The 71,566-nt window shown below is 39.2% G+C and overlaps 3 protein-coding genes and 1 long non-coding RNA gene across 6 annotated transcripts; 1 reads left to right on the top strand and 3 right to left on the bottom strand.

The window, feature by feature from the left end:
* The first annotated feature begins 7,479 nt into the window (after nt 1-7,479).
* Nucleotides 7,480-27,116, top strand: glud1b (glutamate dehydrogenase 1b). The gene is made up of 13 exons (XM_026178355.1): nt 7,480-8,113; nt 14,061-14,141; nt 14,358-14,413; nt 14,747-14,810; nt 16,191-16,285; nt 20,318-20,497; nt 22,180-22,317; nt 22,432-22,569; nt 22,686-22,766; nt 23,680-23,803; nt 24,623-24,714; nt 24,944-25,006; nt 26,519-27,116. Exons 1-13 carry the CDS (start codon nt 7,717-7,719, stop codon nt 26,636-26,638), a joined length of 1,629 nt encoding a protein of 542 aa, XP_026034140.1. The 5' UTR covers nt 7,480-7,716; the 3' UTR covers nt 26,639-27,116.
* Nucleotides 27,117-39,013: 11,897 nt separating this feature from the next.
* LOC113027801 (uncharacterized) lies at nt 39,014-40,529 on the bottom strand. Its single transcript, XR_003273137.1, has 3 exons — nt 40,310-40,529; nt 39,793-39,882; nt 39,014-39,715 (listed from the first exon to the last, which is right to left on the bottom strand). It is a non-coding gene; the product is annotated as an uncharacterized LOC113027801 (long non-coding RNA).
* A 1,647-nt stretch (nt 40,530-42,176) lies between these two features.
* sncgb (synuclein, gamma b (breast cancer-specific protein 1)) lies at nt 42,177-52,943 on the bottom strand. 2 transcript variants are annotated; one of them, XM_026178353.1, is made up of 6 exons: nt 52,546-52,943; nt 48,879-48,920; nt 46,863-46,990; nt 46,001-46,018; nt 45,176-45,217; nt 42,177-44,569 (listed from the first exon to the last, which is right to left on the bottom strand). In XM_026178353.1, the coding sequence occupies exons 1-6, from the start codon at nt 52,664-52,666 to the stop codon at nt 44,561-44,563; spliced, it is 360 nt and encodes a 119-aa protein (XP_026034138.1). In that variant the 5' UTR covers nt 52,667-52,943; the 3' UTR covers nt 42,177-44,560. The 2 variants fall into 2 exon arrangements, with proteins under 2 accessions (XP_026034138.1, XP_026034139.1); XM_026178354.1 differs by lacking the exon at nt 46,001-46,018 and having other exon boundaries at nt 52,546-52,940.
* Nucleotides 52,944-56,092: 3,149 nt separating this feature from the next.
* On the bottom strand, nt 56,093-71,284 carry ldb3b (LIM domain binding 3b). 2 transcript variants are annotated; one of them, XM_026178351.1, is made up of 10 exons: nt 71,201-71,284; nt 70,748-71,070; nt 67,398-67,549; nt 66,854-66,929; nt 63,183-63,205; nt 61,028-61,225; nt 60,362-60,385; nt 58,171-58,337; nt 57,973-58,009; nt 56,093-56,527 (listed from the first exon to the last, which is right to left on the bottom strand). In XM_026178351.1, the coding sequence occupies exons 2-10, from the start codon at nt 70,841-70,843 to the stop codon at nt 56,431-56,433; spliced, it is 870 nt and encodes a 289-aa protein (XP_026034136.1). In that variant the 5' UTR covers nt 70,844-71,070; nt 71,201-71,284; the 3' UTR covers nt 56,093-56,430. The 2 variants fall into 2 exon arrangements, with proteins under 2 accessions (XP_026034136.1, XP_026034137.1); XM_026178352.1 differs by lacking the exon at nt 60,362-60,385 and having other exon boundaries at nt 71,201-71,283.
* Between the last annotated feature and the right edge of the window lie 282 nt (nt 71,285-71,566).

Below are 71,566 nucleotides of genomic sequence, written 5' to 3'. Positions count from 1 at the left end.
GAGGATTATTTTGCTAAATTGTACATTTCTTATCATAACTACAGTGGCCCTGAGAGGTCTTTTAAGCATGTCACAGCGAAATCCTTCACATTTTAGTTTTTGACACTTCCGCAGCTTTTCTGCCACATTATTGTTTCCCTTAAATCACTTCTGTTGTGCATTTTTCCAAGTGATTAAGTTGCATTGCGTTCGACCTCCCAGGGCTACTATACATGTCTTTACAAAGACCTTTCAAATATACAGTAATACGAAAGATATCTGACGTTTTCTTTAGCTTATTAGACTAATAAATCACAAATTAATCCCACTCCAGAAAATCTTTGAATCCATTGAGTACATTTTGCATGGAACATAACTACCTGTTCGCAATGCAAAAAGTGTTTCTTCATATGCTATTATGTGTAAAGACCCTCAGGTTATCAACTTCCTGAAACAAGTTGTTTTTGTTCTCTTCTGACTGAGAACAAACAGGTCTGAATAGCAGGTGGGCGGACCCCCCTGTGCTTACAGTGCTTGAAATGACCATATTAAGAATATCTGCTCTCAGTGACATCATAAAAATCCAAGAGCCCTCAGAGTTGTCTGAATCCTGAGCCTTAGACTCACAGACGTTAATTGTAAATCTTACTATTATTATTGTTATTATTAATTAGGTTTTGGCCATCCACCTTTTTTAAAAGCATGTATACAGAAACCAATGAAAAGTGAAATAGGCCAACTTAAAAACAAATTAAAGGGAATTGAAGATCAGTAACATTAATAACCAATATAAGTCCATATTTATAAATATTGATTCTTTAATGAAGGATATCATAGCATACGCAGCAATCACAACATCATGACATAACACCATAATCAAAGAAAACATGGGGAAATAATATTTTGTAATCTTTTTCAACATGCTATAGTTCATCAGATTTATTAGGTGTACTGTAACCATATTGGTTGTCAAGGTGACCCAGATGACCGTTGCTGCCTTGCACATTGCTTCAGAGCCCTGTTCACTGCGGTTTCACCAAGTGTTCAGCCACACAGAGTGGAGATAAGAGGTGGAGGAGGCAGAGTCCAGTTTCGTCAGATCCCATTTTACATTCTAGTTTCACAACGTTCTCACGCAGGAAGGCAGGAAGACCAGGTTTAAACTCATATGTGCTTCCTGGGAGAGCAACACATGAGTCCTCTGGGTCTAGCCCTGTTTACGTCAAGCCCCCATTACCTTTTCCTACCCTCTTCTCCTCCCCCGACACACCCCTATGGTTGGGTGGGTGTTGTCAGGCCCTCAGCCAATGACATTACAGCGAATACCCTTTGAACAAGCCACGATAAATCAATCTGTGTCACTGGAGGGAGGAAAACAGGCAGAGGGAAGGATCTTAAAGATAAACTGGAAAGCATTGCTATAGTGATGAGAAAGAACTTTGCACTAATATCCTAATGAAATGAAGACCTACAGTTTCATGTAACTGTTAGTAATTATTTTATTGTGGAATTATAAAAACATATCTAGATGGAAAAGTGCGTGAAAACAGATATGAATGAAAGTGACCTCTGGTGGTCTGTTCAAAGTTCTCGGACTGATTTCGGTTTTACGTGTCAGCCAAAGAACAGGATTCACTGCCAAAGAAATAACCACGACTTCCTTACATTTTGCATTTATATGTTTTGCTTAGTTGGTTAGAAAATGAAGAAACTTGTATCTTAAATCTCACAACGCAGTCTTATGCAGTGATGACAACTGTGTGCTTAATGGAAGAAACTGTCTGCAAGTTGGAATTTGCTACTTCATTCAGTATGTGGAGTAAAAGCTCTTGTTACAAAACAAACAAACAAAATAACAGCTTGTCATTTTTTCAAAGATTTGTTACTGTGTTACATGACAGTTGTGCATGGACAGGAAAGTTGGGAGAGAAGAACTATGTATATGTCACACTGTGGTTAAATGGTGAGTAGGTTTGCAATCTGTCTAATCAACAGATATTGCCTGAGAATTTATATGTCTGATTTTTCAGGCTTATGATGCGGCAACATGTATTACTTCAGTTATCATCTGTTTGTGTAAGATCTAAGATGTGTTTCTTATTGTTCTTGTTGGTCACAGTCATGTGACCTGTCACAGGTGATTTAAGATGTGTTTTACTGTCTGAAGAAGAGCAAGTATGCTCAAAATGTTACAAGGTGCTAGAGGCGATAAATAAGCTAATTTGAGACGTGCCCCGTATGATGGTGAGAATGTGCCTGGATTTTTTTTTATCCTGTTTTAGAGGGTAAAGGGAAGACAGCAAATGGCCTGAGCCAGATTCACATTATGTATTTTTATTATTTAGTTCCAAGGTACAGCACTTTGCATCATCTGTGGTGGTTTTAAAGTGCTTTATAAATAAAGATGCTGATGAATTACTCAAACCAACCTGTTTGACACCCAACAACCATGTCGTGTTCTAACTCACTTAAATCCCATTTCTTCCCAATCAGATGCTTGGTTTGAATTTACTATCATGTGACTTGCTGATTTGCATTTTGTATCTTTAAATTTGATGATGTGGAAGATCTTGCTCTTCTCTTTTCATTTTTTTCTGTACCTGAATGGGATTGAATACATCCACAATCCTTTAGCTTCAGTTGTATATACAGCTTAAGATTATCTTTACTGCTGTTTTCTTATCTAACAAAATGGAGACAGAGAGCAAGCATGAGTGTTCAGCCTAGGGTATGACCTTTCTCTCCTGCCTGTCGTACAAAACTAAAATCCAGCCTCATTCCAGCTTGATGTTTGTGTTACCCTTACCATTCGATAAAGCTGTACCACAAAAACAGAACAATAGAAAGATAACGACTACTGGATGAGTGATTACTCTCGATTATATTTTCTAAATGACAACAGAGTAACAGTACCAGAAACTGAAAGCATTCAGATTTGAAGCCTGATCAACCTCATATGTATTTGGACATATGTTGCAAAATTAACTACTATTCAATATGCTTTTCATATTCTGTCTCCTCTGTTTATGCATATGGATGAACATTTGCACATGCACGCAGAAAGTGAATCTAATCTTATCTTATGTGCAGAGTCCACATGTGTAAGCACAGGTCGTTCAGACAAGCTCAGCACTGGTTCTTTGTAGAGTAGTGGATCCTTTACACACACATATGTTTGTGTGTATGCGTGTAATTATGTCAGCATGTTAGGAAAGGTCGTCACGCTATCTTGGTTGTGCTTTATCAATGGGAGTGAATCGAGTGTCATGTTTAACGAGTAAAAGTGTGGAGCATTAGCATTTTTATAAATTTATGTTGATATAATGGCTACTGCTGTGAAGTGAGACAGAGATTTACAGCAGATATATCTCTAAATCGCACTCCATTGGGTCTGACTGTTTTTTATGTTTTATGCATAAAATACCAGAAAAAGCTTCGCTGATCGGAAGATCAGCAGGTTGTTCCCGTGATACCCCCCTGCCCTTCTGCTGACTCAAGAGACAACTTGAGCAACCTGGTAGTGACGTCAAACTCTGTGGAGGACACCAGGACACCAGGACAGCCTCACCTCCACAGACACACACAAATTAAGTACTATTTAAAAATACAACAGATCCTTTGTACTCCTTTTGTTCATAGGTCCATAAATTTTCAACCCACTCAAAATTTGTATTAGAAAAGAACAGAAGAGTAATTTTGGAAAATTATTACATGTATCTGTTTAGAGTGGAGTTTGCATGTTGTCCCTTTGCCTGCATGGGTTTCCTCTGAATGCTTTTGAATACATCCTCTCACAGACCAGAGACATGCTTGTGATTCTAACTTGGCCATGGATGTAAGTATGTAACAGAGTGCTGAATGGTTAAAATTTGACACGTCTAAAGCGCTCTGAGTGGTCATAAGATTAGATAAGCAGTATAAATCTCAGTGCATTACATTAACTTACACATTTAAGGACTAAGCACATGGTAAAATATGAATAAATAGTGGAAAATGGAGAAGATTGGAGCATTTTATGTGGGGGATGGGATTAAGAGGAAAATTCAAGTCCTCGGAGGAGACAAACATGTACCTGGGGATCCCGGAGGGATTCGTGATGAATTTGCGACCTAATGTCATTCACACATGTGCAAACCACGAGTTCCCAAAATTATGACTTTAACCACAAACAGCTGCACAGATAAACTTGCAGGAACAGCATTCATGCATAGACAGATCACAAATAAAAGGTGGGCGTTTTGCTTGTAGAATGACATTTGTAGGGACGACGGCGTATCAACAAAACTGCTAGGTCTACAGGTGCTATATTATTAGGTTTTAGTTTAGTTTTTTTCCTGTATCAGCTCTTGAAATCCAGTGTTGAAACTGTCAAAAACCAATCATTTGCTGTCAAAACTGCAAATTTTAAGCTTTTATTCTCAGCACGCTGGTGAATCTCACCTGAATGTCTCAGTTTGCAATGTTGCTCTACCTCTTTGGTCAAGATTAATAACTAAATTGCTGGTGGTCCTCCAGCAATTTAGTGCCACTAAACATGGGCTTATGCTGACTTCCAGTCGAGCAAGAGGACAACATGAACCAGGAGTCCTATTATAGCTTTGTCAAGGGAGGGCAAGGTGTGGATGCATCGCATTTAATGTCTGGTGGCACGAATTAGGCCATATCTATAAACCTTAGCTTTGCTTTATGTTCTTTCTTTATATATTTCTTGGGCTTACAGCCTTTGTTGTGAGACAACAGCGGTGAGAAGACAGGAAAGCTGGTGAGAGAGAAAAAGGGGGGAAATTTTAACCAGGCTATTTAAACATGTTTATGTTTTTGATTTAAACAAAGGCTATGTCATAATGCCATATTGCAAAGGCAATATGGCATTATGACATACTGGCCACCTGTTAAACCTAGTGAGCCAGACTTTCACTCTGTTTTGTATTATTTCTTACTCTGAAATGAAAGCATGCTAAATATGAAAACAAACAGAAGTGATAAATTGGCTTTAGTTTCTTTTTCACATTATTCAACTGAATCTGACAATAATTATTTGTGCTAACTGTCACAAACTGGAAATGACCAGATCACTTCCCTCATTAATTATTGATGCCTGTGACTGAGGTTAATGACTGATTCCGGCACAATGGGCCTTTTGAATATCTCGCGTCTGACTCACCCTCTCGCTTCTCTCATGGCTGCGTGTCGCTCGCCCAGCAGATCAGGGAACTGCTGATGACAGCAGACGAGGCAGAGAGATCCTTTGATCAAACCACAAAGTACAAAACTATATCACTGTGGCCCCTGAACAAAAGCTAATGAATGACCAGGCTGGTGCTCGTCGTGTAGCTGCAAGCTTGCTGTCAAGATTAATGTCTTGAGGTTTTACTTAGAAGGGAAGAAAAACAAACAAACAACAAAGACTCATTCATAATTTGAACCATAAACAAGAAATAAACTTGTTTACTTGTTACCTAAATGGGCTTCAAATATTACAGCTTCCTCCAGCCTAACATGAATTTATTACAGAAACTAATGGAGTTGCAATATGGCATTTCAGATCTTTAAATCTCTGCAGTCTTCGTATCTGAATCGTTCCTGACAGAAATATTTAATTCTGCGTTCTTCTTAACCTTAAAGTGGAGTGGTGGGGTCATTTATGACATACTGTTGTAATATTTTTTGATTCTAACAGTGCTGTCAGTCTACGTCTTCTACAACCTTTCAGGGTTTGTTACAAATTGTTTTGGTTTTTTTTTTTCAATATATAAGATTTGATTCAATTGTAATTTTGCACTTATAATCACTACATTGTAACATTTTGAAGGTAACCATGGCTGAAAGTCCTATAACCAGGTTCAGAAATATGTTGAAATGCATGCAGGACAGGCTGTGGACAAACTTGCTGTTATCAGTGATTTTTGGAAAAGATTTGTTGCCGTTACACAAATACTATAACCCCAGCACTGATCTTTGTGTAAGATAAACAGTTGCAGACTGGTGCAGTTTAGTTGTATCTCTTCTAAATCAGCCGCAGCAGAAAAATCTGGGAGAACTGTGATAGCAAAAAAAACAAAAACATAATTAAATACATGTAAACATTTTAAAATATCTGTACTAGTCATTCTATAATAATACTCCAATTCATTTAATAACATAATAATATACACATAATAATCGGTATCAAGACATCACTTTAGAACTGATTTCCAGTCTTACTGCTCACTCTTTGTGGTCTCTTACCATGTTAAATACATCCCCTGAGTAATACATAAGGCTGCTGAGATTCCCAGGCAGAAGTAGATGCCTTTTACCAATCAGAAGAAACCAGGATGGAAGAGTCAGTGCCGCTCCTTAAAACACACGCTCAGCTGCTGTAGTTTTATACAACATTTGGTTTTCTTTCTATGGTTTATCCAGCACCGACCTGAGGCATAAGCAAACTAAACAGCTGCTTGGAGGCTCTAGAGCACTTGAAATGTCACACAAGAAGGTTTGATGATAACTGAGAAGAATACAGTGTTATTGAACTAGGAAAGGGAGGAGGAAATGTTGAGATCCTTAGATAGATGGAAATTTTAAAAAAGAGGAAGAGAAGAGGAGCAAAAGTGTGTAGGTGTTGGTAGGTCTTCCTGATTTCTCAGGTTTTTGCATATTTGTCACACTTACATGTTTTACATCATTAAAAAAAGACAAAGATAAACAGTGTAAATACAAACGCTGTTTTTATAGGATGATTTCATTTGTGAAGCAAAAAAGCCACCCAAACCTAGCTGGCTCTATGTGGAAAAACTAATTACCCTGTACACCTAATAACTTGTTGTGCCAACCTCAGCAGCAAGAACTGCAATAAAGTGTTTGAGATAACCAGTTACAACCCAAATGCACTTGAGCTTCAGACTGGCCGTTCTCCTTCTAGGAAAGGGCAGAATTCATGGTTCCATTAACAGCAAGTTTTCCAGCTCATAAAGCAGCAAAGCAGCCCCACCCCATTACACTACCACCACCATGGTTGACAGCCTATATGTTCTTTCATGAAATGCTGCCCTTGAAACGTTCCAAAAAAGTTTAACTTTTTTCTCGACAGAACATTTTCCCTATCGTTCTGGGGATCATCAGGATGCCAAGAATCCCTCGTCTGGCATTTGACAGATTGTGTTTATTTTGGTCAATGGTGGCTTTCTCATTGGAATTCTCCCATGGATGCTAACTCTCCCCACTCTCTTTCTTATTGCTGAATCATAAACACTGTCTTTAACTTCAAGAAAGAAATTAAGCAGCGGCAGAATAGTTTCTGACAGCACTGAATATGGCATTATCCTGATGAAAACCAGTTTATGTTTTATATTAGATATAATTTTGCACCGATCTATATGCCTGATTACTCAAGAGAGAAAGAGGAGGCTCGTGCCGGTTATTTGTGCCCGGACCTTTTCTTTTCACTGGAAATATAAAACAACGGTTCAAACCCGGGAGCGCGCACTCTTAACGGTTTGGCAATTGCGCGTACCCATGTAGGCCCTCCTCTTCCGCGTGCGTCTGGGAGAGCCTCAGTTGGTGTGGTCGGCTCGCGCTGCCTTTTAAAGCAAACTGACACGACATGCCATTTCCCACTCGGCCAGAGGACGGGACACGGTGAAGAGCTTTTGTGTCTCTCATTCTAACCCCTTTTCCTGTCGTCACCCCCATTGTCCTTGTTGTTATTTAGTTTCCTTTTCTTTAGTTTGTTCACACGGTTAGCTAGTTTCAGTCATGTATCGGTATTTCGGGGAGCTGCTGAGCCGCTCTGCGGGTAGTGCCCTGGCCTCGGGGTGCGTGGATTCCGCTCTCCCGGCGTCCTCTTCCCTGATGAGGGTCCGTCGCTATGCCGACGCAGCAAACCAGCCCGACGACCCTAACTTCTTCAGGATGGTCGAGGGCTTCTTCGACCGCGGGGCCGCTATCGTAGAGGACAAGCTGGTGGAGGATCTGAAGACTAGGGAGAGCCCAGAGCAGAAGCGGAACCGTGTGCGGGGCATCCTGCGCATCATCAAGCCCTGTAATCACGTCCTGAGCGTGTCTTTCCCCATCAAGAGGGATAACGGAGAGTGGGAGGTGGTGGAGGGCTACCGCGCCCAACACAGCCAGCACAGGACACCGTGCAAAGGGGGTAAGAACTGAGCCAAACCACCTCCACCAACCCGTTTGACAGCTAGCTTTAGCCAGCTTTTTAGCACTATTTAGCAGCAATGCTAGCTTGCTTTGAAAAAGCATAAAATAAACTAAAAACACGAATTACTCCAGTAATTGAACCTTAGACGTTTTACTGCTAAATTAGCATCATGTTTCCTATGTTTTATTATGTGTCACAACAACAGTGACCTTCCTCCTCACCTGTATCTGCTCTAGTTGGTTAGCTTGCAAACTAGCAGTTACCCATACTTTGTCCAGTCTTAAAAAACTTCAATTTTTAAGGTAGTTATGCATGCATACTAAGTTTGTCAGCCTGTGGTTTGATCAAGAGTTAAAGCACAGTCTCACTCTAAATGTTATGGAGAAAACAGACCTACTGGCATCAGGTGTCATACATAATTTTATGCTGACATCTCCCCATGTGCAGCACAAAACACAGGAAAACAGGACAAAGTCTACATTAAGATCCACCTAAAACTACTGCAAAAACATGGTATGCTATTGCATTTGCTCTTGAGTATATAGTTCAAGGTTCAAAACCAGAAGCCTCAATCGGCTACTGCTGCGACTCACCCTGGGTAAACTGTGAACAGAAGGTTTCAATGTATATAAGAAAAGATGAGGCATTAAAATTTAGGAGGGGGTGGCTGTGTTTCTAGGCATCCTATTTGTCAGTGTGACAGATGGGGGAGGGTGTTATAGAGAAGAGGAATTCTCTGAAGAAAGAAGACATGCATTTCATTTGCTGACCAGACAAAGGGCAAGTTTCAGTGGTGTGGAGAGACACTAGCCTGGTAATGACACTGTGAAACCTTTCCACAGCAGCTGCTTAGTCTAGTGAACACAGCCCCATCGTAGGGGAGACCTATTTCTGTTCAAGACATGGTCATTGCATGTTGCCACTGAGCCCTGTACAAAAGAATTGGTTAAAAAAAAAGGTTGGTAAACTATCTGCCTAGATGAGTCAGTGTGGCACCCACATGAAATATGTTTCACCCACCACCACCCACCCGACAAACCACTTAACGGTAATATAACCCATTTATGAATTTATAGCACTACTGCCTGTCCAGGCAGTAACCAGCACTCAGAAGCAATATAGGGACGTTCAAAATCAATAAGCTTGTCCAGCATCACGAGTATCTCCCCGATCCAAAGACAAATCAGAACAGTCTTGCATGAACTGCCCTTCACAGTAGCATTATTCCTGAAAATCTAAAGCCATGATCATGCTGGACTAATAGCTTATGGTTACAGTAACAGTAACAGGGCACAGTTCACCACAAAGGTGTACACGTGAATGTGTGTAAAGTATATTTATTCATCTATTGATCTATCTCTAGTCTTTTGTGGACAAGGCCAACTTGTATTTAATTTTGTGTAAGACAAACTTTATTCATCCATGTGAGATATCGTTAATCTCTCATTATATACTGTTGCAGTAAGGCACTTTTGCAGCCACAGAACCAACCAGATAATTAACACCTACAAATTAGCTGATTGTAGTTTGCACTACACAAGAAACCAATCTGTTTAACTATTTGCTACTTGCGACTACTTGTTTAACTACTCAAATTACACAGTTACACCCTTTGATATTTAGTAATATAGTAAATTTAAATCTTATTCATTACGTTTTGTGTAGTCGCAATAGTAGTAATAAAAATGTGTAACTGACACAAAATCAGATGTATTTATTGATTTTTTTTGGTTTTTCTTTATTTGGTGTGTTACCCAGTTTTGTAGGTATCATAAAATCGAAGAGTGGAAATAAATGGCATTTGCCTGTCGACCAAACTGTCCCATTTAAAAGAAAAAATAAATGAAAACAGCAATATCTCTTCCCAAATATAATGACATGACTAATCAAAATAAAATATACAGATCTTATTGTGAGCAGTTTTATGTAGGAACAATTTATTTCTATTCAACTACACCTTTCAGGCATATAAGAAAGTCTCCATGTACCACTGACAAGAGGTACATGGTAGTGACAGCTTATAAACGTTTAATGGCAACAGCCCCCTACAGCTGAGCTGTAACTTGGTTAGCTGCATTTTTCTTTTGGTTGGCAGATGTATACAGAAAAAGAACAGTTGATACATGAAGTTGCTCACAGCAAAAGTTGTGGAATTTGGAGTAACTGAGTTTGGGAAGTGGCATTGCTGCTGAGTTTTTAAAATGCATATTTGGCACTTTGATGACCACAAAGCAACAACCACCTAGTTTCACTTTCAAGAGAAGAAGAGTGATTTCTACACCCAGCATATCAAAAAAGGGGCCTGGGCGTCTCCCCACTTTTCAGTGGTACGCTATTAAAGGCCTACCACTGGGTTGGTTCTGGGTTTTTAACAAGGGAAACCCACCTGTCTGTTTTTTAAGTGGGGTTTAATTAACTTCAGTATAAAATACATATTTAATTTTCTAATGTCCAGAAATTATCATTTTGAGCCAGTAAAAATGAAATGAGTAGAATAAAGTACATCATTTAAACGTATTTCTTATCAGGCCCAGTTTATGATCTTATATTGGTTTAGCCGTCATATGCAGTTGTTACAGATTTGAAATAGCTTGAAGCATTGGTCCTTCATGACAGTCCCATGGATAATGGTCTGAATATGGTTTGAAGTTGTTATCTTTCAATGGCTTAATCATTGATGTAGTGTATGAAGCTTTTGCTGTATTCAGATCAAACTACAAAGTGCAAAGGCTGTCTGAGTGTGCATGTTGTGCTCATCTTCCCCCTTTTGAGAGCCACATAGATTGACAGCTGCCAGGCTGGACCACACTGCCTTTAACTGGATATGTGAATGCAAGAAGTGTTGTCTGTGTGAATGTGCATGCAAAACTGAAGAAGGCTACTGAGATTTTGTATAGTCTGCATAGTGATTACCATTGTTCTCCTTTTTTGTGCAGAAGTGTAATACATTTGTAGGTTATTTCATGTCACATGTGAACTGTGCAACACTGAAAAAAATGGAGATACAGAGGACATCTGATACTGCATAAAAACTTGTAGACATTAAGTAGAACCAGTTTCATTAAAATGCACATTTAACAACACAAAACGGTGTCACAGTCCTCCGTTCCTAATCAGAGGCTTTCTCTGACAAATTTACACTTCAAACACTAAAAGACTTGTGAATTACACCTTGATAAAAATATCTGCTTACAGCTGTCCAAATTCCTTTAAATGGGTCTATTCAGTGTTCTGATTTTTGAAGGACTGAAAGTTAATAAGTGTGTCCCTTATCATTTCAAGTCTGTTAATATTTCTTGAGGAAAAATTGAAAAATAATTAGCCGAGCTTTTAACACCATGAATAGTAGTTTTCAATAGTAGTTACAGTCAACAAATAAAGTAACATGGAAATGCATTTATTAAATCAAGAAACGCCAACTCTTTATCTCCACTGTATGGGAACTAATGATGTAAACACGTGCAGTTTCTCCCCAGTTTGAGACAGAAAACAACCTGGTTTTAAAAAAGAATTCCAATGTACAGGTTATAGTACTATTTAAATATATTTATGGCAAAGAATTTTGCAGTCTAAAAATAACATTTAAAAAAAATCTAATGTTAGATAATTGGCACTTTTGTTTGGACAAGAGAGAGCCATTAGTTTGAGTGCTGAAGGAAGTTTAACTTTGAGAGAAAACTCAAAAATCTGCCCACCCATTTTAGAGGAATGTGTTTACAGTCTGTTTTGGTACTTGTTGCTGTGGGTCTCTGTTGGTTGGGTGGGGAAAAGATGGTTGGATGGGGGATGGTTTGGTAGTCAGGCTTTTTTTTCCCCCTCCTTTTTTAAAATTTGATCAGTAAACATACAATTGTCCTTTGCTGGCTGTGGGAATTCAGCTGATCTTTGGATGAATGGAAAATAAGAGCAGGGGCAATGCTCTGAAACACAGAGCTTTGTTTTTAAATGTTTTTAGTACCTCCTTTTTCCATTCACTATAGTTTAATGCAGTATTGCCAGAACAGAAAAGAAAGCAGAAGCTCTAACTGCAGTAATGAAAATACTAGTATGTACGGATAAAATTCCGTAATCCAGTGAAGTGGAGGATGTTTCCTGCTTCCTAATGATTATTTGGTGGGATTTGTTATGTATGTAACAAATGCACTCTAAAGAAAATGAGAATATGATGCCTTTGGCAGAAATGTATGCATTTTCCTGACATTTTAGAACATCTGTTAAGCAAAAATGAACAAACCTGGTTAAGAGAAATCTTAAAATGCTAGTGAGTTCCCTTTTGACTCTGGCTAAAACTGCTTTGGTGGTGTTTGTCTGTGCTGGAGGGCCTCTGTGTAAGATGATTCCATAGTAGGAGGGGCTTTTACTTGTGCTGTAGTTTTCAGTATTCAGTTGAACAAGCATAGCTAGATATGCACACACAAAACATGCTGCTGTCTCCTCTTTGTGCGCTTCGTCCTTGGGTTTGTGTGTGTAAGCTAACCCTGGACCCTGCACTATTTTTGGTATTGCCATCTAACTTGTGTGCGCACACACACTGTGCCAATGAGACGGGGGTAGCGTGACATGCTATATGATCTCATGTAATGCTGCACATGTTGCTGCGGTGACGCTAGTAAACGCCAGAAAACAGGAAGGTATGACTCCAGCTGAAGGGCTGGGGTCACAATGGGGGGCTACGATTGGTTCATTTGGTCTCCACCCACCCTTTAATGTTGCCCTGACTGCCGTACACACTTGGCGATCTTTGACCCCATTCATGTGGTCTTCTGTAGTCATTATTAGTCTGGTTTTTCACAGTCCTTCTGTTATTCATTTTCTTTTGCTGTTGCTAACCTCTACAGACAGGGGAGACACTTTAAGACCAAGAATACTCTGGCTGCTTCATGATATGACAGTGGATGTTATTGGTCTGATGCTGCTGTGGTGAAAGTGCAATGTTCTGATAATGGAATATAAAAAGTGCATTATAAATACCTTCACCAACTTGTTGTTATCGTGTTGTTTCATGGAGGTCATGTTAAAAAAAAAAGTAAAATAAAATACCAGTGAGCAATATGACTTCATGCCCACCAAGGCTGTGGTTTTAGACGGGGAATGGATGCCCTATAAAGTGAAATAAAATGGGTATCGCGTTGAGATTAGTTGCCCATACTGTCCATGTCCACTCATTATCACTTCATGCTTGAGATGTGATCCAGTCCACTTCTAATTTTGTGAAGTCTCTAATTAAAGATGGTTATAAAAGCTGGCAATATAACTAATGGAAAATGGTAACCCCTAAATTCACTTGTCATTTTAATGTAGCTCATAATCTTACTTGTTAGCTGTTTTACAGTCTTCACATATGGCAACAGCTTGATAAGAAATATATTTTATTGCAGCAGAGTAATTTCATCCCTGCCTTTAATAGCCTACCACTGAAGCTTCAAAACAGCAAGTCATGCCATGCAATGGCAAATTCAATCTTAACTAACATATTAATTATGTGTCGGGACTTTTTGTTTGTTTGTTTGTTTGTTTGGGGTTTTTTGGTGCTTTACTGGGAAGATGGCATGATCTCCCTTTCTTTGGAAAAAAAGGTCCAATGTATCCTCTGCTAAAGAAAATAATCAAGGAAATGCTGAAGTGCCTTCCATTAGTATTTAGAGAATTCAGAGAATTCATTATTATGGCTGGGAGACAGATACTTGAAGGGCAGTTCAGTGAAAAACCTTTGTAAGGAAAGGTGGTTGTTTGACTGAAGTCAAGGACTTATCCAGGTTACAGACTGAATATACAATCTTCTATCAATATATAACACACTTGAACTGATTAATGAGCTAATAAAAACATGGAAAATATGGGGGAAGGTTACATTTTGTGCATGGAAAACCATTGAGATCTTTATTTTCAGCTTTTCTATACAGGCCCTGTTACAAATTGTTCCCTCTGTGTGTGTTTCCCTCAGGTATCCGTTACAGTACAGATGTGTCTGTGGACGAGGTGAAAGCCCTGGCCTCTCTGATGACCTACAAATGTGCTGTTGTTGGTAAGCATTAAAGTCTTAGCCTTCCACAAAGTCTACAGAAGGTCATCCCTGAACTCTGTACACATATTAATACTGTACAGGAGGTTGGTACTTATGTGGAAATGCCAAAAAATAGTTTTCTTTTTTTCCTGCTTCTATCTTGTATGTCTTCATGTGTATTTGCAAAGTAATGTATGCATGTTCTTGTGGTTATAAAGCTGTATTATTATCTTCCAGATGTGCCATTTGGGGGAGCCAAAGCTGGAGTCAAGATCAATACTAAGAATTACTCTGTAAGCCTTCTGATTGCAAGCCTATTCTCACATAATTAATAAAACCCTCGTAACAACAACAACATAAGAGATCAATCACTCAATAAACTTGAGGTGGTAAAGGAGACAAGCCTTTTTCTTTTTTCTTTTGTTGTTGTCTTTGATTGCTTAATTATAGGGCACTGTCATTTATTTAAAGGTCATCAACTGTTCATCTAAGCTTATAGTCAACTGAAGAGAAAACCCTCACAAAACCTCACAGATGCCTTACGCATCTTTCTTAACATTTGATAGGAATTTGTTTATATGAACTGTTTAGTTTTCTGGAAGTAATGTAACCACACTTTGTTGCAGGACAATGAGCTGGAGAAGATTACCAGGAGATTCACGATTGAGCTGGCCAAGAAGGGCTTCATTGGTGAGTTTCTAGTGTGTGGTTGGTTGTTTTAACTGTTTAATGGGCTTTAGAAGTGAGAGGTAAATACTTGCACCCATGAAGGTAAACATTTCCAGTCTTCTAATGGTGTTTATTCAGGTTGGGGTCCTTCAGAGTGTGTCTGTGTCAAGTAAAAGGGCAGACAACTAATAATGGTTAAGGAAACTCAGTTCTGATTTTTATAAAGGTGGAGAAGCCAAAAAATCATAAAAAAAATTAGCTAATGCATATTTACAGTATATAGTCAGGACAAGATGCAGGTACACTGATATTTTTCTTAAGTTAAAGTACATAGGGATAACCTACAGAGTAAAAGTTGGCATTTTAAAAATTGAAACTTGGGTGCTAAAGTATCAAAAGTCACAAAAGTAAAACTAATATATTTCAAAATCCGTCTTATTGATTTTTTTTTCTAGATTTATACTTTAAATACTAAGCTTGGCAGTAGGTGGCAAAGTTGAGGCTAATTTTTGGGCTCATAAACTTCACATACTGCTGGGTATATTGCCAGGTATACTTTAATAGTAAATCATAACTTTGGTTATGTATTATTAATCAGAATCTGCAAAGTAACTAATTTAGTTTGGAAGTACAAATTGACATAAAATGTTCTGCTTAATTGCAGTATATGGGGAAAGAATACTGGGTTAGTTGCTTGAGGGTACATAATTGTTCTTGTTTGGCACAGGTCGTTCCAGTTTAGCTGATGGAAAACCTTTTGACAAAATCAGCCTTTTAAGATCACATTAAAGAACCTTTTTTTTTTTTTTTTTTTTTTTTAAAAGGTCAAAACAAGGGAACACGTATGCATATTTGTCACTACTTGTTCATTTGGCAGAATAATTTATTTTTTAACTCAACCTCACAGAGAATAAAATGGTAATTTCATTTACTTTCTCCAGGAAGCTGGCATAGATGTGTTTAGTATGTTGAGCAAAGTCACAGAAAACTTGTTCACTGGTTCCATGGGTTAATGGGCCCCAATACCACCTGTTTATTCACCCTTACCTGGATGCATTTAAAATGTTCATAATGTGTTTACTTTACTACTGAGGGATATGACGCTGTCTGTAGTCAACAATAGTTGCTGCTTGTGGAGCTTGGAGGTAAAAAGGTACCCACCATCTGCCTGCAGCACTTGTCTGTCTATCTGTCAGTGGACAGATTCAGTTACTTTCTGTCTGCATGCTTGCTGCTGTTTTCACATCTTGAGGCCCTTTGAGGCACATGGTTATGTCACACAAGGACGTGAAGCCTGGTGCTCAGAGTTTGTGATATTATACTCTTTTTCTTTTTTCTTTTTTAAACTCTCTTCACCTCTCTCTCTCTCCCTTTCCTTTCCTTTCTGTCTTTGCTCAACAGGACCTGGCATCGATGTCCCTGCTCCTGACATGAGCACAGGCGAGAGGGAAATGTCCTGGATTGCCGACACGTATGCGAACACTATTGCACATACTGTAAGTTCTCAGACTTAATGGATATATTATTTTGTAGACGGCATAGCCAGTCTGTCTGACTTGGCTGCAGTTTTGGCACAAATTTTAAAATGGGCTAAGTTAAAAAAACAAGGAGTGAGTCATACATAAACCATGAACAGTGGTTTCCTGCCTCGCCCTTTCCAGCTGACCACAGAAGCATTCCTCATGTCTTAAAAGGGTCTTTTCAGACTGAGGCCTCTGTTCGTGTTATCAGCTAATCATTGTGCTATCTCAGTCTGTCAAACAAGGCTTATTTGATTAAACATGGAAAATATTTACCCATGTTTATTGTTTCACATGGGATCATGTGTTGTTTAGAACTGGTTTGATCTAAAAACTATAATTGTCAGAGAACTCTGTTGACTGATATTTTACTTATTAGCAGCAAGAAAAGACCATAATATTACTCATATCTTTTACCCTCTCTCTGCTTACAACACCTTATTGTTTCAAAGTTAAAAAATATAATCCCTTTCAAATTATTAACAGTGTTGATTGCATAATCCTGAGGGCTGTACTGCCAAGGAGGTTCAACACAGTCAGGCTCTCTGCGCATTAGCTGGATCGAAAATCCCCCCACAGATGACAGACAAGTTAATAACTGCTGTTATTAGTTAATGACATAAGCTGGGCTTCTCACTTCTGTGCATGCTCACATGTAGAGCAGGGCGATATGGCCAAAAATATTTATCACGATATATATTTGAAAATTTGCGATAACGATATAACCAACGATATAATTGATGCGAGACAAAATACAACTCCACAACATTACTAGCGCAAAAAGACAACCTTCCATTTATTTTCACTTAAACAAGAAGCTGGTTTTTATGTACATTAAAGCTTTATAAAAATATAACAGTGCAAATGCAAATTCCTTGCTGAAAGTTTAACCAAAAGGCATTTCCAGTAGAAATGGGCTGACATATCCTGAGCATAACCATGTATAATATCCACTGAAGTTAAAAAGAGGTGCTTTGCAACATTAAACTGCAGTGTGCAGTACGCATTTTTCGGACCATAAGGTGCACGGGATTATAAGGCACATTAAGCGAAACAAAGCAGTCAGATAAATCAAACTTTATTAAACTCATTCTTCTTGCTTCCTCCACTTCTTTACCATTGATTCATTAATGTTGAATTCTCTGGCAGCTGCTCTATTCCCATGTTGTTGCAGTATATTAATGACTAACCTCGTATTGTGGATGGATTATCTCAGTTGTTCTCCTGACTGAAGTTTGGTCCGTTTACAGCATCCTGCCATGCGATTGCATTTGTCTCTAACCATGAAGAACCTTCACGTTAACTTTTATAAGTGGAAAAGTGTTAGTGTTCGTCCTCCAGCTTCACTGTTTATGTTATGCTAACATAGCTGTGTCGCTAGCGATCACGTAGCACATCATTATATACCAGCTAGCCCAACTTCAGTAACCCTACAAACGTCACTGCTGTTTAGTTTCCTGTCTTCATTTATGTTGCAAGTGATAGCAGAGCTGTACGTTTGATTTTTTCAGAAATCTCTCAGTCAGAACATGCAATATCATGCTTAGGTAACTAGCGAAACTAGCGAGCTAACTTCCGCTAGCTTCCTGCTAACTTCTAACTCCGTTAAATGTAATAACTTTTGTTTTCATGGATGCCTGGAAGTTAAACTTTATAGTTACACCTGGTAAAGCAGCAATGCTGATCGTTTTATTAAAGATGAAAGAATTTAGACAGTTTTTAACTCTAAGTGATGCTGCAGTGTTGTTTGACCTGAAGCATACGGAGTTTAGGACCCAGATTACTCCCAGATTTAAGAGCATCTTAGTCCGACAAATACGACAATAACAACGGCCCCTTGCATGTTCTGCAAAAAAATGTGCTTTGTTGTGTATCTGACGGACAAACACCAAACCAGTTCCACATCACGGAAGTTGCACCATTTTTACAAACCAATTCTGGTTCATCTGTTTCACTCAACAATCGGCCATGTGCGTATGAAAACAAAGGCACTGCGCATGCGCGTTTTACTCCCATTCTATCGCGATATTTCATTTTCCTATCGTTGCCTAACATTATACCGGTATTACCGTGAACGGTATAATATGGCCCAGCCCTACTCACATGAAAAGGAGCATTTCACGCATTATATGCCTTTTCATGAATGCCACTTATTACAAGTAAGTAGAACGAACTTTGATAATTGAGAAGGCATTCTTGGTGATGGCCTGTTCGATTTTTTTAATCTGTGTCAAGAATAGCTGAAATATTTCAGCTGTGGAAGAGACTTGGCAGCAGTGAGATACAACTCGCACATATAAAATGTATTCCTCCAACAATTATTGCACTTGAAAAATTGTTTTAAATAAAAGAATTCGAAAAAAAACATGGTGCTTTCAGTCGAAAGTTTGAGCACAGCCTGCTGCAGACCAGGTTATGTGCTGCACATGAGTCACCATAGGGATTTGCCAAGTTAAAAAAAAACCAAACAAAACACTTTTATGACACAGAAAACCGACATTTCTTGCTATCCCATTAATCTTGCTTAATAGTACACATCTCAGTCTATTTTTTTTAAATAAGATTTATTTTCATTTTTAAATCGACAAACAAACAAAGCGAACAAATAAACAAAAAGCTCACAACTATGGCACACAGCAAGCATCTACAACTAACCACAACATGGCAGGCCATTTTGACCACAGGAACACTCCTAGGTGCACACTCTTGTATCCATGCCTTTCAAGGACAACCTCAGACATCCAAAAAGCAAACACAAAAGTAATATCTCAGTCTATTCTTGACATTTATTTTTTCCTATTAATACTTGGTTGGTAAGAGACAAGCAACATTGATGAACACAGTGGTGTTCCAGAAACACTGAGAACTTAAGGATTTAAACCATGTAACAGACATATTTCTACTTTAAATTATTGTTGTTGTTGTTCTTGTTATTATTAAACTCTTAAAACAGTTTGTGTCATTGAGATCAGGATCTGAGAGAAGTGCAAAAAAACATGAAACAATATAGCCAGGTACATAATACAGATGCACGCTATGCATGTTCATAAATTAAGAAAGGATGTGCAAGAATGAATGCTGATAATTAAATGTAATCAGTGTTTAGTTTATAAACAAATAGATCCAGTTCACACTGGGAGATTCCCTACAAAGGTTGTAATGCCAGCGTTACCAAATTGGCCTGCTGGTTGTGTTGTAGTCATTTTTTTTGGCTCACATTCATGAGATGGGTGCTATGTTCCAGTTAAGGTCAATATCCAGCAGTCACCACTTCTGGCTCATTCATGTGTGAATATCAATGATTTAAAAACTGTGTTGGTCCTGTTCCACTCTTCTCTCTGGTCGCCTCACACAGTCATGTGACCTCTGCTCCAGATACCCCCATGGAGTAGGTCACAAATTCCTACTCTGGGTATCTGAGGGAAGAGGAGCTTGGGTAGTACGTGTAGTACGTGTCATGGTACCTGGGCCACACATGACATTTTATGACATGGTCACTGGAGACTGGCTCTGGCTTGGCAAAATATTTGGCCTACTGGATGGCTTTGTCTGAACTTTGCAGTGAAAAAATTACTCATGCATGGTTGCTCATTTTTGGTGGTGCCAGCTTTAAAGAGTTTGTCTAAATTTGTGGAATTATATAGTTGAATCTAGGCAAGTGTTTTGAATCATAAACATTTAAAATATTGTTAGTTTTTTTTTTTTTTTTAAATACTACAAGGTGTTTTTGGTTAAGCAGAAATTATTGCAAATTCTTGTAATGGTCTAGCCTACCTACTGATTAAATAAGGTTGTATGTGGCACATACCAGATACCTGATTCATTAAAAAAATCTTGGTTTCTTTGGTTTACATTATTCGTTATAATGCTGGAAGTTTTTGTGTTTGTCGGTTTCTCGTCCAACACTGCCCAACTGAGGTTTCAATAATCTGTGTGCAAAGATGCTGTGTATATAGTAGTGTTTTAAGCTGTGGTCTGATTTCTTTTTTCTTTTTTTTCTCCTTACAGGACATCAACGCACATGCATGTGTGACAGGAAAACCTATCAGTCAAGGAGGAATCCACGGGCGTATCTCAGCCACTGGTCGTGGAGTTTTCCATGGCATTGAGAACTTCATTAATGAGGCTTCTTACATGAGCATGCTGGGCCTCACTCCTGGCTTCCAGGACAAGACCTTTGTTATCCAGGTACACAGACGCATGTACACTTTGATAAGAGAAACAAAGAAGAATGACTTCAGTGATGCAGACTCTTGTGCGGCTGTTTTCTCCCTGATAGTCACAGGACTTAAGTTTTCATTTGAAGTCGTGATGAGGGGTTTTAAAGCTGTGCCTCAATCAGAGCCATGCCATCTGTTTTTGCCTGATCTCCTCATACCGCACAGGCAGCAGCGAGCTCAAGTTTTCCCTTCTTTGTTTATGGAAAAGGATGATTCATCGAGAGTAACCAGTTAAAGAAACTGGGCTGCTCTGCTGCTCAAGTTCCAGCTGGTTTTGTGAAAAACAGTTTGAGTTTAAACTAATATGTTTTAGAATCAGGCATGAAAACTCATCAATGAAATGCAGTATTGGAATCATTTGCAGTGTTGATTAAAAGGAACTTGTCTTTTCTTTAAAGCTGTGCTGATTTTAACTGTAACCATGTGAAAGCAGAAGTGTGCCTGCAGAGATAAAAAGTCAAAGAGCAGCATTTTGCTTAGCAGTTTCATTTCCAGTAGTCACATGGCAGCTCCTCACGTGTCACTGACGCAAACTAAGCAGGAAAGCCCTCGGCAGTGGTGTCTGCTGTTTTCTTGGAATACTTTCTGTAATTTCCCCTCTTCATGACAGCAGTGCAGTCTGATACTCTCGATCAATAGCTCTGTGTGTTTACATCCATTTCATTTAGTTAACCATCTCCGTGAAGTTAGCTGCAAGACTTGCAGATTTCAGATTTTTTATTTTATTTTTTTAAAGGATCTTCTTGTATTTGCTTGAGATTATGTTTGAAGTTTAATGTCCTGGCTTCACTGAGATTTGTAAAGTGGCAGATAGTTCAGATTCAGTGACTGTAAAGAAACAAAGATTTTGAAGGCTGATGATTACTGCTGAGTGGGTTTAAAGTGAGGGATGATAGGGTGAGGAGGTGAAGAAGCTGTGACGACAGCTGATTCATGATGTGGATGTTCAAAAAGCTAATCCGTGTCTGTGTTTGGGGATTACTCTGTGCTGCGCTGAGATTACATTTTTCTTAGAGATTTATTAGTGAGAAAGGACAGAGCAGATCTTTAATGTGGTATTAAGATGAAAGCAGGGGTATATATTTACTCGCTTTTTCTTTCTTTTTTTTTTCTCTTTTTTTCTTTTTTAAATCATTTGTAAAGTTGTCTCTGTTCTTGTCTTTATCCAACAGCTCTGTTAGTGGCCAAAAGGCGATATCAGCAACGATATTAGCGATATTAACTTTATTGTTGCTTTAAAACTATGAGACTCTTGCTTTGGGGTTTATCTATAACTTATATACACAATGTCATCTTCTTTCTACATCCCAATTTCTGGAGTTGGATATACAGAATCTTGGTTATTAGTGTTTAATTATCTTTCTTTTCCTTGCTGCATCTGGTTTTAGTAATATATATATTCACATGTTTGTTCTGTTTTGTAGTGTGTGCAGATGAATGCATAGAGAAATTTCAAATCTCATATATACTGTACTGCTGTCACCCATTTATAGTCAAATGAAATAATGATTTGATGATTTTTTTTTCTTCTTAACCTCATCTGGCCACATGGTGGCAGCAGAGTATGTAGCTTATAAAAATGAACATCATTTTGTTTGTTGATTGGGAAGGGGAATAATTATTTGTAACTATGTGCTGTGACTTTCACAGGGCTTTGGTAATGTGGGTCTCCACTCAATGAGGTACCTGCACAGGTTTGGGGCCAAGTGTGTGGGCATTGGAGAGATTGATGGAGCCATCTACAACCCAGATGGTATCGACCCCAAACAGCTGGAGGATTATAAACTGGTATCAGCACTGCTGTCTTCCCCTCATTTCTGTCGTTTCTTAATTAATTAATTAATTAATTTTATTTTTTAAATTGTACTTATTCATTCTCCACTGAAACATCCATCTCTACAGCAACATGGCACCATCGTGGGTTTCCCAGGAGCCAAACCCTATGAGGGGAACATTTTGGAAGCGGACTGCCACATCCTGATTCCTGCAGCTGGAGAAAAGCAGCTCACACGTAACAATGCTCCGAAGATCAAGGCCAAGGTAAACTCTTTGTCTGATTACAAAAGCTGCTGTGATTTTAAACTGTCAGTTTGATTAAAATTATTAAGGTTGAGCAGTTCAGGTAGTGGTTAAGTATATTTGTTTATTTTTGTCAGATCATTGCTGAGGGTGCCAATGGTCCCACCACCCCAGGTGCTGATAAAATCTTCCTGGAAAACAACGTCATGGTTATTCCTGTAAGCACACACACCACCAAACACACAGGGAAATACAAGCTAGTTTTATGGTTTGTTTAAAGTGAATTATTTTTTGTGTGTTTTGATTCCCTGAATGACAATACATGTGCACACATTGCACATTCATACACATTCAGACTTAATTAAGCTGAACTGTAGAACAGATTTAAGCATGACAGGTTAAACAAGGTTTTGTTCACAGAACAAAAGCATCGATTTCATTTTATTTTCATGCTGATCTTTTCATTTCATTTATTTATTTTTTTAACAGTAACACGAAATAAACAGTCTAAAAGCAAAAATAAACAGGAAAAACAATCTGCTCTGCTCATTCAGCAGTTTACATCCTCAAAAAAAATTTTCCAGAAAAAAGGGGCAAAGCACAGCAAATGAAATCTTCAAATTTATACAAAAAGCTAGATCTAGATTAGTATAGCATATTATTTTATTATTTAAACATATTCTTGTAATTATGTTTTTGTCTAAGATTTGAATTGGTTAGGACTTGGTTAATAAGACACGAAGTCCCATCCTTCTGAGCTCAGATCACAAGAAACAAACTACTATCCATCAAATACGGTTAATCAAAGCACACTCGTACGTTTCGATAAAACACATTCATTTGCTGAGGGTTAAACTCTTTGTAAATTAAAATATTTTCCTCATGTTCAAATAGACTGGGACTGAAAACATGCATTTGTAAATATAAATTCTAACTAGAAATATGATGGAATGTATTACTAAGTGTTGTTTCTAGTTCTTGCTTTAAAATACAATTTCGATATGTGCTTGTTAAATAATTTCTCCTTTAACATATATAATCAGATTTTTAAAAGTCATATTTTCCACACAGAGGACCTTTTCATCTGTGCACTTATCCATACAGAGAAGTGAAGACTGTTTCTACTTGCAGGACATGTACTTGAATGCTGGCGGTGTGACGGTATCTTATTTCGAGTGGCTCAAGAATCTCAACCATGTCAGCTATGGAAGACTAACCTTCAAATATGAGAGGGACTCAAACTACCACCTCCTCAGTGAGTACAAACCTGCAGTTCATGCTTTTGTCTGGACACAGATTGTATTTATATTGTCTGACAGCTTTTATTCGTTAGAGACATGCTGCAAATCGGTATGAAAAATAATGATAAAACACAAACGCAATAAATCACTCGTACAAGTTCTTTGTGTGTGTGCGTACGTGTGACCCAAAACATTTTATTCAGATCAGAATTAGATCTCTATAGTTTTTATTCCTCTCTGGAGTAGTAAATAGGTTTTATAGACTGAAAAATTTCTTCAAATGCTTTACAATCATCCTGTGTACCCTTTTTTTAAAAAAAAAATTTTTTTTTTTTTTAAATCTTGAATCAAAATCTTTCCGCTAGGAAATACAAACACAACACCTTTACATCGTGGTTAAGATGTAGTTTGTCCTCGATTTGATTTCTTGTGGTTCCAGGGTAGGCTGCTTTCCCCCAACAGTAACAACTTACAACATTCTGAGTAACAACGTTCTGACGGCTCTCATAGATAAGCTTCTTTAAAACAAGCAGTATCTTTTGCTGCTGTTGGGCAACAAAAAAAAAGAACAAAAGAAACAGAAAATGAGTGAAACCGTGTAGCCAGCAAGAATTTAGAGAAGAAATGCTTAAATTTCTTACCTTTTTTAAAATCAACTGACTCTGTGGTCACCTATCTTCTGGTGTCGCTCTTTTGCTTTCTTCATGTACTTTCTGATTGGCACTCTCATACAGCCAATTATATGATACGCTCAATGAATCAGACATGTTATCACTGCTATTTGTAGTATTTGTGATTAATTTGTATTTTTGTTTTACTGTTTTCTCCTTTAGTGTCTGTTCAGGAAAGTTTAGAGAGGAAGTTTGGCAAGCAGGGAGGACCCATTCCCATCGTACCTACTGCTGACTTCCAGGCCAGAGTTGCTGTAAGTAACAGCTGCTGTCATACACATGCATTTCTTGTTTAAATGTTGTAAAAGTACCACACGTACCAGTGTGATGAATTTCCTTCCATATGAAACTGATTCTAATCAATAAATGCGATCAGGCCAGCTAATGTTTATTCTTTGTCAACTGATTAATAATCCAAGAACTATTTTACTATTGTGTCCCGCTCAGCCTGATGTGGGGTTAACACATAATCGTCCTTTACAGGGTGCCTCAGAGAAGGACATTGTTCACTCTGGATTGGCCTACACTATGGAGAGATCTGCTCGGGTAAGTGATCATGCAGGAAAGGTCAGAGGTGTGGTTCTCAAACATTTTTTATTTCTTCTTATCACTGTAATTGCACCTTGAAAAACTGGTTCAGGTAGACAAAATATCAGGCACAATGCTTCCACTTGTAAGCAGGCGCATCCTGTTAGGTGTCATTAAGTCCTGTTTAACAACACACACAACATAATTATGGTTTGCTTGTTTTATGGTCAATTGGACATCAGTGCTTAAACCACAGCTCTCACATTTCCTGCTTTCTGAAATGGAGCTCCAGGATGGGGTGGTGGTGCAGCAGTTTGTGTGTCGATTCACAGAAGAAATGTTGGGGGTTCAAACGAGGAGCTTTCTGTCTGTGTGGATGTTTTGTTCTCGTTGTGGCTCTGAGTTTTCTCCTTATTTTTTTTAAATGGGCTGTGGGTATGTGAGACGGAAAGCATGCACTAAACAAAGTGATGGAGAGGCAGGTGTAAATGTGGTTATGGTGCTCCAGTCCATGTTTCATAACCAGTGAGATGACACTTTTATTTATTTTACAGTCATCTCAGAGAACTTTATACTGTGAGGTAACAATATTAGGAAGGAAAGTGCTGACTTTCAGATGATCCTCCAGGAACAAAATTTTATAACAGTATGTGCTAAACGTTGATTTGATATTCGTTCTGTTTTATTAGACTTTGATGGGATAAAGTCTAAACTCATTTTCTTTGTAGTCCTTTCTATGAAGGTACTAGTTTGAACACTGTATAAACTCTTTTCTATATTTCCTTCAACTTACTCTAGCCTGTTCTGACTCCTGCAGTGACAGAATCTTAAGGAACTATTACATGCAGTCTATCGACCTGGTCTCTGTTATTAGTTCAACTTTTTCAACTGTTACTGTCAAGGCTAAACTGTTGGAACTGCTGTTACCCATCTAGTATAAACTCACTGAAAAGACTTTGAACACTCCTTTGCTGGATGTGTAAACACAGTAGATTTAGTTTTTCTCAACCAAATATATGCCAGCCAGTTCCTGATTTGATTTGATTGATTTGATTTTGATTTTATTGATTAGCATTCAAATTCAAATCTCAGTGAAAACAGTGAAAAAAAAAACAGTGAAAACAGAACAAAAATCTACCATAAAGAAAGAAAGCATGAGACAAGGCTAATCAAAAGGTATTGGCTGTTTTTGAAAAAGCAAACAAAACATAAAAACAGAACAGCAGCTTGCTATGATGTGGACATCTGATAAATGTTAACCTTTGAGATAAATCTAACCCGGTTTCAACCCTGATGTGGACCCATTTAGACCCCTAAACAAGAGATGCAGTCTCTTGATGGAGGGGAAGGGACTGAGAAAAGAAGAGGATAGTTAAAGTTTTTATATTGTCCTGAAAGACGTCCTTTTACTTTTCACTATTTAAACGTTAAATGTCTGACTGACCAGGTTAAACCAGGAAACTGCATCCATTGAAATGTTGAACTTGGTGGTGTAGCATGTAAAACCTGTGTCATCATCTTCTTTTGTAGCAAATCATGCGAACAGCGAGCAAGTACAACCTCGGTCTGGACCTGCGGACGGCTGCCTATGTGAACGCCATCGAGAAGGTCTTCAAGGTGTACAACGAGGCTGGGCTCACCTTCACATAAATGGCTGACCAATGGTCCACACTAGTCTCCCTTCCTCCACCCTTCTGCTGTTGAATCCCCTCTCCTGCCTTTCTCCACCTCTAAAACAGCCTTCAGAACATATCACTGTTTACCGCTGCTCCTTGGCTCCTTTCACACAGTTATTTCATGATCTTTGTGCTGCCATTATATCTCTGCAACTCTTTTTAAATATTGTCCTGTTCTTGTTTTTTGCCTGAGGTTACAGACAGAGAATCCCCCAGCCGTCATACAAGTGTTTATAATTCAGCTGTATGGCAGCCATGTTCTTAGCTCTGTGTTTGTGATCGCTGAAAGCATGTGTGACCCTCCTGTTGCAGTTGTTTCAGTTGATAGCACTACAGATGCCTTATTTTTAGGAGGAGGTCTGCTCTAAAAGGGACACGGCCACTTCAATCTAATGTTAACTCAAACAGATTTAGATTTAACTTCATGTGAATAAGAGAAAAAAGTAATTTTATTACCCTTGAGTATGTCTTGTCACTCTTAAGGTGTAAAAAGTTAGTGATGGTTTTGCCAAGTTTTAGAATTCACAACAGAGATTCAGTGTTCTTCATAGTTGTGTTTTCATGTTCCCGTTCCCCTTTATTTTCCTCCCTTTCCTGTTGTTTCATCGTAAATGCAGCTTCTTCCCGACTCTTCCACTGGCCAAGAGAGAAGAGCAGGGATGGGCCGAGGTGTCACTGTGATCGGCCAATCCCTGCCTGAGTATTCTTCAGTTTAACCGTCCAGTTTCAGTACTGCAGCATTTTTGGAGGAAATTTTTATTTTTACTGTACTCATTTTTTTTTTTTTTTTTTTGGAAATCATAAAAATGTTCAGATACAGAAATGTGTTATCAGTGTTTATTTTCTGGTGAGCTCATCCTGTAACATCTGGTGTTTTTCCTGCAACTTTATAAAAGTTGTTAATAAGACCTGAAGGAGGTATCAGCAGTATTACTGGGAAAAAAACAGGCTTGAGGAAAGTTATTTAAAAATTTCCTATTAAATTATTTTTTCTTTGGAATTGTTTTTAAAGAGTTGGTAAGTAGACTAATACTTATATAGCACTTTCTATGTTTGAACGCTCATGGTGCTTTATAGTACAAGCCTTATTCACAAACAGTCGAGTTTTTTTAAAATCGTTTTTAATAATTCATAGACATTCCATCGGATCTGTTGGGAGGAACTAAGCCTTCAGTATCTTGGCCAGGGATTGAACCACCAACCTCTCAGTTACATGACAACTTGCTCCACAGCCACCCTGTTGGGTTAATAATAATTAAATGAATGGTATCTTTTGACTACACTACCAGTCAAAAGTTTGGACCTTCTCATCTAATGTCTTTTTATTTATTACTGCTTTCTACATTGTGGATTCATACTGAAGCCATCAAATATATGAAGCACGATGTATGGAATTATGTAGCAAACCCACTTTGAGATCCCTCAAAGCCACCATTTGGCCTTCTCTCAGTGTGCTTCGTGTAGTCTCCTGAAATGGTTTTCACTTCACAGATGTGCCTTGTCAGGGTTCAGTTGTGGAATTTCTTGCCTTCTTAATGGGATTGGGACCATTAGTTGTGTTGTGTAGAAGTCAGGTTGGTACACAGCTGATAACTGTTAAAATTCATATGACAAGAACCAGAGTCCATTATTACTTTAAAAACTGAAGGTCAGTTAGTCTGGAAAATTGCAAAAACTTTGAACTGTGGGAATTGCCTTTTATAGTCAAATAGCTGCTAAGAAACCATTACTAAGGACAAGTAAAAAGCAGGTGAGACCAAGAAACACAATGAATGGACATTAGATCAGTGGAAATCTTTGGTCTGATAAGTCCAAATTTGAGGTCTTTGGTTCCACCTGCTGTGTCTTTGTGCAATGCAGAAATGATGAACAAATGGTCTCTACATGCCTAGTTCACACTGTGAAGCATGGAGGAGGAGGTGTTATGGTGTGTTGGAAGACACACTGAACAAGCATGGCTACCACAGCATCTTGCAGCAACATGCCATCCAGTTTGCATTTAGTTGGACCATCATTTATTTTTCAACAGGACAATGACCCCAAACACACCTGCAGGCTGTGCAAGGGCTATTTGACCAAGAAGGAAAGTGATGGAGTGCTGCGCCAGATAGCCTGGCCTCCACAATCACCTAACCTAAACCCAGTCTAGATGGTTTGGGATGAGATGGGAAAACAAGGTGAAGGCAAAAGGACCAACAAGTGCTCTGCATCTCTGGGAACTCCATCAAGACTGTTGGAAAACCATTTCAGGTGAATACCTCATTAAATTCATCGAGAGAATTCCACGAGTGTGCAAAACAAGGGTGGCAATTTCGAACAATCTAAAATATAAAACATGTTTTGAATTATTTCACACTTTTTATGTTTACTACATAATTCAGTGTGTTCACTCGTATTTTGATGCTTTCAGTGAGAATAAACAATGTAAATAGTCGTGAAAATAAAGAAAAACCATTAGATAATATGTGTGATGATGTTTCTGAACACTCAGTGTCACGGGAGCCTGGAGGCTAATGTAAGAACTACGACCCAAAAGCCGATTCAAGCACAGGGGAAAGTGATGAGATTTCAACTAGATTTATTTGCTTAAACACAGGAATTAATGGCAACACAAAGGCGGGATTCCTGGCGTAAAGGTGATCTAGACAAAACTGTGGGAGGAAGGAGGTTAGAGATGATGCAGGGGACGCTAGACTGGTCTTGGTGTGTGGAGTGTAAACTGCTCTGGGGGAGGTGAACGCCCAGCTGAGCTCCTAGAGTGGTGAGTGAGTAGGTTGAAGTGATGAATGATGCAACCATGAGCAGTGAAGTGTGCGTGATAAACGGGGACATTGCCGTGGAGACCAGAGTCCAGGAGCAACTAGAAGCACAGAGTAGATCAAGTAAACACGAGATTTTAATGAGCATGAAACAAGGAGAACTGTTATCAACGTGAGGTTAGCTGATGAAATGACAAAGGAGAGAAGATGATGCTTACCTAAAATATGTCTCCTGATTGCTTGGGGATCAAGAATAGGTGAACTGAGCAGGTGGCATGATGAGGGCTCTGCCCCAGGACTGATATGAGATGAACACAGGGTGGGCATGGAAAAAACACTGGACTTCACCTGGACCATGACCAGTGTTGGGCAAGTTAGTTTGAAAAAGTAATTAATTATAGTTACTAGTTACTTCTTCAAAAAAGTAACTGAGTTAGTAACTGAGTTACAAGATTCTAAAAGTAATTAATTACTTGAAAAGTAACTATTGCGTTACTTTAAAAAAAGTTTAACCCTCTGGGGTCCAGTTGTTATGTACATCCTGACAGTATCAGAGAGAGAGGACAACTAAGAAAACCAAAGGCATCCCGGAGTTTGGCACGAAGGGCATTACTACCAAAAATCATAATCTCGGTTTTCTTCTCATTAAGGATAAGAGAATTCGACAACAACGACTTCTTGGCCTCAGACATGCATTCTCGGAGGCTATTCAGAGACAGAGCAAGATCGTCGTTTAGCTCAAAATAGAGCTGGATATCATCTGCATAATAGTGATAAGCAATATGGTATTTCTCAAAGATGGCACTTAAAGGAAGCAAGTATAATGAGAAAAGGGTAGGGCCCAGCACAGATCCCTGGGGGACACCACAGCAAACAGGTACAGCCGAGGAAGAGGATGTAGCCAGATGTACCGTAGAGAGCCGATTGGAGAGATAGGATTTAAACCAATCCAGGGCAGCGCCCTTGATGCCTACAGTGTGCTCAAGTCTCGCTAATAAGATATTATGGTCAACCATGTCAAATGCCGATGATAGATCCAAAAGCACTAAGACTGAGGGGCGTCCATTGTCAGCCATTAGTAGGAGATCATTGAAAACACGAAGCAATGCTGATTCTGTGCTGTGATGTTGTTTGAAGGCCGATTGAAATTTATCATTTATATTATTCTCATCAAGGTAGGTCTGCAGTTGGAGCAGAACCACCTTCTCAAGTATTTTAGCCAGAAAGGGAAGCTTAGAAATTGGCCTAAAATTGGCAAAATCACTAAGCTCAAGGTTCCTTTTTTTTAGAACAGGTTGGATTATGGCATGCTTGAGAGCTGAAGGTACATAGCCAGAAAGCAAGAAGAAGTTCAATATGGACAATAAACAAGGTCCAATTACACTGAAACAATCCTTAACAATACGGGATGGGAGAGCATCATGTACACAGTTAGTATTGTTCAGTTTATCAATTAGACGCTTCAGAGTGGAGAGAGAAATGGGTTCAAATTGATAAAAAGTGGTCGAACAATCAGGAGTAGACATACAATCAGTCACCAGAGGAAGAGTAGATCTAAGGGATAAAACTTTATCTAAAAAATAGTTTGAGAATTTTCCACAAAGACCCGGGGAAGACAGCAGTGGCATAGAGGGACGGGGGTTCACCACAGAGTTAAAAATTTTAAATAGAATTTGTGGATTATCACCATTAGTGGTAATAATTTTAGAAAGAAAAGCCGCTTTAGCCGTTCTGGCAGCAGTTTGGAACTTCGAGCGGCTAATACGTAAAATATCATAAGAAGACTGAAGTCTATCACTCCTCCACTTCCTCTCATCACGCCGACATATACGTCGTAGGGCACGAACAGAATCATTTAACCAGCATTGTGAGAAAGTTCTAGGGCGTTTCATTTTGATGGGTGCAACAATGTTAAGAATCGAGGAACAGGTGGTAAAAAGAGTATTAGTAGAGTTCTCAAGTGTGTGTGGGGAAGAACAATCCAGCATACTAAATGGGGAGTTAACAAAAGACGTAGTAAAGTTGACCACAGTATTGGCATTAATAGTGCGCGTAGGATAAAGAGGAGAGTTTAGGTATTGTCCAGTATCACCCAGGTCTACATCGAAGATGACCGGGGAATGATCAGAGAGACCAGTATTCCTGATTTCCTTAATGCAAATGTCCACATTGAATGAAAAAACCAAATCAAGGGTGTGGCCTTGAACATGGGTAGGCTCATTCACCCACTGAATAAGATTAAAAGAATCAGTCAGCACAAGAAAGTCTTTAGCCAATTGGTCATTCATACAGCAGACATGAATGTTAAAATCTCCAGAAACAATAACAGAATCATATTTAAAAAGAACGGATCCCAAAAAATCAGCAAATTCAGAGATAAACATCTTATGATATTTAGGCGGACGATAGACCACGACACACAAAGTGGTCCGAGAGCCCGTCAGTTCCAATAGCTGAACTTCAAAACTGGAATAGGTTGGAGAGGATAGCAGCCGTGCATCATGTTTATTATTGAAAACCGAGGCTAAGCCTCTGTCTGTCTGTCTTCCCTGTGGCTCCTTTTCCTTTTTTTCCTGAGCCCCAAGGATCAGATGATCTTTCATGAACAGGACTTGGTGATAGTGGGAGGAAAACTAACAGGAAGAGTCCTTTAGCAAAACAGACTATCTGCTGTGATTGGTGGGAGGAGAGAGAAAGAAAGAGGAAAGAGAGAGAGCAAAGGACAAAAAGCCTGACAAGACAACAACCTGTATGAGACAGAAGACAAATGTCAGTGACTTGCAGTAGTGGCTGATCATCAAGAGGGAAAAGGAATGGAGAAGAAATGCTGAGTGCATCATGGGAAGTTCCCTGAGCCCATTACAGTATAACTGACTGAGCACAACCTATAAGCTTTACTCAAAAGGAAAGTTTGAAGCCTAATCTTAAAAGTAGAGAGTGTCTGTGTCAGGAATGTAAACACAGGAGAGTTCATCTTACTTAGACTGTGTAACCAAATCCAAAAAGGCTCTATGACCTACAATGAATTTAATAACCTTTGTTTTATAACAGTATGTGTTAAACATTGATTTGATATTCATTCTGCTTTATTAGTCTATGATGGGATGAAGTCTAAACTCATTTGCTTTGTACATGATGACTTTGACTAGAAAGGACTAGTTTATACGGTGTGTAAATATCTAATTTGAACACTATATAAACTATTTCCTGTACAGTTACTTCAACTTATTCTAACCTGTTATGACTCCTGGAATTACAAAATCTTAAAGAACTATTACATGCAATCTGTGAACCTGGTCTCTGTTGGTAGTTGTACCTTTACAGCTCTGCTGTTACCCACCAAACAAAAACTCACTGAAAAGATTATATTTTGCTGGAAATTAAAACAATGTTGATTTTCTTTTTGTCAACTAAAAAAATGCCAACCACTTCCAGTGAAAACAAAAGACACATGTTGGAATTTTAAAAGCAGCAGCTTGCTGTGATATGGACATCTGATAAATGTTAACGTTTGAAATGTCTTCAGCCTTCTTCTGTCTTCAGCCTCGTGAAGACAGTCCTCTGAAGTACTGGGGTGTCAACAAAATACCTCTCAGCCCCATGTAGCAGTGTGAAAAGTGAAAGGCTTTTTAGCTCAGTGTCACACATTATAGATGAAAACAGAAACAGTCTGACTGCTGATAATGCAGAAAAGCTACTTTTCTTAAAAAAAAAAAACACCCTGCCATTCACTTTTTCTCTCCATTAAGTGAGTCATCTTAGACTTGATGTTAATAACTACCTCAGTTGCACTGACTGCCACAGTTCTATGTAAGTGGATTTTGTTAGTTTATTCAAATATTGTGCACTAAATAGCAAAGATGTTTATTAATGCCCCTTGTGTTGTCCAAAGCGGCAGAGTTTACAATAAACTGAAAAAAATACTTGAGTTGCACTGTCACTGTTTAAATTTTTGTTAAATTATAGGACTAAAGCTGTTACCTGTAAATTTAAATCATGTTTTTATTAAGTACTCGGTATCGGCATCGGCGAGTACTGAAATGCAAGTACTCGTTTCCAAAAAAGTGGTATCGGTACATCCCTAATGTGGAGTGACCGTGTCAATAAGGCGATAAGCTGATGGCAGAAATACCGGTGAGATTACACGTTTTATTCGTAAGCTGTGTGATCACTTGGATGCTCGTTTTCCAGAGGATAAACTAAAGGAGTGGTCTGCATTTGACATTGAGGCATTAAGTTTAGACGTCAGCTTGAGTATGGAACAGCAGACATTGCCATGCTGGCAAAGAAGTATGAGGCCATTTTCCATCACTCACATTCTGTGGAGGTCATTAACAGTGAATATGCTGAATTCAAGTACATAATGAGGCAAAACTTAAACACGAGTCAATCAGTACATTCTCAGATATATTGGCTGCAACAGTAAAATATGAGGAGCTAAAACACATCCCACAGCTTGTGGATATTTGTGCTACATTTCAAGCATCCAGTGCAGATTGTGGAAGAGGCTTTAGTTTAATGAATCGTACCAAAACAGCATCCAGAAATTGTCTTGAAGTGGACCATTTGGACCAGCTGATGTGCATGAAGTCAAAGCTGCAAGCAGACGAGGCCATCAACCTGGACAACATGTACAACCACTGGAGACGTGAGAAGGACAGACGGGAAAATTAGGGTGAAATTTAAGTTCTTAATCAGTTTAGTGCTTATTCTAGTGTCATTTATTAAGAATTTTCATGTATAATGGTTAATAGTCATTAAATGCTATTACCATGAGTAGTAGAATTTGTAATAAAAACTGTGTAATTATATATTTTGCAGAGTTAATGGAATTTTCAAATATCACATCCTTGCGCTATAGGCCACATGTGCAAAATGTGAAAGTTTTAATGTAAACAAAATTTTATCTCTAAAAGATGTACATGCCTCAATTATTCCAGAGCAGGAGCCCCACCCTGACAACACATTAAGAGTCATTCTACACATCTGTTCATGCAGTCCACTCTAACTACTTAACAGGTAACTTCCATATGTCTTCCTTCCACACTGTGTTATTGTTCAAGTAGAATGCAGAGCTCTAACTGCCTTCACACACCCAAGATCTTATTTCTTCCAGCTGTCACTCATTTCTTCAAAGTATGGATCAGTGCCATTATGGCATGTAGTATTTGTGAGTGGTTCATGGGTGTGCCCAATGAAGGTATTTCTTTTTAGTTTTTGTGAACGTGTATATTTGCATGTGAGATTTTACTGTTTGTCATGTGGTAGAGCAACAACACTAAACTGATGAAGAGGAAAAACCAGTCAGGCCAGTAAGGAACCTGCAACTTATTACTGAAACTTAGAAACCTGAAATCTGCTTTGTCTAACTTCTGTAGTTAACTTCTGAGGCCATCACAGGGCAGTTGTAGAGCTGTTTTGCAAAGAAGAACAGGCAAGGATTTCAGTCTCTGGATGTGCAAAGCTGGTAGAGACATACCCTAAAAGACTGGCAGCTGCAATTGCAGCAAAAGGTGGTTCTACAAAGTATTGACTCAGGGGGCTGAATAATTACACACACCCCACTTTTCAGTTATTTATTTGTAAAAAAAATGTTTGGAATCATGTATGATTTTCGTTCCACTTCTCACGTATACACCACTTTGTACTGGTCTTTCACGTGGAATTCCAATAAAATTGATTCATGTTTGTGGCTGTAATGTGACAAAATGTGGAAAGGTTCAAGGGGGCCGAATGCTTTTGCAAGCCACTGTATACAGGCCTTTAGATTCATGTTTGAGCAGTGCCATTTGGCTCAACCAGTAAGTAGCTAGAAGAACTGGTAAGAGCCATTAATAGATGTAATACTTATTTAAAAGTTTTAAACAAAGGGAATGTCCACAGGTTAGACTTTTGTATGCATGATATTTTATTTCTATAAATTAGCAAAGGCAAAGCAAAATCAATATAATATAAAATAATATCCCATGTTTTATCTTAACCTAACTGATCTGTAGGACATGTACCTGAACGCTGATGCTGTGACCTTCAGATATGAGACGGACCTCAGTGGGTACAAAACTATAATTCTTCAAACCTACAGACTGAAAGAGATTCATATTTGTAATATGAAATATGATATAAAAAACAATGATACATCAAATGAACAGCAGAATTTAAAAGAGAATAAAGATTATAAAAATATTGCAAGTCAGACTTAAATATCTAATAATTTTTAAACACAAGGAGCAAAAACTTTAATATTCACTTACTAATAGTTCAAATGTCCATATTGTTTCTGCTGTTTCCTGTTTTTTTCTTGTTGTATCACATTTCATTTAGACTGTTTCTGTTTGTCTCGTCCTTCTGTTTCAGAATCAGATTCTTCAACTTTCATTTGCTGTAATGTTTTCTGCACCTGTTCTTGTCTTCTGCTGTTTACGTTTTGTTTAATTGTGTCAAACCTGTTCTCAAATGCATCAAGGTTTTCTTCTGTACCTTGAATCACAATGATTCCACTGTCAAATATAGACACAGTGCCTCCATCAAAGAGCTCAAGTTTGAATTTCTTGTTTATTTCCATTCGAATAGCCTTGGATTGAGGGTAAGCTTCTTCTATTGCAGCCCTGTAGTGTGTTCCAGAGTGGGTGAAGAAAATGAGGTTACATCTTATACCAGTTCGATATGTGTCTTCATAGAGAATCTCTGCGTTTTCCAGAGGTTCACTATGAAAACGACGAACAGGCATCTATAAAACATAAAGCAATTATTATTTTTACATAATTTCATGTTCCACTGATAAACTGTAGATGTGATGTGGTGATATAAATTTACCTTCAATGTTTCTTGTTCTGTTCTAAATCAAGATGTACTCAACTTCTAGGTGAAAAGGTGTATTTTCCTTACACAGCTCCCGCAGTAGTCGCTTCAGACTCTGAGTTCCTGTAAGTCTAAAATTGCTCTTTTGTTTCCTGAGTAACGGAAGAGCCACTCCTTCAAACACTCCTGTTAAACAAAGGGAATGTCCAACGGTTGTGTTACCCACACAGGGGTCAATCAGTCTCTTGTATAGTTTTTCCAGAGACTCTGGAGTCTCTCCAGTTTTGGGGCTGTTTTTGTTAGGACAGTTTGACACACACAAACACAACACACACAGACACTCACACTTTCCGTCCTATTGGAACATTCAGTGCTTTCCTGTATTACACAACATGCCTGAACAGTGCTCTACTGCACTTCCTTTTTCTATCAGATCATGTTTAAGTACTTTCTATTCTATTCTATTCTATTCTATTCTATCTAGTCTTATTTATAACATTGATTAGGTTTATATCACATGATGAATGAATGCATGAATGAAAACGTCTGGAGACAAGTTTTGTTTTACCCTTTAATCCTTGAACAACAGTAAGTTAAGATAATTGTCTCCGCTGCTCTCCTAAGGCGTGGCAGCACAGATGTAAATCCTTCCAAATGTCTTCTGTGCTCTGAGTGTACAATGTCCGTCTTCTTTTCAGATCTTTTAAATATCTCAAAAAGTGACAGAAAAAGGCAGGAATGTGTTACCCACACAGGGGTACACGGTGATGCCAGTAAAGCAGTTTCAGAGTTTCTCCAGAGTCTCCGGGCTGTTGTTTGTTATTACAGTTTGACACACACAGTCAGTATAAGTTACAAACGAAATTAAAAAATTACAAAGTCATTGCTCTCATCTAATAAAATGTCCAGCTCAAAAAAACTCTATTATGATTTAGTTTGCTTTTTGTATTAAATTTGATGATGAGATTTACTTTATTTGTTGGCCTTATGAAGTTGCTGCCAAGTTTGAGTTTGTTGGCCATTTGTGTAGGTTTGGATTTGGGGTGAACTTTTCTATAGCAGCTCTGCAGCTGTCTCCAAAACAAAAACGTTTGGATTTTCATTCATAGCTTCAGTTTGAGTCATTTCCTTTCCACATCTGTTGTTGCTTTTGGGTAGTCAAAACAATGACCAGACATCTAAAAGTAAAGCATAAAACAAAATCATTGTTTATATGAAATTTTATGCAACTGATACATGCTTACATGTGTGTGTGTGTGTGTGTGTGTGTGTGTGTGTGTGTGTGTGATGTGGGGAAGTACCTGGTGTTTTTTTCTTGCACAGGCAAATTCAGGCTCTAGAGTCCCGCTCATGATTCTTTGACGTCACCACCCAATAGAATTCATTGTAAGTTTCACTTGTTATTGGTACAAAATAAATTGAACTTTAACTGTTTTTTGTGTCAGAAAATGTTTCAGGTTGTTTCAGTTCATGCTGAGAATAAAGAAAAACTTTACTAAACTCTAAGCTTTTACAGAAAACAGTTTAGTTGTAACTTTCAGCCTTTCCTGTTGTTTCATCTTATATAAAGCTTCTCCCCAACAAACCATCCTACTTTGGCAAAACGTCCTACCATAAGTATGCACATTTCTGCTGTCACAGAGTAATTCCAGCACAAATGTAAGTAGGTATGACGGTTTGCCACTTAACTTTACCCATCAGAGTACGCTTGTAGCTCATATTCATAAAGCCAGGACGGTTTGGCACTTAATTTTACCCATCAGAGTATGTTTCTAGCTCTTATTAACAAAGGTAGGATGATTTGTCACTTAATTTTGTGTCGTGCGCATGCGCAGAAACAACGGGTAGGATGGATTCCCAGAACACCGTATCCTAAAATTAAAAAAATATATTATTTGGATAGTATTGTGTCTTTGTTTGGTTTAAGAAATTAGAAGATGTCAAGAAATTTATTCTAAAAGACATTTCTTCAGCTGAGAGTCTGAAAGGTAGAAACACACTGTAGTTTTTACTTGCAAGGGCGGTCACAGAGCGCTCACACAAGAGTGGGGGCCCTGTGATGTGCGCGCTCTGTTCTTGCACTTGTCTTTATTCAGATACAAAAATAATACAACAGTGAATACGTCTATTCATAGACAGAGGAATGTTAGTGCGTATGTATGTGTGTATGCAGGTGTATGTGTGTGTGTGATTCTGAAGGACGCGGCCCCTCTTCTTTTTAGGGAGCGCAGATAAAAGTGTCCAGCTCTCCTCTTCCTGGTAGGAGTGAAACTGCATGTTCAGTTATTATCGCTGTGGGAAAGAATTTATAAAACAGAAACAAGTCTTGTAGTGGACAACAGTGTAAGTCATAAAAAGGTCATCATGCAGTGTTCTATCACATGTAAACTTATATCATTAACAGCTTATACTAACTACTAAGTACAATTTTCCATTGACAGAAGACAACCAGTCAAAAAGCCACTGCTCTTAGTCCAGCCTCTAAACTGCTGTCATTATAATTAAATTTTATTGGTTGTTTTGAAATTTCATTATATGGAAGCTCCTTTTCCATTAAGTCAACATGTATCCCTCATATACAAAAAATTTCGAGAGAAGGATGTTGGAGCTAAAACACTCTGAAACCTGCACTTTTAACCCTCGCAGATTACTTATAACAAGTATGACTGAAAATAAGGAAAAGAAGGAAATGTTTTTTTTAAACGTTTTAATTTCCAAATTTATTTTGAACAGGTGCAGTGAAGCAAACAAAAAGTAAAAATTTCCAAGCACAGTAAATCAAATGTTTAAACATATTATCTTGTCAATTCAAAGAAAAAACAAAAAAAAACAACCCACAAAACTGCAAGCATGCTTGACAACAAACAGCAGTTCTGATTTACACTCTACAGATAAGGTTTGATGACATAATATTTCATTATATGTGAGCTGTGGAAGGGTGGTGCTTTTTAGAGGCAAATCACGACAACAGTTGCTTCAGGACAATTTATATTGTAAGGTGAAGACCTTGCAATAACACAGAGAAAACCCCAACAATCACATGACAACCAATGAGCAAGGTTGTAGTATTTTCGTTGTTACTTTTTTAATGTCAACTCTTTCATTTTTTCATTTAGGTCTTCTGTTTTTTGATCTTCTTGCTTTACGTTAATTTTGACTTTTTCTCTGAACCATGTGAGAAATTCACCCCTTTTCTCATTTGAAACATATATCACACATTCTCCATTGCTGCCATGGTTGTGTAACATTATGGTGCTTTTGTCTGTGTCATATTTGTAAGTGATTATTTTTTCAGTTTCATCAGCAAACTCCTCTTTTATCCAGTTTCTCCATTTTTCTGGATCTTTAGTATGAAACTGGTATTTATCATCTGTCGATTTTCTTTGATTTACAAACAGCTCTTCAGGTCTGCGCGCTCTTTCTTCCTTTCTGAATTTCTTTTTTTCATGCTCTGTTGCGCTTTCATTGGGATAGACATATTGTCGAGGAGTCATCTAAAAGAAAAGATAAAAATTGCATGAGCACATTTATTTTACGCCATATCCTCAGAAATCTTGTATTCAGTGCTCACAGTTCCACTGGTGTTTCTTGTGTTTTCTGCCATTTCTTTGAATCAGTTAACTTGGTTTGAAGAAGAGTCGACTGATCCCACAGCGGCTTCCTGAGTGCAAAGGCAAACCTTAATCATTTGTACCAGATATCATATGTTCTGTTATTCAATCTAAGCTGCACGCAAGTCATAAAAACCATTGCCAAAACAAACAAACAAAACATGAATGAATAACAGTAAATTACCTGAGCTTGCACATCCTGGTGTCTTAAAGTCTAAATAAATCTGTTTCCAATTAAAATTGTGCTGGTTGAAAAGCTAGTATTAATAATTTGTTTTCCAACCCTGTTTACCTTTTCCCTCATAATGATGCCCGTTGTTACACATTTACTGTTTTCAGGTGTTCCCACGGTAAACTTTCAAATTCAGTTTTTTTTTAATCCTCTATTATTTTTAGGTTATGATGTCATTAAAGTGTTTCTGAGTGTAAAATAAACAAACGGAGAGTTAAAGACATATAAAAGGATCTGTTACTTACTCAGTCTACTGCTTCAGGCAGAGTCTGTGATTTTGCTGTTTCTCGAGCGTAGTCCAAGAGAAATGACCTGCTGACGGCTTCTTTTCCCCTTTTATACTTTCTCCCTTTTTTTTATTTATTTAATTTTTACAAACAGCCAATCATAGAGCAGAATCAGTGTTCACCAGGGACTGCAAATAAATACAAAGAAATGTGTTTCTGTAAAACAAGTTAATCTTCACCTTCATACAGTTTAACCAAACACACACACACACATTAAAGTTTATTGAGTATTTTTTGCCTGCTAGCTGTAGCATGTTTAATACTAGAGGAGGTTGCCATGGTGAAGTGGGAGGAGTTTTCTTCATATTACATTGAGATGTTTGCGCCATACAGGGTGTAAGATGACCTGAGGGATGGACTGAAGAGCCAAAAAGGAAGTTTAAACCACCATCCTCAACTGTTTGGACCAATCATGTTAGCATTCTGTTTTTATGACACATCAAAGTATTTACTGCCGGGATGTGGTGCTCTTTTCTTCGTTTGGGTCTCCTGAGCAAAGGAAGAGACATGGAGTCGTTTTGAATCAATAAAAGCAACCAGGCAGTGTGAGCACTGCTGCTAGATAGACTTATTCTGCTGTACTTTAGTACTTAAAACCCTTTGTACATCGTGCCTCATCTACCCTGATTCACATAATCACTTTTTTTTCAATGCATAAGCGCTTTCTATCTAAAATTCACACACATTCTCTCTACAATATATCAGAGAGCAACTTGGAGTTTATTGCTTGCCCATGGTGTTCATTAGGTGCACACTCATTGTTAGGTTCTATTCAATGATGTGAATAAGGGTGGCATGTTGGTGCAGTGCTTAGCAGTGTCCCTTCACAGGAATGTGGAATTAAGTGAATGTGGCTGTAGGATAAAATGCTTTGGATGGTTACCAGGATGAGAAAAGCTCTACACAAGAGTCAGTTCATGCATTTAACACTTCTAGGGCTGGACTTATGTATTCCATTATTATCAGGATGTCCTAAAAACTCCATAAAAAAATCTTTATTTGATCCAAGGGTTCTGATGAGGACTAAAAAAAGAGCATACTTTGCCCACACTGGCTTCATTGTCCCTGTTAAATACAGAATTGGATTTAAAATCCTTCTTGTCACACACAAGGTCTTGTATAATTAGGTCCCATCTTATTTTAAAGACTTCATAGCACTGTATCATCCCACTTCTCTCTCAGACTGTGTGTTTTGTCCCTATAGTATTTAAATGTAAAATGGGAGGCAGAGCAACTCTTGGAGCAGAGCAGCTTCTAGTTTGGATCAGGTGGCCCCAAATCCTCACTCAGGTGGCCCAGGGGCTTCCCATGATGCACTGAGTGTTTCTTCTTCACTCACCTTTACACATTTCTCTTCCACAGCATGTTTTTATCCTGTCTTCCTCCTCTAACCTCAACCAGCAGCAGATGGCTGTCTCTCTCTCTCTCAGCCTGATTCTACTAGAAGTTTCTTTCTTTTAAAAGGGCGTTTTTCTTTTCTTCGATTCCGCTTCCTGAAGAGCAGTTGTCTAAGCATTTCACTGCATATCGTACGGTGTATGACTGTGTATGTGACAAATAAAATTTGAATTTGAATTTGAATTTAATTTGATTTTCTATGCCAAACCGTTGCTCATAGCAGAGCATCTGACTGTTGGGCTTTTTCTGTTTTGTCTGTTTAACTGAAGGATTCTGGCAAATATAAAGCAACTTGAGGCAACTGTTATTATGAGTCAACGCTATGTAAATAAAATTGAATTGAACAGAAAAATTCCCGTGGCCTCGACTGCAAGATCAAAATTAATAAAACTTTTTAAATTCTTCAAACAAAACTTGACACTGTAGCTGGATTTCAACAAAACCTTTTTAATTTCATTGGTACTGTTTAAAAAATCAGCGAGTCTGCTTTGATGCCAACTTAAACTTGGTGTGTGAACCGTGTTTGTGTATTTGTGGAGGGATTCGTGGTTGTGTGTGTTTTTTAGTGTGTACTGTGATGTACACGTGTGTGTGGGAATGTGAAATTGCTTGATAAGGCAACATGCAGTCATCAGTTTCCATTGGCCTCAAAGTAAGAACACACAAACCAGGTCCAGACACAAACACACACACACACATTTTGCTGGCTGAATCCGTTCTGTGTTAGCAAACACACACGTCCACTCTCACATACAGTACATGTAGACACACAGTTTTGCAGGGCAAGCAAGCTGTGAAACGTGTCAGAACACTGAGTGACAGCAGAAAGAAACGATCTGATTGGTTGAGACAGTTGAGGGGTGGGAGCTTCACAACAGTCAGATTTAGATTGTGTGAAATAAAAACCATCCTAAAAGCTACTACATATCCCAGAATTCAAGCTGTGCACAGAACTACACATAAAGCTGGTCTAATTTTTAAACCCAAACTTTCATTATGCTCTTTTAAAGATGAATTAATAAGAATAAGAATATTTTCAACTGCAATACAAACAACTGACAAATGTCCCATCTGCTTGTTTCTCTCGATGGTTTGCCAAACAGTGTTACAGAGACTAAAAAGCAGCTACACAATAGCAGAAAGTGATCTTATTTTCTCCTTGAATAGTTATTTTGAACATTTTTCACACTATCCAGCACAGATTTCTTTATGAGAATTACTCTTGAAGAAGTCACGTGTCAGGCTTTTGTGATGTCTTCCAACTCGGGACTACCTGGAGGAAATTTCTTTTAATTTGGCACAATCATTCACTTTAAGTCAAGGAAGAACTGCAGCTCATTTAAGAGTCAAAGGTAAAATTCACAATCACCATACAAAACTTGTTTCTGGCATTAACTAAATAACTCATTTAATAACTACTAATTAAATAACTTCTATCAAAGTTTTACACAAATGTGAAGCAGAATTAAATAATGAAGGTGTGATACTTGACAAAAGCTCTTTTTTAGTTGTAGTGAAACACTATAAGTGAGGGATAAATATAACCGCAAGGTAACAATTCTAGTTATTTTTTTCTCTGTATGTAGCTTTCTTTCGAAGTTGCTGAATTTTCTGCAGATCAATCAATTTTAAATACAGTTCTGTGTTTCTGAAACAATGCCAGTCAGCTTCTTTAGTGCTAAAAGTTGTTCACATATGAAGTCATTGTTACAATGGATGTTGCTGAGGTCTGAACTGCTTTGGAAAAAGGACATTCTCGAATTTTAAACTAAAATTATTATTATTACTTTTATTTTTACGGGGAAACTTCCCTCTCAGTCAAATCTGATTAAACCTAAATCCTTAACTTAAGTAGTTCAAAGTAATAAGAGCTTTCTTCTCATTAAGTCTGCTTTCTCACACCTCAAATATTTAAATGTTATAGGAGTTTCTTTTAAAATGTTGCCTTTGCTTTCTCATGCATCACATGAACACATTTCAAGCTGCTGCTCTGACAGATGAATATTGTCTATTGCTTCCACTGTATTAACCCTAAACACTGAGTAGAAACACACACTAAGCCATTCAAAGCAACACAGAACAGCTGCTACTCTAGATTTAACAACACGTTACGAGTCATTCTACACATCTGTTCATGCAGTCTACTCTAACTACTTCACATGTAACTTCAACATCATCAAAGCACATTTTCCTGCACAAGCCTCTGGAGATTTGTTCTATACAGCAGCAGCTACACATGCACACACATACACGAGCTAACACTGGTACACAGACGCACTGACTGCAGCTCATCCACCCTCTCATGTCTTGCCTCAGTCGCACACTGTGTTATTGTTCGCACCCAGAATCGTATTTCCCCCAACTGTGACTCATTCGCCCAAAGTGCGAGTCAGTGCCGTAACGGCATGTACTGTATGTGAGTGTTTCATGTGTGTGCCGAATGTTGGTGTGTTTCTTTTTTGTGTGTTTGCGTGTGAGATTTTACTATGGGTTCATGTGGCAGAGCAACAACACCAGGATCATATCAGGACACCACTAACACACAGATGAGGCGGGGGTACGAAAGCTTCAGGCTGCTTTAAATTAGAGGGGAGGAAAGATGGCGGTGAGGACCACAGGGGGAGGCACCGGGGAGTGACGAGACTGAGCGGGGAGAGAGGGGCGGTTGTGCAGCATCCGGAAGAGTCTGTATTAGTTGATTTTGGTTCCGTAAAGTCACAAAAAAATATTGTTGAAGATCTGGAGTCTGGTACAGCGAGGCAAAGGGGGAGGCGAGGGGCAGGTGGAGAGCACGGGAGGGCCTGAAGATGACTAGTATCCCTGGAAGGGAGGAAAGAAGAAAAACATAAAAACACAAATATCAACAGTGGAAGACATTTTTTATATGTATAACAGTAAAAAACATCAAGCATATGTTAAAGATCATAAAGCAGTATTCCTCTTTTTGCTACTTAAAATTTCCATACAATCATATTTTAGATGATTCGATTTAGAGTTTTGCATTCATAGTTCAACATGAAACCAGCGGCTTCAAGCATTTTTCTGCTTGTGACCTCTTACTTTAAAAAGGCAGCCAGAAATCCTCATCATATCTGTGCAATCGCTGATTTGTTCACAGCAACACCAAACAACTTCCTTTTAAGATGTCCCACCTGGTTTCAGTGTTTTGCTGTTAGTTATTAGCAACTTGTAAATCACAATGAATGCCCACCTTCAAGCATACAGTGCTTTATTGTCTGTTTGACTCTAACTGGGATAAAACTAACATCATGTTGGAAAAAAACGAAGATATGTTGAGTCTCACCGGGATCATGGAAACTGGAAACTGGAAAGAAAGTCCTCTGTATAACAAAGGTGTATGTGACCGCTTTTAATGTATGTGTTTTTAATAAAATACATGAAATAAAAGAAATTGTTTCATCTTACCTCTCCTCCTTCCCCGCCCTGCTGCATTCCTCCATATTCTCCCTGTGGGAGGAAAAGACGTTAATGTGGATGGATTATAAACACGAGAGAGGTGGCGTGAATATTTCAGCAAGGATCAAAGAATGAACTGATGGCACCTCTAATTCAATAAAGCAGTTACAATATTTCCAAAAAGCATGCAGTGCCATTGAAAGAGCTCTTATCATCATGCGCAAGATTTTTCAGGAAAGGGAGAGTCAGTTAATTAATTATAGCTTTCTAAGATGTCAGAGGAACACTTTTGCCTACAGGCTTCTGATGCACAGGCCTTACAGGGAAGCAGTTCAGAGCATGCCATAAGAATATTCACTGCCTTGTCTGATGTTCTATAGATGTGGCTTAATGTTGCATAGACAAGCTACACGGTTAGAAATGAATTTTAGTATCACTGGAGCCTAAAGTACGCAACTTAGTGAGCATGAGAGGAAAATGTCTCAAATATTCAGAGGAAGAAGTCACAAAGTTATTTTTTATGTTGTATTACAACTTGGATTTTTCCTGGAAGCATGAAGGGTTTAATCCAAAGCCCCAAATGATGCAGGAATAAATTCAGGAAGCCTTACAGAAGCTTCTGTTCCTTCCCTTTCCTCCTGAAGCTCACTGAGTTTGTTGTACACTATTAACTAACGTTCACGCAATCCAATACAAAAGGGTTTCTACAGATTGTGTACACCTAAAAGACTGTTAGCAACATGCACAGTATCCCCCCCCCCCCCCCCCCCGCTTTCCTAACCCTCCCGATTTCTTTATGACCTATGACCCCAAAATGTTCTGTCCAACTGGCACCTCGTATACAGGCTCCTCCTATCAGGGAAACAAAAATGAGACACAAACAGCACAAACAACAAAATGTGAGAACAGTAACACACAAAAACAAAGCACAAGAAAAAAAAGCACTGGCACAAAATTATAACAAAAGAACAGCACACAAAACACACGACAATAAAGACATGCAGAAAAGACACAAATGTTAAATGCAAGAACATCTAACATCTGACAGAGAGTTCAACGTATAAGAGCAGAAGGAGGACGATCAGTTCCAAGAGCTCCAAATGACATTAGAGTGGTAATTCAAAATTTTCTTATACAAGTTGTAATACAAGTTTTTTGCAAATGTGTCACAGTTATATGTATTTTATTATTTCTTTGCTTAAAAAACAAGCAAACAACACAGTGATGACATAAATAATAATTGAATCCGTAAATATTAAGTTTAAAAATGTACAATTTTTTCAGGCTGTGGAAAACTGGACAGACAGAAAAATCTTCTCACAAGCAGATGGAGCCACAATGACCTTAATTTACTCAGAGCAAATAAATGTAATTAAAGTTTCTCAACAGAGTGCTGCAGTAAAGAAATTGGATTTCTTTGGTGTCCTGCAGTTGTTTGATGTGAGTTCAGGGGAAATGGCTCCATCTAGTGTTCAACCTCAAACTAGCATTAAAGATCAGTTTCAGGCACAATTTAACTTAAATGTGCAGCTGACACTTTGTTCAGCTCAATCAACCCCCGATCCCGTTTTAAAAATGAAGTTTTCAGCATTGTTACTGCATGAGAACTCTGGTTCCCTTCTAGAGCTGCAAAGATGCTAATGAGGTAAACCTATGAAGAGTGTTGGTGCGACCCACAGTAACCATGGTAACTAACCTGGTTGACCAGCCCGGTTGATGCAGCAACGTTCTCGACTCCCTCCACACCCGCCTGCGCCACCTCGTTGGCTCCTGCAACCGCTGTTTCTCCGACAATGTTGGCCTGATCCACGGTCCTGTTGGCCACTGAGACGTGGAGAGCGAAAGAGGGTTAGTGTGTAAACTGCACTGTGAGAAAACAGTCCTGATTTTCACCTCAATGTGAAAATCTGTGCAAAGCTCTTTCCAGGACTTTGAAAAGATCAGATGGGGATGGGACAGGAAATCAGAACATTTGATCAGGAAAAGTGGTATGCAGTGTAGACAACATATTCAGATTGGTGTGTAACCATCTGCCCTCATACAGGTGTATTACCTGCCAAGTAGAACTGTAAATAAATATTTACACCTTTTTTCTCAAGTAAAATTCATAACCCTGCTAAAGTAACCTAAGAGTACAAAGGTTTTAGCAATTAAAGTACCTAAAGTAAAAGTACTCATTCTACAGTGTTGCTTGAAAATAGTTCATTATTCTCTAATGATTCATTAATGTGTGTTGTAAGCTATACAATAAAATACATTATATCACATAACGTAGCTTTTTATTTCAAGTACTGCAGAGTAGAAGTAGATGGTATCATAACAAAGAAGTACTTAAAGGATAAGCTTGTACGTCACTTGAGTGATGTGAATGTATTTTCCAGTACTATTTATGCTATAATCCTATTGATGCTTTCATCTAAGAGTGTTGGGCATGAACAGTAGTCTACCACAGTGACCCTAACTTTAGTGTGGAGTAGGCTTGGGCAGTGCCACCTCATGGCCCCCCCTATGGAGACACCCCTGAAACTAAGTTGATACATTGGCCTCATCACAGAAGAGCCTTTTCACATATATAATTTGCTAAACCAGAAAGATAGTGTTATTCACTTTTATTTTCTTTATAAAAAGCAAAGTTTAAAAACATCTTGAAACCTGAAGTTTGTCTTTCACACACAAATGACGCTGTATAAGAGGGTCCAGAGCAAACAACATCAGCCTGCTCAGTGGAGGACAAAGTGAAGTCTCCAGATCCTTTAGCACAACTGTAATGTCATTATTTAAAGTAATATTAAAAGTAACAGCACTAAACATTAAAATCCTTCGGTAAACATCTTATTTACTTTTTCTATATGACAGTTAAAGCTTTATGCAGCTCTGTTATTATCTGTATGGATTAGAATAAAATCAGGATTTTTCTTATTTCTACTTGGCCATAGTATTATTTTAGTAATAAGCAATGAACCACATTTGGGTCACCTGGAAGAGGACACCTGGTATTTAAACACATTTCTGATGATTGTACCTCTAAACGTGTATCCAATGAACAGTTTATTTGTACATACTGCTCTTATTTGATTTATACCAAAATTCAATATTTATGCTTTTCATATCTTAAATTTCTAGATACAAAAAAGAAGTAATTTGAGAAATCAGATCAGCATCTACAGAGCATTTAAGCCTTTATCTGTTCAAAATAAAAGGTTATCATCATCATCATCATCATCATCATCAACATCTGCACCTGCTAGTTGCAAAATCAAATTGAGTGACACATACAGTAGGTGGCATCTGTGCTTTATCAGAAATATTTTCAAACTTTATTTATGTATTTTTTATTTTTTTCGATTTTACTAGAGAAAAAAACTTCAACAATGAAGATTAACTGACGGTTAACCATCCCACCTACCTATGTTACAAAACATACCCTTGTAGCCATCTGGGACTTTATACCATTCAAGTGTGACTAAGAGCTCCTTGTTCTAAGAACCAGAGTGTTTCAGCACAGTGCTTAAAGGTGTAGCCATGAATTCAGTGCTGAAGTATGAATATATTCGGATGTTGTTTTTGTAATAAGAGAAGGGATCATAACGAACTCTTCGGGACAGCAATCACTTCATATTCAGACAACAAACCTCTGCATTCTCCCCTCAGAGGTTTCTGTTTCTATATTTATATGATCTTAATAGTGGCTCAAACATGCAGCTTTTCTTACCTGTGTTTACTGATGACACCACTCCCTCCTTTGTCTTACTCCCTGCAGACCAAAAAGGAAAAACAGACTCATATTCATGTACATGACTCATGCATGTTTCCTGTAAAATAAAGAGACACATTTCACACGCCCTGTTTGTCCTGTCTATGGTTTCTTTCCTCAGTAAGTAAAACAGTCAAATGAAACATAAACTATATAATAGATTTGTTATTAATGAATAATGTAGGAATAAGAGCAATGAGAGTTACATTATTAATAGCCTAATAGTAGCACATTTAATACACCAGTGCATTAAATGTTGTCAGAGAAATATCATAAAATGTTGACGGCAGATATTGCTTATGTATTTTTGGACATTTCTCAGCTGCTGTTGCCCCTTTAAACTCTGACATAACATTCCCAAGAGTCTCAGCTCAGCGTGATCCATTACTGTTTCTAAAAATACATTCACAGACCTACTTTTGCTCACAGTTTTGTCAGTCTGACTGGTATGTTGTGCGCTTTCCTGCGTCCTCAAAGGGTTTTGCCTTTTTAAATTTTTTTAATAAAGTCTGGACTATTTAAAGATCCTGTTATCTTTACCACTAGCTCTAAAAAAGCTCCTTTCACTTGGAAACATTTTATTTAATTGGAAGTCATCCTGTGAATGGGCTGCAACAGCCGCACGTCTCTGTGTGTGCCTTCCTGCTTTCCAGCCCTGTGCTCATTACAGTATGATCCCAGCAGATTAAATTGTGGTTATGTAATCTGCCAACGTTAGGGATGACAGGAGGGAAGTATCCGAGCTAAAAGATAAGAACAGTAGAAAGAGTGAGAGGAAGGTAAAAAGGAACTAATGGAGGAAAGGAAGGCTACATCTGCAGATGAGTAAACTGACTGCACTATTTTTTATAGTCACATAGATGCAGCTGCTGCCATTTACAGTGTCCCACATCCAGTCAGCCTTGCTACCTTCTGCTTCCCTCCATCTTTCAGCACGTTTCCCGTGGTACATGAGCCACGTGCGGGGTACTGAGCAGTACTGCAGTACAGCTCATCGCAGGCTGCAGTGACACAGCTTCTTTCTCAGTCAACAGGGGGAGCCCCCCTCCCGAGTGTCACTGCACGCCGTGACTATTTCAGCTGAAGAGCTGATCTGCCTGTCACCAAACAAGCCATGCCTGTGAAAGAATACATGACTTCTGAGGAAACTTTGCTTTATGATTTATCGAGTAACTCATAAACATCTTTTTGTAATAACGCCGATTCCAGCTGAAGGTGATGCACAGGACACAGCTGATCAAATGACAAGAATAAGAACAAAAACGCAATTGTTGAAATAATCCTTGTAATAAATTATAATCCTGATTGGAGGCATGCCTGAGTACACAAAGACGGCATGGATTAGAGCGTTTGAATGCATTTTTACCCATTATGAAATGATGCGTTAAACACAGAGAAATACAGCTTTTTTTCCAGAGGAGGATTTGCGCTTCAGCAATCCTGATGTGGTGAAAAATCCTGTTAACTGTGAATCCTTATGTGCTCTCAGCTAAAGAAAGATGCAATTTTACACACCTATATATAATCAACAACACGCTGTATTACCATATACATACAAATGAAAAAGGAAATTCATATTCCGTATTGCAAATACATCGTGTTAAATTTACAGGGCAGAAAAAAAAAATCATGCTAATTGATTTCTTTCTAAAATAATTGCTATATATGTTGGTATATTTTTATATTATTGCAAAAATAAACACCTAGAATTTTTAGATTGTGTATTTTGGATTTTTCATGAATCTCTTTAAACAAAAGATTGTAATGAAACCATCAGTGATTACCAAAACACCGAATTAAATCTTAAAAGCAAAAATAAAGGGATTGATAAAATCACATGAAGTTAAATCTCTTAATTAAAAGTTAAAACTTAAGTTTTGGAGCTGTTTTGCGGCAGAAGCTTTTAAAAATAAATTAATAAATCACTGAGCATGTTGCTGTGTTTGTCCAGGTCTGGCCCATGTGGTGGAAAGCAGGCGTGCAAACCTTGATACTGTGTACTGACAGCCACATGCTGACGTAGGCACTCTGCTGCAGGTGGATACAGTGAAACCATTGACACTCTTCACTGATCACATCCCCTCTCCCCCTTCTGATCCTCCCCCTGTGATCTGCGTTGTTCCCTCTCTGTCTCTTGCTTCACCTTTACCCCCTTTCTCTTGCTTCCTTGAGCTTGTGACCACTGTCTACTTCCTGGAAGATCCAGGGTTTCTTTACCCAGCAAGTCTCAGCCCTCTGTCCCAATGTGTCACCTGTCTTTCTCCTCCACGAGCCATGAGACTACAAGCTCAAAGCTTTTGGTGACATAACACCCCTCCCTTCATTTTTTTACCCCCTCTTTTCTCTCTCTGTCTCTCTTTCCTGCATCCCTCCGTTCTTCCATGTCTCCCTGGGGTGGGTGTTTTGTGAGCTGTGGGGGGTGGAAGGAAGGAGCACTCACTGGGAGGCCAATCCTGCTGCTGTGACACCACAAACTAACACAAGCACACAAATGTTTTTGCGTCCAGCACAAACCGATGAGGGTAGAGCGTGCGGGAGAAGGAGGGTGGGGGTGGAGGGGTTGTGATAGAGAGAGAGAGCAAATTGCTGCAGTGCTCAAATGATCCTTGCCCTAACTCACCCCTCCCTCTCCAGCTTGTGCCGTTGACTTCCCCCTTTTTTTCATCATTATGATTAAAATTTTGTAGTTGCTGCATGACGGTCAGACAGAGCACTGACAGGATAGACAGCAGACAACGATGGAGCCCTCCACTCTGATCGTTCCTCACCCACCCTCCTTACTTTTGCACCCCCTCTGGCCTGTCCCAGGTGGTGTGAAAGCCTGCTGCTTGGGATAACCTTGAAACGTGACGCAGTGGCAGCTTGAGCTATAATTAAAGTGCAGGAAACAACAGCATCTGTGCAAAGCACCCGAGGTAAAATATAAATGAATCATTTTTCTTGGGCATTTAAAATTGTATTTCCTCTTACACTTACATCATCTTGCGTCTTGCTGTGAAATGATTCTTTTTAAGTGTTTAAATGCTTTTTATAACACTTTTCTAAATATATTTTTTTCTTTTAATTATGAATGTAAGTCAGCTCTATTCTGTAAATTTAATTAAAAAAAAATCAGATAAATTGACACTCTGGAAACCAGTCCATCACTGGACATCCCCATCCAAACTGCTTCACAGACCAGTGATTTAATATAGTCACGCTGGTCAGGTGATGAAAGCCCGAGGAAGCGGCGTCACAGAGCTCTGCAGTGACCTCCTTTCCCTCCTTTTGCTCTTCTCTTTTGCTTTTCTTTTGCTTTCCCCCCAAACATCCACTGATCACTGTCCTGCTGCAAAGCTGTAACCCTCACTGTCTTTTCCTCGCTGTTTCTCACTGTCCACCCTCTGGACCCTGCACCAGTCCTGCAGCAGTATCCCACCAGCACTCACTCCATCCCCTCCTTCCTGCCTTCTCTTCTCTTTTTCCTCCTCCTCCTCTATCTGTTCCTCTCACAAGTCTCAGACATGGATCCCAAATCATATGATGCAAAAAGTACACGAAGTAATTCCACATATAGACCAAAAAATGAGTGCACCTCCCCCCCACAACCCTCCAAACTCTTTTTGCTGCATGATATATTACATACCTACATACATTACCCCCTCCTTGGTCTTAGCTGCTGCTTCCTCCATGCCAGCTTTGGTCTTCTCTGCGGCGGCCACCACCCCCTCCTTGGCCATGGAGAACCCCTTCATCAGTACATCCATGTTGGGCGATGAAACAGTTGGGCTCCCCTGCTCCAAATGGGCCTGGCTGGTTGGCTGGCTGGTGCTTACAGTGAGCGTGCAGAAGTGATGCTGTGAGATGTCAGAGTGTGTGGCTGGGTGAGTATGTGTAAGTGCCTGTTTCCTGGTGGCTCCTCCTCCCTTTGGTGCTCCAACAGAGGGCTGAGAGGAACACACAGCAGGGCTACAGCACTCAGACTGAGAGAAACAGGAGGGCGGATACAGCCAATATGTAAAAAGATGGGGAGAGGAGGAGGAGAGGCAGCCGGATGCTGCAGCATTTTCAAGTCATGCTGCAACCCCGCCCCTTTAGTCATCCCTCCACTCTCGTCCATCTTTTCTTCTGGTGACTCTCTCTCATGCTCAGCTCAGCCTCTGGCTATCTGTTTGCATATTTTGATTGGCACGCTTTGCTCTGGGCACACCTTTGTAGATGCTGAGGCTCCATGCGCTGGTTACATAACCGACAGATCCTCTTGTCAGATCATATGCATCCTTAAATTTTGCAATGTAATCTGCAGTTGCATCACAGAGCTTGTCCCAAACATTTGCTTCCTTTGTTTTTAATTTCTTAGCAAAATGTTCTCAGTTGATACTTTATTTATATGTTTTTCTATTCTTTTTACTTATAGTATTGCTGTTTATATTAATGCTTTGCCATCAGCTCAGATTTTTTTATTTTTACCACTTGAGCTGAATCAGAATGCATTAAGAAAGACAAAGAGAGCATCTACAGCTATTTCTGTGGTTGTGATTGGAGAGAAATTGCTTTGTCATCTTCACCTGAATGAGTCACAACAGCCCCGCTCTTCCTCTTCCTCCTCCTCCTCCTCTTTCTGTTTCACTCAGACATGCCGATTCAGCAGTGCAGTGATTCTGAGTGACATTGATATCACAACCAGGGTTTGAAATGATCCGGAACCTTCAGCACCTTCAGTCATTAAATCTGAGGCAGGTTAAGGTAATTTTCCGTGTGCTGCTGCCTGGTGTTGCTTCCAGTGAAAACATGGAGATATACTTGCTCAGTAATAAAAACAAAAACGTCCCACGACCCGCTACACCCTCAACACATCCTTTTTTCTTCTCGTCCCTGTGATGCGTTCGCGGTGCACATGTAAAGTTGGGGTGACATGCAGTGAAACGCACAGGAGAAGAAATGTGAGATTATTTTCAAAAGTTTAGCTTTTAAATCACACATTGGATCCGTACTTGGTATTTTGCTGTTTTTGTGAAATATCCTGCAAAATAAACTGTACTTGAATAATAATTTTGTGTTAGTCAAAGGTTTAATGAAGATACTAGGCTACATTGGTTGGTTTGCGGTAGTGTAATAAAGAATACACTGATTCACTGTATTGGACTAGTGCAGAAGAGGCTGTGGTATTCATGTAAGGCTGTAGGAAGGGTAGCAGACATCGATTTCTAATAAAGGTGATGATGCACACTAGATTCAATCACTGAATTCTACTTTATATTGTGCATTTGTTGGATATCAGCTTGTAAAACATCTGCAAATCAACGAAAAGTAATCAATATCAGAGTCATGTGACTTATCTACAGGTTATTCCTCACCAGCTAAATCCCACTTTACACAAGCTCCATTTTTTTTTTCAAAAAACAAAACAAAACAGTTGTTTGATATTAAAATGTTGGCAAGTAGGAAAATAATTATATTCACTGTATAATACTAGATAAAGGAAGGGATGAAGCTAGAACACCGTGATCCATGAAGCGCTGTTTTGCTGTTGCAGAGGCGGAGGGTCCCTCCTTCAGGTCTTTGACTGCCCTCTGGTGTTCACAGGACTCATCGCATCATGACGCAGCATTATGGCAGTGATGGGGGGTTATTTAGACTTCAGCTGTTAAGTCATGAGATGTATGATCATCAGTCACTGATGCTGTTTGCAAATCTTTTGTAGCCAAGTCCAAGTCAACATGCACGACTATGAACGATAAACTGTTTACCTGAAAAGAGCCTTGCTGGTAGCCCCCCTTCATGCAGTTCCCCTCTGCTCTGCAGAAGTTTTCTTTCTAGAAATTGAATTTTTGGTTCTGTATTTTAATATTTTTTGTTGTGGCCTCACTGGTCAAGTCCATGTTTGGTGTGTCAGTTTTCACCAGAAAGTGCAGAAACATTAGGTAGCTGGTTGGGGAGCGAATAGCAGAAAAACACAGCCAAATATCTTTGTCATGTGTTGGTGAAGAAACAGAACTAAACAAAGAGTTAATATTGTTAACCCCTGGATGCTAACTCACTGCCACAGTATACACTGCTAAAAAATTTGAAAGGGGGATTTTAGAGTACAGCATCCAGTCAATCAATCTGGTCAGTTAAGTAGCAGAGGGAGTTGTTTTTGCTGCTTTGGTATCAATGAAATTAAAAACAGGTGCACAAGAGAGGCAACAATGACACAACCCCCGAAGACAGAAATGATTTTACAGATGGAGGTCACTGATATTTTTTCCCACCTCATGTTTCCCGTTTTTTCATTAGCTTTGCATTTGGCTGTTCTCGGTGTCACTACTGGAAGTATAAGGCAATAGCTGGACCCTACAGAGGTTGCACAACTACTCCAACTCCTCCAGGAGATGCAATTGCCAAAAGGTTTGTTGTGGGTATCAAGATGAACTCTCTGGACCCAATATCAGACACTACGCTGGTGCAGTGGGTCCTGGGTTCCTCCTGGTGCACGACAATGCCCAGGCTCTGGAAGGAGAAACCCCAGGAAACCTGTCATCCCATTAGGAGCTGTCACTGTTATGCATGCATATAAGCACATGGGGGCCATACAAACTACTCAGCACCATTTTTTCCATTTTTCCATTGAGATCTGATATGTTTTCAGTGTTTTATTAATTTGTTTTGAGAAGTGAATGTTAGAAAATAAGAAAAAGTTTAATGGCGTTGCTTTAAAATAAAAGCTGAAGATTGTGGCTCCACATGCTGTGTTCATATCTAAGGCTTTGTCAGCCCTGTTATCACAGCTGTGCCAGTGCCAGCGGTGCCACAAGCAAATAAACAATCATCTTATTATCCTGTCAAAAGCTGTTAGATGCTCTTTTGTTTTTGGTTTAGTTTTTATCCTGGTTTGCAAAGTCAAAGACTGCTTCTGCTTTTCCATCAGGAACAGAAATGACAGGAAACACGATTGATGAACGTCTCAATCATAGCACCACACCATGTTTCCAGCGGTTTACAGCAGTTCATTCAGCCGTATTGTTTTAAGAAAACATTTATTCACATTCATATCAGTGCATTTGTTTTTTTACATACTGTATTGGTGCATTTAGATACATCTCTATGTGTGCTGCCTCACAAACATGCACATAGTGTTAAAATTCATATGTTTGTTTACGTACTGGTGCATAAAAGAAACATAATTTCTGCATTTTCACTTGAATACTTCATTTTTTGTACAATTTCCCTTTCACATAAGAGAGACAGAACCCAAACAAAAAGGAAACAAGGAAAGAAAAACCCAAATGCTAGATCAGGTTTTAGCAGCTGACAGATATATTTGACATTTAACATTTAGCATTCTTACACTAACATTTAGTATCTTTCATCAAACTAATCTGGGCTACAATACTATGTCACATTCCCGAGCACTTTGCTCCTCCTCTTGCTCCTTATCTCTCTCCATAATTTATCTCTTTTTCTTCCTTTTGTCCATGTCGTCCTTTACATGTTCTCCTCCTCCCCCCTCTCTCTCTTTCTCTTTCCCTTTGTTTTCACCTTCTCCTCTTTATTCCTGGACATTAAGGATCTGTGCAGACAGTCCATGATGCCAGTTCTTCAGCTTGGCAAAGCGGGGCCCTTTGACCTCCGACTCAAACTTCTCTCTGATGGTAGGGAAAACAATATGTGTGTGCGTGGGGAAAGAAATTAAATAAATAACACTTTTTAGTTTACGGTTAGGTGCATGCATATTTGGAGAGTGACACACTTCTTTATAATTTTTCATCTGTACATCATCAAAGTGTATTACAGAAGAAAAAGCCAGTTTTAAACATAGTGCACCACTTTTCCAAGTGGATTCCAGAGAACTGAGGAAAAAAGTATTTTTCTGTTTTCGTGATTTCCTGCCTCTTTGGAGGTAAAAGAGACCACCCAAACATGAGATATCACTGGAAATGCCAGAATGTCCTCTATTGAGCACATTGAGACTTAGTAGGGTCGCTCAAATAAGTCAAAGGATACAGATTAAAAACAAATGTCCATTACAGAGGACAAAAATGAATAGGCTGGGTCTCAGGAGGATATTGTTTCGATCACTGTCAGGTTTCCATGCTATCAAACTCAATGGCAACATCCTTGCTCTAGTCCAATCATCTTCTTGCCCACTTTCTCTGAGCCAATCAGCCTGCACTCTGTCCCACTCTTGTCACTCAGAGCTTCATTTAAACACCGGTGACGATGAAGATGAAGATGGAGGCTTAGACTCCAGGGGGTCCTATCCTAATTCCTATCACTGGGAGTCATCAGAGTCTAATCGTCAAATAGATTAATTGTATTCTGTATCTTGGTGTCTCTCCTTTCTGAAATAAACTGATGATAGTAAAGTGTTTCTTTAGAGGTTGTCAAAAAACAACTCTCAAGACGTACAAGATTAACTTGCACAAAAATGATGGAAGGAGAAGAGTATGAAGAAGGAAAAGAGCAAGTCATGATCTAAAGCATGCCAGCATACTGAAGCATGGGCGTATATAGCTGCCAGCCAGTGGAGCTGGTTTACTAGTATTTATTGCTGATACGTTCCTAATAGAAGCAGCTGAGCTCTCTGCTCAGATTCAACCAAGTGCTGCAAAACTAATCTGACAGTGCAAATGAATAATTAGCTGAGGCAAAATTCAAAAGATGATGTTCTAGTGTCAAAATAGGTTATTAGATATAAAAGTTAAGTCAAAGAGACCCTTAAAGCAGAAGGAAAGCTGGCTGCAGTAAAGGCCTGGCAGAGCAGGGTTTCAAGCAGGGATCCAAGCATTAGAAACAATCCTTCCATTAAAAGTTATGTTGGTTTGTCCAGTTACTTTTGAGCATATGAAAGTGGATTGCTATGTATAAAAATGGCTGCAATAAACAGTTAATGCAATACCTTTCTTAAACCCTTTTAATTAAAGTTGAAGTATCCACTTCAGTTCAGCTTAGCTTTCTATGCATTTTTCTTTAAGACAAGGTAGCTGATGCCAGTTGATGTAATTTTTCAATTTTGCTAAAGTATCTGAACCTCTCTAATGTCTCCAACTGTCAGTAGACTGGTCACGCACCATTAAAAGACCACTCTTACCTTGACTTCTGCAGGGCTTCCTCATCTGGGTCTTGCACTGCATTGACAGACATAAACAAGAGCATTTAGTAAGATCTCTCAATGAGATGATAACTAATTGAGGATTTGGAAGGAGAAGTATCGGGCACATTCAGGGAGAGGGTATGAAATCATAAAGGATGAAAGGACAAGAAGATAAGGTGGAGTCAGTGTACTGACGGAATTCGGTGCCAGTGATGTGGGCCAGAATCCTGAAGCTTTTAGACTGCAGGTTGGCAGCGCGGCGAGCCCAGTCAGTCATGTCCAGGGGCTCTCCTGGCCTGATCACTGCCTGGTACACTGGAGATGCACAATCTACCACAGGCTCCTTGATGGGCAGAACACCACTGCAGGACAAAGAGTTCAGTTAGACGTCATCGGAACAATGATGGATGTTAAGGCCCAACCTTTAAAGCTGAAACTAGATCATGTATTAAGTGCCCATGATACACTACCACCTAACGATATTAGAGTAGTAGAATATTTGTACACCAAAAACAAATATTGGAACAAAAAGTAAAATTGCCTAAAGCATCACTCTTTTAATTCAGTGTTGTGAAGAATTATTTGCATCCTTCCTAATTTCTTAGTTTTTACATTTAGTTTTGACATATTTCAAATTATTAAACAAATTTTAATACTAGACAAAACCCAAATAAATACAAAATACAGTTATATATCCAAACCTACCAGGCCCTGTGTGAAAAACTAATTGCCCCTTGTTAAATCATCAATTAGTGGTAAAGTTGTGAAACTTTTGCCTGCCAAACGTACAACAAGAGTGAATGATGACTCATCCAAGGGGTCATAGAAGAACCCAGAACAACATCTAAAGAACTGCAAGCCTCACGTGTCACAGTTCAGGTCAGTGTTCATGGTTCAACAACAACAAAAAAGAGACTGGAAAAAAAATGGCATCTATGGGAGACTTCCAAGGAGAAAATAACAGGTGACAAAAAAAGAACACAAAAGCTTTCTGCACATTTGTTAAAAAAAACATCTTAATGATGCCCAAGACATTTGGGAAAACAATATATGGTCTGATGAGCCAAAACGTAAAGTTTTTGCAAGATTTAAGTTCCATTACAGCATTTCATAAAAAGAAAATCATGTCAACAGTCAAGCACAGTGGTGGTAGTGTGATAGTCTGGGGCTGATTTGCTGCTTCAGGACCTGGACGACTTGCTGCAACTGATGGAACCATGAACTCTGTTCTCTATGAAAAATCCTAAAGGAGAATATCTGGCCGTCAATTTGGACCCTTAAGCTCAAACGGACTTGGGCTGCAGCAGAACAATGATCCGAAAAACACCAGCAAGTCCATCTCTGAATGGCACAAAAAACCCAAATCAAGGTTGCAGTGACCTGAAAAACTTTGGCATGATCTTAAACAGGCTATTCATGCTAATAATAATACAAAAAAAACCTTCAAAGTTATCAAAAAAAACTTGATTGCAGTTCTTTCTGCCAAGGGTTTTGCATCATTTCATGTTATCTTTGTCTAGCATTAAAATTTCTGTGATTATCTAAAACATTTTAGTCTGACAAATATGAAAAAGATGAAGATATCTGGAAGGGGGCAAAGACGTTTTCACAGCACTGTATGCATATTTGTATGTGTCTATAATTCTTTGCTTTTTAGGAGTTCTTGAAAGTCTCTAATCTCAGTGTGTAACAGACCTGAAACTGGAAAGACCTGCTGAAATCTGCAGTATTAACACCCACTGAAAACCCACTAAATATTGAATTTTATACAATCATGGGCATTTTTTACATTAAGGTTAATTATTACATTTTTATAGTTTATGTGTTAATCCATCATATTCAATTCTGTTCTGTTGATCTATAGTTTTACCTTAAGTGCCTGTATTTACTGTCTTGTAGTCTTCATGACAGTAAATACTCAGGAGCATGTACACAGCAGTTAGTAAGTGATTCAGTGCGGGTCCGGGCAGTAGATGTTTTAAAAACCTGTGATACTCAGAACATTCCCATGCCATAAAACTGCATCAGATGAAATCCCATCAGGTTCCCGAAGCTGTGATGATACTGGCTCCTTTTTTCAGAGTATGACTCTAAACTCGACTTGCACTCTCACACTAAGGCCAAAGTACCCACGGTACTTCCTCACACATAACCATGACAACCTCATGGTTAGTGTGCATCAAACACTTTGATGTGATGTTTCAGACAAACACATAAAAACATAAATTCTGTATACAGGAGGCTGGAGGATTTTCAGACATTTTTCAGTCGGGCATTAGTTTATGAGACACATGGCACAATGCGCAAGCTATTATGAAGTCGTGAGACGAGAGGAGACGCACGGATGAGGAGAGGCGAGACGGAAAAGCAGCTCTGCTGTACTTACGCCAAGGGGGAGCCTGCCTCTTCACTTCATGTCACAACCAGGAAGGAAGGATGGGGAGGGATGGGTGGAGGACAGCGCGGGTGTGGTTGGTTGGTTGGATGGAATGAGCAGAGGAAAGTGGGTGAAGGCACGGAGGAGTACTCGGCATGGACATAGACAACAAGGAAAAGCCCGGGCATACACTACACCACTATAGACACCCTATTTGTAGCAGCGTAGGCTTAACGTATGCTCAGAAGCTCCACCTTATTTGGAGCTTTTCAGGCAAAAGTTAAAAGGTCAGTTTCATCAACCACTGCTGTTTTATCAGACACATTGGCATCTCATAGTGGCAGTGATGCTGTGACCTACTGCGTTATGGCAACAGTAAAATGGGATTCTCATTCATAACTCACAAGTTGACTTGCAAACTACTTTTTGGTGTGTCATTTACACACAGAGGCATATTTTAAACCAATCTGACAATCAAAGTAGATTTTAGTGCCTTAATATAACCAGCAAGTGAAGATTGAGTGAATGAATATGGGGATTTTTGTCATTTGAGTAACTGACCCTTTAATTTCTAAACACGTGGCTTTGTTCAGTCAGTGTGATGTCATCAAATGGTGAGTGCAAAAGAGGTATAAAACACCTGGGGGCGGGATTGGTTTAGTTGTGTGTCCTCACCTGTCGTGTCCCTTTGCCTGTGACTGCCCTGCGATAGCGTCCATGATGGCGTCCTGTGAGTACATGCTGATTGGTGTGTTGTACTGAGCGTGAACGATAGTGGCTTTTCCTCCTGGACCCTTCACTTCAATGGGCTTGTGGGTGGACAGGGCTGAGTCTTTCAAAGCAATGGGGTTGAAGCTGGGGGTGTACTCCACACTGTCAGAGCAGGTGGAAAGGGTGAAAGGTCAGTGGGTAAAAGAAGAAGGTTTCAGGTGTGGGGTGAAGGGTTTAAACATGAGGCGTTAACAGACGGGGATATGAGGGGAACGAAAAGGCAAGGTCAAGGTGTAGTCATGCAATCGGCAGAAAGGCGGGGCTGTTGTACCGCTGTAGTGGTTAGCAAATATTCACCACTCTGTACTGTAGCTGTGTCCCAGATCCAAAACATGGAAAAATGTGTGATTCCAGACTGGATTCGAGCCCCAGATCTTCTTGCTGTGGGGAAGCAGTGCTAACCACTGCACCACCATGCCACATATGTTGACTTACACCATCAAAGTTTGGGATTGTCTACAAACATCACTTAAAAGTTCACAATTTATTAACAGTATTTAAGTGCCCATAGACATAGAGACAACCTAACAGCTCTTTCACTTTTAATGCTGAAGCCACAATGAAGTATATTTTAAAAATAATCTAGCTGACACAGGGAGCATTGCATCCTGCTGTCACTGTTTGGAAGGGACATTAGCTGCTGCATATGTCATATGCTAACTTCTTACAGTGCAATCCAGCTGAAGTCAGAATTTCCAAGTTCAGAAATGGAACTTTCACCTGGAACTCTGCCTTAAAATCGGATTTCAAACTTGGAAAGTTGGAGCAACCCCACCATCTCGACTGAAACTATTCTAGAGGGCAGCAGCGAATGTAAACAGTAAAACTTTTCATCTGTATTGTTGCATATTTGTGACTTGCTAATAAATAAGCCACAGACAGATCACTGACCGGGCTCTATCGATTATGGGCTGCGGTGGCTTTTAAGTGCTTGTCACACATGACAGGCTTTACCCAAGGAGCAAAAAAAAAAAAAATAAAATAAAATAGTGTTTCTTGATTTTCCAAGTTGAAAATGCTCAAATCGGGAATCACGTTGTTCCAAGCTACAACACCCAACTTTAGAGGGGAACTAAACATAGCATTATTCGTGTACTATGTGCGGCAAATGTTCAGATCCTACTGGATAAATATTTAATACCAGTGAATTAATATTTCTAATATTTGTGGAATTGGGACACAGCATGTCAACAGAAACTAAAAGGTCTTTGACATCATCTCTTGAACATTTCTAAACTCTTAGCTTTTACTTGACAAACAAACAAGTCCAAAGAAAACCAAACATGCTAATGTTTCAGGCACCCAGCAGGCCAAACTGACAGGTCATCACTGGCATGTTTAAAATGATGCACTCAGTTATACTGATATAGGCATAGTACTGCAAATACATAACATATCTGTTATGAATTTCACACACAGTAAAACTGATTAAAAGGACCAGCAGAAGTGGAAATGCAGGTAAATGTCTCAGTACATTATGAGTTCAGTGCTGATGCTGGAATGCCGGCAGCCTTAAACAATTTCCTTTGGGATCAATAAACTTAATGAAATGAAATGAAAATGAAATAATTATTTAAGGGAGAAATAAAATTGTGTCAGCGCTAAAATTTACAGTCTGTTTTGGTTTCTTTGTCTCAAAATGTAAGTAACGTTGGAACTCGTCTCTTGGCTACAATGTAATCTTGGCAGGCATGTTACATTTTTATGATAAAGTAAATGGCAACAGAGCTGTCAGATAAACAAAGTGAAGAACGATGCACAGTCATTTCTTGTGACATGGAGAAAAGTAGAGATTCTGGCCAAAGTCACCAAAGTAATGTGGTAGTCTGCCATTTTCCACTTCTGGGGACCAGATGATTTTAACATGACTTGAATTTTTAGCTTGTGAACGCCACGCTCAGTGCAGCCCAACAGCTACAAGGAAGCTTTAGTTCAACCACAAACACACAAATCCCACAACCTCACACCAAAGTTACGAGTGGATGATCGAAAATTGCTAATACTGCTGCGCTTCACTTCATGCACATGAAATGCTGTAAAAATAAATTAAGGTACTGACTTTGCAGCTGTGTTTGCAATAACCTGAAACACACCAGAGGAACCGACACACAAAGAGAGACAAATAGACAAAAGGAGGGAATGTGGTGAATCACTACAGGTATTTTTTGTGGATAACAATAGCTCTATGTGCGTTGCAGGAAACCATCCGGCTACAGTGCTCATGTGTAATCCCATGTACTGGTCAAAATAGCAGCCTTTTTCCCATCACTGGGATATTTCCCTGCTACCCCTGAAACCTCAGGAGTGACTGACAGGAGCAGAAGTGTTTCAGTCACATGACACAGGACGACAGGGATGTAGACACATTTAGCGCAGAACAGACAAAAATATACACAACCACACAAAACAGAACGCAAACCACCCGCTCAACTTATGTCAGAACAGCAGACATTACAGATAGATGAACACAGGCTGGCACAGACAAGTTACTGCAGATTTCTAACCCTGCATATGGAAATATTTATGTTGGTTTCACTTTAGCTTTTGCCAAGAATCTGTCTCATGTATAAAAGGTTACACTCTGGGCTCTTAAAACCTGCTAAAACAGGAGTTTGTAAAGTTTCACACAAATTCACCTTCATAAATCTGCATCCATTTCACTCTTATTCTCAGGGTTACTTGGAACAAATGGTGGTTTTCAGTGTTGTTTCATTTTTAATATGGGCACAAGACAAGGCTAATGATATGGCAATAGTTCAGTCTGTCCATCCATCCATGCATCTAGCTTATTAACCGCTAATAAACTCAGAGTAGCAGAGGAGACTGGGGCCTATCCCAGACACAGTTATATAGTTTTATTAAATTTTCACCTACTGCAGAGGTCAGTTTGAATGTGCTTTGAGTTTGTGAGTATTTGTGAGTTCTGTTGCTGTTTTCAAAATAAACTGAGAGGACAAACAGAGTGCCTGATAGTTTTAATGAGCTACACATAGTGCAGCATAACCAATATCGTGTGAGATTTTAAGCCTGAATGATTTCAATCTTCAGAGAGACTGACTTCCTCTTATGCGAGGAATCATTGCCAACTTCATATTGTCAGTGTAAATGTGTTCAATTCCACAGTGGTGAGACACATAAATGTTTGTCTCTACAGTACATGGATGTGTTCAGGGTACAGTAAAGTGAAACATATCACGTATGGGGCATCTCCCTATAGACGGGGTGTCCTTTCTCAGGTTTGGCCTTCAGGGGATTCAGGATGATGGTGTGTAACCAGAGCGGAACATTCCATAACTGCGTACAACAGCTGCTCGTCCTCTCCGAGTGTGTGTGTGTGTGTGTGTGTCCGCATGTACTCAGTGAGGTGGGGCTGCTGGCATGACGCTGCCGTCATCATCCTGTGCTCTGCATGGAGCACGTTTTTCTGACACCTGACTTCCCATTGGCTGTTACTGTAAGGGCTCAGCAGAGGGGAAACAGATTAGGGGGAGACTGATACGTGGCTGTGATATGTCAGAGGCCAAACACGTTACACCCTTAATTAAACTCTACACGTATTCCATGACTGAGACTTCACGCAAACACATGCCATCCTTCTGAGAAGAGACCGCTCAACAGCGGCCATAATTCAACTCCCACCAGACTCCAGGTATGGGAACTTCCAGATCAAATATGCAACATGAATATGACTTTACGGACACCAAAAAAGAAGAATAAGAAAGAAATGGAGCCAACCTGAGCTTTGTTAGGTGGAAATATGAGTTGAAGAAAGTGCTGTTTTTCTGGTATCTGTTTAGAAAGTATATATAAGAATGTGCAGAATTTGTTATATTATGTTTTGTCCAAAAAATATATTATGTAGCCCAATAATGCACTGTGAACACAGAAGAAAAATTATTATTATAGTGGCATTTTCCCTCGACGTTGGAACTAATTTTGAGTCAATCCCTTGGTTTTCTGTGGAGCTGAAAATCACCCTCTATAAGGATGTCTTTCATTACATGAATATCAACTCTAAAATTTACTATAGTGGGGCCCTACAGTTATATTCTCAAAACTGATAAATTTAGAAAGAGAAAAGCACAATGCTGAAATAAATGGCCACTATTACGCTGAATAATTCAGTGATAACAGCACAATACAGCAGAAAAGATTAGTCAGTTACAGGTTATTAAATATGTGATCCACTGAAAAACATTGTTGCTATTTTAGGGGTGAAAAACCAAAACAGTTTTACAAATTCTGACTTTAATTTTTAATGAATGTTTCTGCATTTTTCCCTTAGAATTGTTTAATCAAAATAAATGTTATTGGTTTGTTTTCTGAATCTAAACACACAGATAGCAAGAAGGCGAAAACAAAGATAAAAAAGCAACAAAAAACAACAAAATTAATACCTAATTATTTAGATCTATTGAATAAAAAAACAAACAGAATCTGACACCTTTTGTTTTTTGGTTTTTTGAATGAGCTCAGAGAACCGTAAGTCAGCACCTGTACAGCGGGTTTGTTTTTGCTATACCTGCAGAGCTTTTACCTTCGCATCAGCGACACTCACAAAAACAGCATGTCTCTGCTTCAAACAAGAATAAAACCTTTGTTGTGGGCTTTCATTCCCATGTGTGCAGTAAGAGGGATGCATTCCCCAGATGATAAAATCTTCAAAAAACCAACTTGGGGAGCCGAAACAGCAAAAAGACTTCTTTGGTGACGATGTTGCTGATGGCAGCATCATTTCACTGGCTTTATGTTTTCATCTTGAAGAGTCAGTTTTTGTTCTGAGATATTTAAATGTAGTACTGAGGGAATGTGACCTTTAGTAAAGAGGCTCCAAATATCCTCAAATGATCCTGCGCTCCTCCCGTTCTGTTACCTGGATGCAGGCCAGGTGCATTTGTATGCACGCTCCTAAAATAGTGCCACGTGTGAGAGGTTATGCGTACTGGAATAGCAGTGGAAAGTTCTGAGTACATTTTCTGTTAATCTTTGGTTAAATGAGGGAGGTGTGGCTTCATTCCTTGGGTGAGCTCTGTTTGGCTCCCCCCCCCCCCAGATTAGTTATCTTCTTCTCTCCGTATTATTTAACCGGTGGTTAAAGTGTGCTAACCTACCCCAGCGATGAAACTCTTCTGGCCGATGCTGATCCCTCGCCTATTTTGCCCTGCATATCAATCATATCTCTGAGAGTTTCGGGGGAGTAAAGGCCTATTGGGGAATTGTACTGCCCCCGTTGGCTTGGTGGAGATCTTGAAGCTGGGAAGAGATTTCTTTTGCAGGGTTTTTTGTCCAGGAGGATTCCACAAGACTCTTGATCCTTCTTTTGAACTTCTCCTGCAAAATGTTCCTCTTGTAATGCCTTAAAAATGGGAGAATGTCAAGATAGATGGATATATAGAGATGAAAAATGAATCTTTTAAATTAAACCAAAGCTAGCAGCTTGTTTAGCAGTTGTTCTGTTGGTGTTTTGCTTTTCTTTTGCTGACCTCTGACCTCCCTGTAGTGATTCCCCTTCAGTTGCACTGTGAATATTTTACACTAGAGGGCAGCAGGTCACTGCCTGATGGCACCATTATAAAATAGTTAATCATATTCTTACAAACACGTATAAGACGAGGATACGGAACACATTTACCAACACACAGGATTTAACAGACAACATATATGATATTCAGTAGGTCTGCGTGTGTCATTTAGGTATGTTTTTTTATGATAGAGCGGCTGTGTTTATACCTTCTGGTGAGGGATGACTGGCATAGGTGAGTCCATCCTTGGAGTTGCCATGGGAACTGGGGCCGGGCGTCTTGATCTGTAGATTATACAGCAAAAAAATAAAAAATTCTGTTCAGGGAGAAAACGTCAGATGTGTTTTCCTCATGTCACTTTTTTGGTGTTAGAGCTGCAGAATCAGCCAGTTTTTCATATGCATAACTAGAAGTTGGAAAAATCTCATGTGCTCACCTTTAGTCTAAATGGAAACTGTGTAGGTGGATTGAAGAGACTCTCATAAAATTAAACTGATTTGAACTGAGTGTGTACATAGAGGGATTTCGCGGAATCACAGCTAGTTACAGAGCCAATCCCGGATCTGTTAGTTTACTCAAGTGTGAAGTGGAACCTTAATTTTCTGAAGTATCACTTTCATCACTTTGTCCTCCTCCTTAAATGCCCAAATTGACAAGGCAAATCCAACTCAAGTACCTTAAAAGTTTCTTCTTCATCACCTACTTTAGTTTGTGGGGGTGGGTGTTAAGATATAAGTGTGCTGCTTGTTTACTTCTGCATTGAGAGGGTGAGTTTGATGGTGGCAGACTTGATCTTGTTCTGGGCCTCCAGGTGCGTCATCCCCTCGGTGCTGACCCCATCAATAGCTGAGATGATGTCACCCTGGGTCAAGCTGCCTCCCGCTGCCTTGCTGCCCGGAGTTATCTAAGGAAAGGGTCAGCAGAGCAGATCACGCTAGAGCCACTGATACACCTTCCTCAGAAAACTGACAAACATATGCAGTTACACTTAGTACAAATTGACCTGCATTTAAGAAAGTTACAAACACAAGATACGATTCAAACAGTTTGTTCATCTGCCTGCTAATGTTGGCCTTAAACCGCCCAGCCGACGTGTTACTTCCACTTCCACTGTAGCTGCTCTTTTCACTCAGTTATTAATGCTGTGTGTGTGTAGCGGCACAGTAAATAAGCCTTAAAGTTAGTGGAGAGAAAAGCCGATGAAGCAAACTAAAGTAATCCTTCAGCTCTGGAGATGAGTTATGTTAACTGACAGAGCGTAACCAACTGTTATCTACGAGTCTAATGAGTGTCAACAGCAGAGAAAAAACAGTGAAATAAAAGCAGCAACATTTCAGAGCCACAAAGCGTGCAGAATACTTTTATTCCTGACACTGAACTTATTTCATTGACATGTCTCATGTCGGTTAGAGAACACAGAACAAGAGAGAAAGAGAAGAAGGTCCTTAACAGAGGGATGGGAAGATTTTCTTGAATTTGAATGACAAGAAAAAAGATTTTATTCTTCAGATTATGTAAAGCATTACATCACTTTTCTTTGTCACTTTCAGTTATCCTTCATGTATGACCTTCAACGCAGTATTCCTACTTCTAGCTGTGCAACAAAGCCTCGTTTTAGCTGTTAAACTACACAGAGAGGAGGTTTAAGTGAGCTCAGTGGTCTGGGTTATACAGTATTGGGTCTAGGCTTACAGGCAACTCGTTAAAGAGTTGAAAATAAGCGATGCTCCTGATGCCAGTGATTGACCCCTGTGAGCCCCCTCTCTATCTCTCAAACACACACACACACACACACACACACACCTACTACTGACATTCATGCAAAACTTCTTTGATTGTTCTTTTTTTCTGTTTATTTTAATCATAGCCTCTACAAACTCACTACAAAGCATTTTTTTCCCCCAAGATTTGATCGCATTATCATTGGTCTGCTGTGTCTTTTCACACTGTTGTCATGTCTTTATTTCCTCTTTACGTCTGCTTTGTCTGCTTTAGTGTTTCCATTTCAGTCTTTGTGTGTGCGTGTGTGCAAGAGGCCAGAAAAGCAAGGTGAAGGAGAAGTAATATTTCTGCTGCCTCAGTTCAGCGAAGCGCACGACACCACCCAAACAATTCATCACGCATGTTTTCCTTAGATATAACACGTTCATCCTTCAAAATAAGAGTCTTTAAAATGAACGATGAATAATTCATGTGGAAAAAAATGTTACTTGCAGGTTTTATACAGCATGCCAGACTGCACTGAATCAATTAGCTGGACAAATATTAGGCATAATGTTGCTATTGTTAGGTTATTTTTTCCACACGCACTAACGAGAGATGCTTTCATGGTGAGAGATGTTTTCACTCCTTTAGAAATATGTCAGTCTCAAGAGAGCATGCACATAGACCAGAGTGGTGTGGGTGAAACTCTGAGAGAGTCAAGTTTTTAAAACAATTTCAGCTATGGCAAGCACAATGAGAACATTTTAACATCAATATATTTAATTAATAACAATAGATATATAAATAAATATCACTCTTAGTGGCAAGTGCTTTGGCTTGGATAACAAGAAGTAAGGAAATCCAATGTCTTCATTCCTCTTTCCTTTTATTAGTTCTTGGCAAAAGTCCGAAATCCAAACCTCTGCAGTGTTACGTCAAACTGTAATGTCACCCTGAGCTGACATGTCAAGCTGCAGTGTTTTATGTTAACTTGTCAGGACCAATCACAGGTAACCTGAACAAATCCAATGATACAATCTTACCCTGGACACAGATCAAAGCTCCCCTCGCCTGCCTAAGACGGGGATCAGAAGACAATGAAGTAACAGATGTCTGGATCAATATAACAGAGCCTGATTACCAGCTGAGCATCAATCAGGCCTGAGGAATGAAGGGCTCGAGGTGGGAGGGGAGCAGAGATTACTCTCAGGCAAGCATCCACCTCATTCCTACTTTTCTCTGTTATTTCCTAAATCGACCCCCTGCCCATCTGTTTCTCCACAGGAGCAGCTCCAAACGAGGAAACTGAAACTGACCACGAGAAAGCTTACTAAAGGTAACACAAGCTGCCGTTAGCTTCCTCGCAATGCTCGCTGCTTTCCTGTCCCATTCCCAACCATCCATCCACCTCTCCCCTAAAGCTATTTAAAGGGAATGCTGTAAATACACCCCCAGTGGTGCCTGCCAGAGAATCAGAAAGGGAGAAAGTCTCTCTGCTGAACACTAAGTGGTTATAGTCTTTCCTTCCTTTTAACTTGAATTTTAGATTTTGCTTTGTTTTTTTTAAGAAAATTATGCTTGTTATAAGTTCTTATAAAACTTTTTTAAATTTTATTTTAAATAATTTAGTAACAGTTTTGACAGTTAAAATAACTTCAATAGTCACTTGCTTAACTAATGACTTGGATGAGGAAAAAAGTGATTAATCAAGATGAAATGTAGGTATTCTTGAAAATTAGCTGAAGTGTGCCAGCAGCACTCAGCGTTAAGTCAGGCAGCAGTGAAACTATTCCCATCTTTCCACTGCTGCTGTTCTCGAAGTCTCCATGGAGGTTACATCGGAGGCTCCCTACCATCACTGCTTACAGCAACATTACATAACCAAAGCACACACACAAACCACACCTGCTCACACAGATATACAGTATGCGCGTACACAAACACAAGCTAGATGTCAAATATAGTCAGAGCAGGAAAAAATAATCTAATCTGCGCTGCGTAATAAAAGATTTTTAGGCTTTTTAGGTTACATTTAAGGGTTTAAGGGCACTTTATTAAACAGTTGAAGAATGTGCTGTGTGATTGGTTTTCTGCTGACACAACAACAAATAAATAAAAAGATGCTTACTAAGTTATCCAAGCAGGGAAAGGTTACAGAGGTTTTGTTTGAGGGTGTTAATCATTTGCTTACAGTATTGTGAACTGTGTATTTTGTGTTTTATCACCACTGAATTATTCAATTTGCTTTAAGCCAGCCAATCAGTGCACACAGTCTGAGATGTCTGAAGTTTTGGTTTCCCTTTCCAAGCTAATTACAGGCTGTCTCGTTAGTGTCACATTTCTCATTACTTTCTCTTTATGTTGCACAACAAATCTGTGAGGGTCGCTCTGTCCTTACCCTGGAGATGGTGAGGGGCATGTTGAAGTCTTTTCCTCCCTGTAGTCTGAAGCCCCACGGAGCAGGGCCATTCAGAGTCACTGTGTATGTACTCATCTTCGGCTAAATGTCAACACTCCTCCTGCAAACAACTCCTGCTGGCTGCGCGGTTTCCCCTCCTGTGTGCTGTGCCCTTGTTCTCCGTCCTACCCCTGCTATCCTTTTGTCCCGCTCGGTGCCTCGGTGGTTGCTCTTACCTCCCTTGGCCCTGGCTTCACAACCCTTCTGCTCCCAGCTCTCAGGACAAACACCCTGGGGTGGGTGGGTCAGGTGCTATGGAACCACTGAGATACACAAATGGAGACACACACACACGCATATGTTTGTGCACACAGACACACACGTGCAGATAGGTACACACACAGAAGAGTCGGGCTGAGCTACTGCAGAAAACAGTAAAGTCTGACTTCTTACCCCGAAATCAAAAAATATCAATAACACTCAAATGCAAAGTGGCAAAAATGAACATTTAAATTAGTATTAATGTGGAGAAGAGTTTCTTGCCTGTAGGGTTGCTGAGGGTGAGGGACAGACAGCCTAAGAATAGCTGAGAGAGCCAGAGACACAGGGGCCCTGGCCCGTATAAGGCCTGTAACACGAAGCCCCAGAATGCTTCACTGCCGATTCATATCGCCAATATAGACCCCTCTTACTGCAACACATTCTCTCTCTCTTTCTGCCTCTCTTTGGCTCTCTCTCTCTCAGTGCTATGAGTACATGCCGCTTGCACTCTATTGTCTGTAATCAGTGTCTGTGGGCTGATGTCATTTGCCTTTCAGG

Source organism: Astatotilapia calliptera, chromosome 8 (genome assembly GCF_900246225.1).
Source record: "Astatotilapia calliptera chromosome 8, fAstCal1.2, whole genome shotgun sequence".
Classification (NCBI taxonomy): Eukaryota; Metazoa; Chordata; class Actinopteri; order Cichliformes; family Cichlidae; genus Astatotilapia; species Astatotilapia calliptera.
Note: the sequence above shows the minus strand (reverse complement) of the source record. Positions and strands in the feature narration are given on the sequence as shown.

Bases quoted from the DNA above. Each gene is read 5' to 3' on its own strand.
- glud1b (XM_026178355.1), top strand. From the start codon at position 7,717: ATGTATCGGTATTTCGGGGAGCTGCTGAGCCGCTCTGCGGGTAGTGCC. The intron at 22,318-22,431 runs GTATCAGCACTG...CCATCTCTACAG, and splicing joins AGCTGGAGGATTATAAACTG to CAACATGGCACCATCGTGGG. The intron at 24,715-24,943 runs GTAAGTAACAGC...CGTCCTTTACAG, and splicing joins ACTTCCAGGCCAGAGTTGCT to GGTGCCTCAGAGAAGGACAT.
- sncgb (XM_026178353.1), bottom strand. From the start codon at position 52,666: ATGGATGTACTGATGAAGGGGTTCTCCATGGCCAAGGAGGGGGTGGTG. The intron at 48,921-52,545 runs GTATGTAATATA...TTTGGTCTGCAG, and splicing joins GGAGGGGGTAATGTATGTAG to GGAGTAAGACAAAGGAGGGA. The intron at 46,991-48,878 runs GTAAGAAAAGCT...TCCACGTCTCAG, and splicing joins GGTGTCATCAGTAAACACAG to TGGCCAACAGGACCGTGGAT.
- ldb3b (XM_026178351.1), bottom strand. From the start codon at position 70,843: ATGAGTACATACACAGTGACTCTGAATGGCCCTGCTCCGTGGGGCTTC. The intron at 58,010-58,170 runs GTCAGTACACTG...CTGTCAATGCAG, and splicing joins CATCACTGGCACCGAATTCC to TGCAAGACCCAGATGAGGAA. The intron at 56,528-57,972 runs GTAAGAGTGGTC...CCCTACCATCAG, and splicing joins GAAGCCCTGCAGAAGTCAAG to AGAGAAGTTTGAGTCGGAGG.